A 69,466-nucleotide genomic window follows, 5' to 3' on the forward strand; every position below is an offset into this window, starting at 1 on the left:
CCGACGGATTCCCTTTGAGAGGGGATATTCTGTAAGGTGTCAAACTGCAAGGGGACAAACCAGCCCAGCCTTCAGGGGGATGCAACCCTGACCTGGCCTGAAGCTTTGCACCGGCTTTCCCTTAAGCACTCGGTTAGTTGTTACCTATTAAGCATCAGGCTCTGTGCTTAGTCCTGATTAAACTAAACCCTGAATCCCTGCCCCTGCCCTTAGGAAGGCAATATTTGTATCGAGGATAGTTAAATAAACATGACCACTCACACAGGAAGCACTGGAACTAAGCATGGAGAAGCAAGACTAACTGGATTTGTATTCTGGCTCTGGCACACAATGGGACGGGTATTTAAAAATTGTAGTCTAGGGGCTGAGATGGCTCAGAGTTCTGAGCACTGGCTGCTCTGAAGAGGACCTGGGATCAATTCCCAGCATCTACATAGAAACTCACAACCAGGGTGTCACACCCTAGTTCCAGGGGATCTGACATCCTCTTCTGACTTCCGTGGCCACCAGGAATGCATGTGACAGACAGACAGACAGACAGACAGACAGACAGACAGAGCATACGCATATGTTTGTTTTAAGTATTAAAACCACAGTCCATGGGGGTAGAGAGATGGCTCAGGAATTAAGAACACAAACTGCTCTTGCAGAGGACCTGTGTTTAGTTCTTACCACAGCCTCTCGGTCTTCCAGCTCCAGAGAGGTTCCGTGTCTCTTCCTTCTACAGCCACCTGCACACAGTGCACATACCCACACACAGGCACATACTCACGCAATCAAAATAAAATCTTTTTTAAAAAAAAATAAAATAATACACATATAAAAATTGTAATTGAGAGGCCAGGTGAGAAGGCTCCGTGGAAAAGGTGCTTGCCAGCAAGACTGGTAATGTGAGTTCAATGCCCAGGACTGACATGGCAGAAGAAGAAAACCAACTCTACACATGGTCTATGACTTGTGAGAGCCCACATACATGCATGCACACACAAAACAAATGAACAAATGTAATAAGAACTATAATCTGCAGAGATGTCATTGTTCTGAAATTAGCCACATTGGTCTGATAATATTTAACTTACGGTTTTTTTTCCATTCCTACAGAGTTAACACAATGTATTAAATATGTAACAACTACTCTGGTTTGAGTACAGAAATCAATAAGGGATTCTCCTAATAACGAAGGAAAGTACCTGTAACCTAGCTAGATACGGTGACACATATCTGTAATCCCAGCACTCACGAGGCCGAGGCAGGAAGATAGCAAATTCAAGGTCAGCCTAGGCTACTTAATGACTTTTGAAGCTAGCCTGGACTATGTGGCAAGGCTTTATCTCAAAAATAAAATAAAATAAAATAAAATAAAATAAAATAAAATAAAATAAAATAAAGTTGGGTATACAGTGCCTACTCTCCTTCAGGGGTTCTTCAAAGAGGACAGAAAATGGTATAAGAGAATCCTGTAAGACCAATATAGTAGAAAGAATCCTCTCACAGAGGTGCGCCATCTATGCTTCTCAGCCAAATCCTGCTTAGTATCAGATATCCTCTGACAAAGGGAGAGATCTCACAAAGACACCACTGGCCTTCAGGGTGCCTGAGGTCTCCACCAGTCTCCTCCTGGGCCCTCAGCAGCCACCTTTGTCTTCTGTAAAGGATTGAATGAGAATGGCCACCCAGGCTCATCATGGTGTGAATAGGTTTGGTCCCCACAGGCTCTTGTGTTTGAATGCTTGGCCCACAGGGGGTGTCACAATTAGAAGGGGTAGCATTGTTGGAGAAAGTGTGTCATTAGGGGGTGGGCTCTGAGGTTGGTGTTAAAGTCTCCTATGCTCAAGCTCTGCCCAAGGTGGAATTTGAGTCTCCTTGGCTGCCTTAGGATCAAGATGTACAACTCTTGACTCCTCCGGCACCACGTCTGCCTGCATGCTGCCATGCTTCCTGCTATGATGATAATAAACTGGAAGCCAGGCCAATTAAATGTTTGCCTTTATAAGAGTTGCCTTGGTCATGGTGTCTCTTCACTGTAATTAAACCCTAACTAAAACAGCTCTTATGGTTGAACACTTGATCCCTAGTTGGTGGACTATTTGGGAAGGATTAGAAGGTATGGCCCTGTTGAAAGAGGTATATTACTGGGGGTAGGCTTTGAGGTTTCAGAAGATTCCAGTCATCTCCAGGGAGCTCTTTGTTTCCTGCTTGCTGTTTGAGATGTGAGTCTTCACTCCACCATCATAGACTGAAACACCCTGAAACTGTAAGCCCAACTGAACATCTTCTTTTATAGGTAGTGCTGTGTTGGGCTGGTCTTGTGTCAACTTGACACACAAACTAGAGTTATCTAAAAGGAGAGGCGCTCAATTGAGAAGATGCCTCCGTAAGACCTGGCTATAAAGCCTCTTCTTCATTAGTGATTGATAGGAGGGAGCCCAACCCATTGTCGGCAGCTCCATCCCTGGGCTGGTGGTTCTGGGCTATTAAGAAAGCAGGTTGAGCAATCCAGTAAGCAGCATCCCTCCATAGCCTCTGTATCAGCTCCTGCTTCCAGGATCCTGCCCTGTGTGAGTTCCTGTCCTGACTTCCCTCAGTGATAAACAGTGCTGTTGAAGTATAAGCCAAATGAACCTCTTCCTTCCCAACTTGCTTCTTTCGTTTTCTTTCTTTCTTTTCTATTTATATGAGTACTCTGTAGCGCTCTTCAGACACACACTAGAAGAGTTCATCGGATCCCATTACAGATGGTTGTGAGCCACCATGTGGTTGCTGGGAATTGTACTCAAAACCTCTGGAAGAGCAGTCAGTGCTCTTAACCGCTGAGCCATCTCTCCAGCCCCCCAATTTGCTTTTTGGTCATAGTGTTTGGTTGCAGCAATAGATACCCTAAGACACACCTTGATCGATCGTCACAGCAGTAGAGAAGTAACTAAGAGCCCATCTCCTGTACCTTTCCCCAGAAGCCCCTCCCCTACACAGCAGCCTCAGAAGCCTCGTCTGTCCTTATAACAGTGTCTTCAGGACAACAAGGTGTTCCCTGGGGATGTTTAGGAAACACAGCCTGAAAGGCTGGCAACGCCGGGCAACGAAGTGGCCAGTCACGTGTAACTGGTATTTTACATGCCAATTAAATGAGAAAACACAAGTAAACGCTCGCAGGCTGAGCCGAGGGGGAACAAATAAAGCAGCTATGGGAAGATGGGGTGTGATCCAACAAACAACCCGCAGATCTGAAGCGGGGAGGAGGGATCACCTCTGCTTCAAAGAGAACAGCTTTCCCAGGTCTCCCCCAGGTACACCCTTCGCCAAGGACACTGGACAATTAGCCCCTGCGGGCATGAGCAGGAGAAACGCAACCTGTAATTCCCACCTAAGCCACCTGTGCCGGTCACTCCTCCTACATATCTGTCTCTATCAAACAGCACATATTAAACTCGGGCCTAAACAAACAAGTGTAAAAGGCTAATTTCCTGGCAGGAAATGCCTGTGTAATCAGTCAGCAGCTTGTCGCTAACCAGCACTGTGACCTTTAAGGGTCCACCCCTCTCCAGACCTACTAAGTCTTCAGGACCAGGCAGCAGCCTCCAGCCTGGACCACAGCAGCTTCTACTTGGTCTCTGCAGCTCGGATTTTCCTTCTCCACTGGAGACCTTTAGTATGGAGATTCTTCTAAAATTCCACATCTGTAGCTCTTCAAGGCAGGGTATGCACAATGACCTAGATTCAGTCTCCAGTGTTGCCAGGACTGGTAGGAGAAATGTGGTCAGTACTACCCTGCTTAAATCTATACTCTCTGGGTTTATAACCCAGTGATAGAACACTCACTTAGCATGCACAAAGCCCTGGGCTCAATCCCCAGTGCCACCAAAAACACTTAAATTTAAAATCTGCAACCTCTAGAAAAACAGCAATAAAGTCTGTATCCTTTATTCCTGGCTGGAATTTGTAATGATTAATATTGTCAACTTGGCAAACTCTTGAATCACCTAGAATCACAAACCTCTGAGCTCATCTGAAAGGGATTATCTAGATTAGGTTAATTCAGGTAGAACATTCCATTCCACAGACAGGGGTCATCCTGGACTAAATAAAAAGGAGAAAGCAAACTGAAAATGAGCGTCCATCTCTCTCTCTCTCTCTCTCTCTCTCTCTCTCTCTCTCTCTCTCTCTCTCTCTCTCTCTCTCTCTCTCCTTCCTGTGGATGCCATGTGACCAGCTGCTTCGACTTCCCTGGCATGGTGGATTGATTGGATTCTTGAACTGTGAGCCAATATAAGCCCTTTCTCCCTTAAATTAAGCCCTTTCTCCCTTAAATTGCTTTGTTTGTTTTTTAAACTCTTTTCAAGCTGGGCATAGTGGTGCATGCCTTTAATCTTGCAGCACTTGGGAGGCAGAGGCAGGTTGATCTCTGTGAACTTGAGGCCAGCTTGGTCTACAAAGGGTGTTCCAGGACAACCAGACAAAGAGACCCTGTGTCTTAGTCATGTTGTATTGCTGTGAAGAGACTATGAGCAAGGCAACTCATATAAGAGAAAGCATTTATTTGGGGTTCACATCATGCTTCAGAGGTTTAGAGGGAGAGAATGGGAGGGAGGGATTGGGGATGGGGGACGTGTTCTATAAAAAGAAAAGAGAAGGGAGGAATATGTTTGATGGAGGCACAGTATGGTGTGGGGGAAGGGGGTGCTTCTGTATCCCTTCCTCCTGAGGTACCAGCCACATGATGGTACAGTATAGAATAGAGTTTATTTAGAGAAAAGCAGAGAGAGAGAGAGTAGAGGCCAGCCATGAGTAGTAGAGAGAGGGAGGGGAATGGGGAGAGAGGGGGAAGGTGGTAAGAGAGCAAAAAGAGAAGAGTGAGGAGGGGGCATAACTAGTGAATCAGGCATAACTGGTAACTGTGGAGTGGGGCCTAGAAGGAATGGGGGGGCTCTGGCAGGTTGTGGGCTTTTGAAAACTTCAAGGCCCACCCACTGTGACCCATACTTCTTAATCTTTCTAATCCTATGGAAATGACCCACTCCTTGGAGACTACACTTTAAAACACATGGGCCTCTGGGGGCCATTCTCATTCAAACCACCACACCCAGTCTCAGGGGGAAAAAAGGTTTTTTTGTTTTGTTTTGTTTTGTTTTTTTTTGGTTTTTTGAGACAGGGTTTCTCTGTGTAGCCCTGGCTGTCCTGGCACTCACTTTGTAGACCAGGCTGGCCTCGAACTCAGAAATCCGCCTGCCTCTGCCTCCCGAGTGCTGGGACTAAAGGCGTGCGCCACCACGCCCAGCTGGAAAAAAGGTTTTTAATTGAAATAGAATTACATCACTTTCCTCCCCAGCCCCTCTAGGGCCTGCTTCCCACGCACTCCCAACACTCCCAAGTTGTAGTCTCTTTTTCTTTGATTATGTGTGGTATGCATGTATGTTTATATATATGCACAAATACACAAATACAACCTGCTGTCTGATTTTGTTATTTGTGTATGCATATGGTTTCGGGGCTGATCACTCTACCTACCTTGGACCCCAATAAGGGGTCTCATCCCTGGGAGAAGCTAACACTTCTAGCAATTGTCAGTTGCTTCTCGTTCTTTGTCTAGGGGTAGAACCCTGTGAGACTCCCCACTCCACTCTACAGTGATGTGTCCACCGGTGTTGCCATTGTTCTGGCCTTGTTTATGCAGCCATTTCCAGAGAGGCTGTTTCACCACAGACTTCCTGATGTCCTGTCACTTATAATCTTTCTGTCCCCTCTTCTATGATGTTCCCTGAACCATGGATGTGGAAGCTGTGGTATACATATATATCCATGGGGGGTGGGCTCTTGATGATCCATTGATCTCTGCATTGTGTCTGGTTGTGTTTCACTCCGATGGTCTCCATTTGCTGTACAGGGAGCCTTCTTTGATGAGGGCTGGAAGCTACACTTACCCAGGAAAGCTGACTCACAAACCGTTGTTTGCTAATTGCTTAGCCTATTTGTTGGTTTGCTTTTTGAGACAGGGTCTCACTGTGTAAGCCTGACTGGGCTGGAATTCATGTTGTAGAAAAAAGAGAAAGGCAGGCAGGCATGGTAGTCTGAGCTTGTAATCCTAGCACTGGAGAGATGGAGGCAAGTGGGCCCTATTTGGAGAGTTCTAGACCTGTTCTATCATTTCAAGATACAGGATGGACAGCATCAGAGGAATGACAGCCCGGGACAGCCTCTGCCTCCATGGGCATGTGCGCACACATGTGCGACACACATGTGCATGTGTGTACCCATGTATACCACGCACAGACACACACAGAGAAGAGAAGAAAAAAGAAAGGAATGGAGTCCTACTGTCCCCTCCAAGGGTACATTTCAGTGACCTGAAGACCTCCCTCTAGGGCCACCTCCTGAAGGTTCTGAAACTTCCCAAGAGCGAGTGCTACCGGCAAAGGATACAAGAGCATTTAGGGGACACTTAAGTTATGAACTATGGTAAGTGTGGAGGCCTGTGCCTGCGGCTGAGAACTTGGGAGGTATTGCTAGGAAGACTGTCAGCCTCATCTATAAAGACCCTTCCTTAAAATAAAAAAAAAAAATGAATAAAAATAAATAAAAAGCAGGAGCTCAGAAGTTCAAGATCAGTCTTAGTCAAAGTGCAAAGCCAGCCTGAGCTACATTTCTCAAAACAAACAAACAAACAAACAAACAAACACTTAAACTACAATGACTGTCTTAGTTAGGTTTCCATAACTGTGAAGAGACACCATGACCAAAGCAACCTTTGTAAAGGCCAACTGGGGCTAGCTTACAGTTTCAGAGGTATAGTCCATTGTTATCATGGCAGTGTCCAGGCAGACATGGTGCAGACAAGGCGCACTGCCTTCCACAGGCAGCCAGGAGAGGAGCTTTGCCTCGCTGGGCAGAGTTTGAGCACTGGGAGACCTCAAAGCCCACCCACACAGTGACACACTTCCTCCAACAAGGCCACACCTCCTCACAGTGCCACTTCCCATGGGCCAAACATCTTCAGACCACCACAAGGACTATGACTGCCTTAATGTCATATACGAGGAAATTGTGACCACTGTCCAAAATGATACAGCAAGTAAGTGGTACACCTACCTGAATATGTTGTTTATTGTCCCCTCAAGATTCTCTCAGAGCCCTTGCTTTGTTTCCTCTGAGGCATAATCTCGTGTAGCCCAGGATGGCCTCAAACTCACTATCTGAGATGACCCTGAACTGACCCTGCTTCCTCTACCTCCATCAGGCCGAGATTGCAGGCCGGCACCATCATGACCTGACCTAAGGCTCTGTACAGTTGTCCCTGTCCCTCTACCACCTGTGCTGTCTAGTTTTATGTCACTGAGCACCCTTATGCATGTGTCATACAATCACAACTTACTATCACGTTACATAGTAGGGTTCTGTATAAAACAAATAAACACAGTAAAGACAAACAGAGTCAATTACAGAGGAAAAATCAGGTCTGACAGTAACCTAGGCATGTGAAGCACATGTCAAATGAAGTCAACAAGAGGCACGGCCTTTAAGCAGTGACCTTCCAGAGGTGTTGCAACCCTTATGCCTGTGTGTTAATCATCTCTCACTTGAAAGTCCTTATCTTTGGAGAGAATGAAGGGGAGCTTGTCTGTCTGTCAGTCTGTCTGTCTGTCTGTCTGTCTGTCTGTGAGGCAGGAGCTATATACCCTAACTGTTCTGGAACTATGTAGACCAGGCTGGCCTCAAACACAGAGCATCCACCTGCCTCTGCCTCCTGAGTGCTAGGATTAAAGGCATGAGCCACCATGCCCTGTAGTTAGAACCACATGGGTGAACCCCTTACCCAGTTGGGATTGTTTCTTGTTTGAGTCGGCATCTCACGTAGCCCAGGCTGACCTTTAACTTACTACATGCTAAGAAGGCCTCTGGACTTCTGCTCTTCCTCTCTCCCTGAGTGCTGGAACTACAGTTGCGAACCACTGTGTCCAGTTTTATGTGTGCTGGGAATTAAACCTGGGGCTTCCCACATGCTAGGCTGGCTCGCTACCAACTGAGCTGTCGCCAGCCCCCAGCATTCTTTCTTATACTGAACAGGCTGGCTTCCTTGGATCCTTGTATGATCATAGCACCTGTAAAATGGCAACTGCTGCACGAATGAATGAATGAGTGAATGAATGGATGAGTGAATGAATGAGTGAGTGAATGAATGAATGGCTCACAGTAACCAAGAGAATCCAACATGCCAGCAGTGGGCAGAGGATTGACTGCTCCTGTCACTATGGCATAAGGCATGGCATACTTTGTGGTTGAAGTCTTTCTCTGGTGTTCAGCAGTACCCTGAGTCCATGCAGCACACAGTGGGTCCACGCAGCACACAGTGAGTCAGTTGTTCGAACTTGATGAACATCCACTGTACCATGGACACAGGGGTGACACTTTCCGAAGTGTGGCTTTATCTACAGCCGGAGAGAAGACCTGCTCCGCCGCACAGAGGTTATCTTCCCATTGCTTCGTAAGTAGATGAATAACCTTTGAAAGTGTGCATAGGCTGCCGGAGGAATAGAGGCGGCTGAGTGTCACTGGAGAAGACCAGGGGCCACACAGTGCATTCATGAAGAAATTTAAATGAGAGGTTTTGGGGGAGAAAGCTGGGGTGGGAGGCACTGTTTTGTTTTTAATTCTGCTGCTTTTATTTTAAGAGGGGAGACATAATCAGTGTGTAGCCCAGGCTGGCCTTGAGCTTGCTATGCAGCTGGGAGTTTCCCGAATCTCTGCTCCTTCTGTTTCTGTGCCCCAAGTCATAGGATTACAGGTCCAAGTCACCGTGTGAAACTTTTCAAATTACGTGTGTGTGTGTGTGGGGGGGGTCTCATCATGCAACCTTGGCTAACCTGGAACACCCTATGTAAACCTGGCTGGCTTTGAACTCACAGAGATCCACCTGCCTCTGCCTCCTCAGTGCTGGGAATAAAGCGTAATGGTTGCACATAGTGTTTTCACTGTGACAGAGTGTCACAGTGCTTTGTTCTTTCCATGCCCAGCGCCCTCCCTCATGCCCCGTCCCCACTCTGGTTCATGCCCCTGTCCCCACTCAAGTTGGTTCCTTTCCTGCTCCTACTTCTGCTTCCATGTCACACGTATCTCTCCCTCCCTCCTGACGATCTCCTTTCTAGTTTCATGAACTACACATATACCCACACAGAGACACACATACATACACACACACACTCAGCATCTGCATTTCATATATGGAAAAAAAGGTGCAATATTTACAATTTTCTGGCTCATCCATTTTCTTATAAATGTCATACCATTTTTATATTTTTAAAGATTATTTAGATGTATTTTTTATTTGTATGGGCGTTTTGCCTGCATATATGTATATGAACTACATATATTCCCTGGAGGCTAGAAGAGGAAAGGCATCAGATGCCCTAAAACTGGAGCTATGGATAGCTATGAGCCACCAGGTGGGTGCTGGGAACTCTGCAAGATCAACAAGCACTCTAAGCCTCTGATCGCTTTCACTAGCCCCTTGATTTCATTTTTTCTTTTCAGGGTCTCAATACATATCCCAGCCTGACTTGAAACTCTCATTCCTCCTGCCTCAGCCTCCTGGGTTCACCACACCTGGAAAATGTGTATTTTTCGTTCTACTACAAAATCCCAAACAAAGGCATTTATCAGAAAGACGTTTGTTGATACGATGGGTTCTGTCTCTGCACAACGTGGCAGGCTTGGCTATAACAGCTTTCTGTGTTTAAGTTTGTCTCGGCCGATGGTCAAGTCTAAAGACACATCCCAGAATGCTCGAGCCTCCGTGATGATTTCATTCCATGTGTATGGTTTTTTCTTCACTGTTTTAGCTTCTTCCTTCTTCAAGTTAGACATAATCTCAACCTAAACTCACCCCGACTTCTGCTGGAGCTATTACTTAACCTAAGTATCGGGCTGTCTGTGTGCAGCGATGTGCCTTACAAAAATGGCAGACCCCAAAGGCAGTAAGCCAGGCATGATGGTGCACATGCGTAATCCGAGGTTGAAGCGGGATGGCTGTCTCAAGTTTTGAGGCCAGCCTCAGCTACATTGCAAGATACTATCAATCAAACAATCAATCACCAATCAATAAACCATCTGCTCTTTGTAGAGTTCTACCTGCTTGAGTCAGTTTTGTGGGTTGTTGTCTTTTTGAGAGACAGGGTCTTACCATATAGACCAGGCTAGTCTCAAACTTGCCGTCTTCCTGCCCTCAGCCTCCCTAGTGCTGGGGTTACAGGTATGGACCGCTATGGCCAGCTTACGTTCAAGTTTAGCATGTGAATTTCTATTATAAACTTAGTAGAGTCTGGGTTTCCACATTTAATATCCTAAATAGCAGTTCACCGGTTCCATGATCATGATTTAAAGGTGGGGGCTGGGGTCTCAGTGATTAAGAGGACTTTATTCTCTTGAAGAGGACCTGGGCTCAATGCCCAGCAGCCAAATGGTAGTTCACAACTGGCTGTAACGCCAGCTTCGATAAAACTGACCTCTCTGGCTTCCTAGGACCTCTGTATACCACACACGTGGTATACACAAACTCACGCAGGCACTCATACATGCACGTAAAATTAATAAATAAGTCTTAAATAAAGAAACAAGCAAACAATCAAAAACCCAGAGACTTGGGAGGCTGAGGCAAGAAGATGTCAAGTTTGCGTTCTAGGCTCTGGAATACTCCCCAAGGCCCTGTCTCAGAGGCTCTTTGAACCAAGTGTGAGCAGAGCTGTTTCTCTAGAGGACTGAGCTCTGGTGTTGGTTGGCTTATAGAAAGCTATACCATACCAACCTCTGCCTCTGTGGTCACATGGTTTGTACTCTATCTATTCATTTATTTATCACTGGGATTTTTTCAATATATTTTATTTTATGTATATGGGTTTTGCCTGTATTTGTGTCTGTGTACCGTGTGCATGTAGTGTCCAGAGAGGTCAAAAAAGGGCGTTGGGCCTCCTGCAACTGGAGTTACTGATGTTTGGGGAGCCACCATGTGGATATAGGGAACTGGACTCATGTCCTTTTAAAGAACAACAGCAGGTACCGGTAACTGCTGAGCCATTTCTCCCGCCTCTCATCATCGTTCTTTTGAGGCAGGGTTTCGTGTAGCCCAGGCTGGCCTGGAACTCACTAAGTAGCCAAGGATGATCTTGAACTACTGATCTTTCTGCCTCCACCATCCAAGCGCTGGGATCCTGGGCGTGTGCAGCCATCCCCAACCACACGAACTTTAGAGGCACCTCAGATCAGAAGTGGAGATAACACTGCCATGGCCCCTGTAGTCAGCACTCACTCGGCATGCTCCATATTACTACAGAAAGGATCATTCCTTCGTTCATTTGTTTGTTTAGAAGTGTCGGGAATTGGACCCAGGATTCTCCAAGCAAACGCCCCAAACTGAACCACATCCCTAGCCAAGGACTAGCCATTGAGGCCTCACAAGACCTTGGAGAGAGTGGCCTAATTCTAAACCCAGGCTACGCCGACAACAGGCACAGCAGTACCAACAACCCACACCATCCCATTGGATGTGAGCTGCCTGCCCCTTAGTTTTAATCATTTTCATTCAAGGTGTCTCCAACCTGAGGCCTGCACCACACATAACACAGGCTCCTGCCCTGAACAAACGTAAGTGTGTTCTCACCTGGCTACAGGAGTGAACTGGGTCCATCAGCTGCATCAGACACCAGAGGAGAAAGAAGAGACCAAAATCAGAAAACTATATTTCAGCCAAGTGTGATGACTCAGACCTGTAATCCCAGCACTTGAAAGGCTGAGGCAGGAGGAGCACTGTAGGTTCAAGGACAACACAGACTACAGAGATCCTGTCTCAAAACTCAACAACCAAAGCGAGATTGGGGGTGTGTCTCTGTTGGTAGACTGCTTGCTTATCATGTCAAAAAGCCTAGATTGTTGGATCTAGCACCACATAAACTGGGCAGGGCAGGCACAGGCCTGAAATCCCAGCACTTGGAAAGTGGAGATGAGATAATTATTCAAGTTCTTCTCAGGTAAACAGTAAATTCAAGGCCAGTCTGGACTACATGAGACCTCATTCGAAAAGAAAGATGTGGGGGGGGGGGCGTGGAGAGGGAGAAGGAGAGGGAGAGGGAGAAGGCATTGAATTTGATCCATCTGCAATAAAAGAAAGAAAAGTGGGGAGAGGAATGGGGAGGGAGGGTGGGAGACCCATTTTCATAATGTGAACTATGGATGTGGTTGCTGACCACATTAGCCCCCTAAGAGCCACAGCAATGAAGTCAGACAGGTTCTAGGCGGCACCTTCCCCAGGGTTTTTGGGCTCTGAACTCCACTGCACCCAGAAGCTAGTGACTCTGTCTTACCTCTGTGCTTTGTTCAATATTTTGTGCATTTTGGCACGGGATAAAAGTTAAATTGGGAACACTCCATGTGGCCCCATGGCATTTATTTTGGCTTCCACCTTACAGGATGCATCCTCATCTCAGAGCTGACTCAAACCCAAGGATAAAAGGGAGATGGAGCCAAGCCACTGGACTTCGAGCTGGCAAAGTTTGACGAAACAGGCATTGTAACTTTATTGTAGAGAGCAATTCCAAGGGAAAGCCAGAGGGTCACGTGGTACAGGCAGACAGCAAATCCAGGCCCAACTTCAATCCCCTCAAGACCTGTCTCCTGTTTACAGTGAGTGGAGAGGGAGAGGCTGCCGATTTCACTGAAACTATCAAGTGAGTTTGATTTCGTCTTTTAAAAAGTGTGCTGGGCATGGTGGCTTATGCTGTTAACCCCTGTACCCAGGAGATAGAGGCGAGCAGATCTCTACAAGTAGCAGGCCAGTCTGTCTACATAGAGAGGATCTCTAAGCCAACGAGAACTACACAGAAAATGGAAAGGAAGAAATTTTAAGAAATGATAGTAACGGTTGCGTGGTAAAACTGAAGTGGGGTTGGGGGTCAGCATAACTCAGGGAGTAAAAACAGTTGCTGACCAAGCCTTACAACTGGAGTTGGATCCCCAGAATCCAAGTTAGGAAACAACAGATCCCTAAAACTTGTTCTTAGATTTGTGCCACAACACGCACATGTACACGGCCTCATATACATGAATGCACATACGTGTGCACATGCACACACATACACTTGTACACACTTACACACAAGTACACATGCACACGCTTACACACACTCCCATGCATTCTGGTTGGATGTCATCCACTCTGTCCTGCATCAGGCTTGGACTTCAAGGAGCGAGATGTAAAGGAAGCTGTGAAGTGTGCGGAGATTAACCCACTGACTCCAGAGGAAACAGCTTATCACTTCTAATTACAGTCTCCTTATCAGGGAAGTTCTCTAGGGTGGGTGGTTTAGGGTGGCAGCAAAGGTAGAATTATGGAATGGGCCAAGGAGATCATCTTGCAAAATATATGGCATGCAGGACATCCCTTAAGCTTTGTTGTCATGGTAGGAGGTAGCAAGAAAAGGAGACCAAAGCAGGCTCTTTCTTCTTTTCAGTTTTTGTTTGTTTGTTTGTTTGTTTGTGACAGAGTTTCGCTATGTCTTGGAGCTCATTAGATAGACCAGGCTAGTCCCAAATTCATAGAGATTTGCTTGCCTCAGCCCGCTAGGATTAAAGGTGTGTGCTACACATTTTTGGTTGATTTACTTGTTTATTATTTTTGAAATGGTGCCTGATTAAGCCTTTGCACTTGCAAGCCTACTGCCTCCACGTCTTGAGTAACCAAGATTACAGTCCTGTATCACTAGACCTGACTAGGAATAAACGCTTAGTGTTCACAGCATGGGTGAAACTCAGAATAATTACCTTAGTTAATTATTTAAACATATATGCCATATAATCCCACCACTTAATAACACTCTAAGAATGCAAACCCACATGCTAAGTTGACAAGCCTGTCAAGCCAGGTGTCGTGATGGGCATCTGTTGTGGCAAAAATATGGGAGGAGGGTCAGGGGTCAAGGGCATCCTCACCTAAATATCAAGTTAAAGGTAAACAGAAAAGGCAACCAGTCAGTCTCTGCATGAGCAGACCGCGGTTTCCCAGGAAGAAGTGGGATCGAGAAAGGAAGGAGGAAAGTGTTAAAAGGAACAGAAAGAATCATTTGGGGGATGGCTCAGCTTCTCAACATGTAAAGAGGGTCTTAGGTGCATAAGCACATCACGTATGCATCAAACTGTACATATTAAATATGTGTAGTTCATGTATGTACTTGAACCCTCAGTAAATATTTAAGAAGTTATATAACAAAAAAAAAGAGAAGAGGAGAGATGAAAAGGCAGATTAATTTCCCATGAGAAAAAAAAAATCTACAATGAAAATGGCTAAAATCAAAAACCCTGACAGGAGGCAGCGAAGTGGCTCAGCAGGTAACGGTGCCCGCCAAGCCTGATTTTTTGAGTTTGAGCCCCAGTGTCTCCTACAAGCAGGGATTGGTTCTCTCCCTCCACAGAAGGAGCCCAAGGATTGAACTCAAATTGTCAGGGGTCCGCAGCAAGCACTTTTACCCCGTGAGCTATCTCACCAGCCCTCGAGGCTGTACTTTATAAACTATAAAGCCTCATCCGAATGTTGCCTAGAAACTAAACTTAACCTCAGAACGAAACATAACACGAATCGTTTAAAAGATTTAAACGATTCAGCTGGATGTGGTGGCACACTCCCTGGCCCCCAGCCTCCCAGAAGCAAAGAGGCAGAAGAATTGTGAACCCAAGGCCATCCATGTCTTCATAAAGAGTTTCAAGGTGAGCCTGGGCTATGAGAGATGAGACCCCCGTCTCAATAAATACGCAAACAAGCAAATAAGTAAATGGCTGTGTTCAGATTTTCTCTCTGGCTGGCTGTGGCCTCCATCCCTATTCAGTGTAGCTATTTCTTGTTTAATGTATACGGGTATTTTCCTGCGTGTACATATGTGTACCACAAGCATGCCCGGTGGCCATAGAGGCCAGAAGAGAGCATCGGATCCCCTGGGACTGGAGTTACAGACAGTTGTGACCCACCGTGCAGATGTTGGGAAGTGAACCCAGGTCCTCTGGAAGGGCAGTCATTGTTCCTACCTGCTGAGGCATCTCTCCAGCCCTCAGTGTAACTTTGATTTTCAGCACTAGGGATTGGACACAGGGCTTCACCATGCTAGCAAGTGCTTTACCACTGAGTTACATCTCTCAACATTTTTCACATACTCCCTATTTCTACATATTTATTGTAATTACTGTAGTAACACTTTATGCCTGTTATAAAGAAAAATAGAAATGAATAAAATATAATATAAATAAAAGTTCTAGAGGCTTCTTTCAACACCTGAACAGATTATCATACAACCTGTTTCCTGCCCAGTTGCATATGTCAATGCGCCTAGCCCTGCAGAGACTTGATGTGCCAGAGTGGGGGATAGCCAGGGGGTCTCCACCCTCTCAGAGGAGGGGGAGAGATAGGCAAAGGGACTGTGGCAGCAGGGAAGGGGGACAGGGAAGCAGTTATCAGGATATAAAGTGAATTTGTAAAAAACAGAAAAAAATAACTCCTCTAGCCACAGGGAAAAGGACTGAGCCTTGGTTATGGGCCACTGACCAGGGAGTGTCCCAAGGAGTGTTGAGAGAGCAGGAGGAGGGTCAGGAAATGACTGATGCTGGTTAATCATAAACCCTGGGTTTATGTGGCTATAAACCTCGGTACTTCCTCTTTCCCCTCCGCCAGCCAGGTGCACTGGTTTTCCTTATTTCCACCCAACCCTCTAGCCAGACCGGTCCTGAGAGGTCTTCTGTCCCTTCCAAGGCTACCCCTCGTGGTCACATGTTAATCTGAATTTCCCAGAGGAGGGCTCTGCAGACGGGTGGTACCAAATGTGACTAACCCATAACCCTCACAAGCTAAGGAAAATGTGTGTTTATTAAGAAAATTAATATGCGATCAAGGCCAGCCTGGAATATATAGTGAATTACAGGTCAGCTAGGGTTCCATAGTGAGACCCTGTCTCAAAACACACAAACAAACAAAAAACAATAACAAAAAGAAAAAGAAAGAGGACCTCCACACAAGTGTGCACACTTGTACACGTGTGCGCGTGCACACACACACACACACACACACACAAAGACAAAATTAAAAGTTCATTTTTTTCCCTCTAACATTCCTCAGAAATCTTTTCACAAAGGACTTCGGGCTGCAAGATGTCAGTCGTGCAAAGAGTTCTGTAATTCCCTTTGCAGGAACTATAAACAAAGCTCTGCTAGGATGCTTTTAGAGCAGGGATGAGCTGTTTTACTGTCCTCTGTAATAGCTCTGAGCTTGTGGGCACATCACAAAACATACCCGGATGTATGAACACATGCACACTTCCTTTAAGGGTCCCCTAAGGAAGCCTGAGCAGACTCTGTTCATGCTACGTCATGTGAAGCCTAAAATTCAGATTGTATGTGAGACTTCTTGAGAATATTGTGGTAGAGGCCAAATTTCAAGTCTATTTCTTTTCCCTCTCTTCTTCTAAATATTTTTATCCTATCATCTATCTGTCTGTCTGTCTAGCTATCTATGCACATGCCCACTTATCACCAAGGCGTGCATGTGGCAATCAGAGGACAGTTTGCATCGTCTGTTCTCTCTTCCTGCTATGTTGGTCTCAGTAACTAAAGTCGCTCTGTAAAGCTTAGCCTTTAGCTCCTGATCCACCTCACCAGCCTACTCCCATGTAGGCCAGCCTAGGCTACACACAATCCTCTTGCCTTGGATTTCTGAGTACTGGGATTAAAGGACTGAGCTCTCTACCCACTCCCTGAACCCTCATCCTCTGAAATCCACAAAAACCAACAAACGCCAACAGAAGCCTTGGTTCCACTCTCAGCTCCCTATATGATTCTTGAATCTCCTTGGGAAAATTCAAAGAGGTAAACACAGAATAAGGGGTGACCAGGATGCAGCTGTTGAGTATCACAAACAAGCTTTTCAGAAGTTTCCTCAAAAACTGAGTCATGGCCTCCAGCAAGGGAAATGATGGGTGTTAGCACCCAAGACTGCCAAGACCCAGCAGGCTGGCCACAACCTCATTGTTCGCCATCGTGTGTCTAAAACAACCCTGACTGAGTTAAGAAAAACGTGGCAATCAAGAAAACTTGTCATGGTCTCTGCTCTCTTGACTCACTGAAAATCACAAGGAGAGCATTGGCTTGAAGGTGGCACTGGGTTTAATAGCCTGGGCTGGCGAGTTTCTGAGATGTCAGGCAGCAAGGTAGAGTCACCAGAGGACTCATCTTCAAAAAATGGAGGGGAAAGAGCCAGTGTTCAAGGCTGGGAGGTAAAGTAATCTCTCTCTCTCTCTCTCTCTCCATATATATACATATATATATACTTTTTATAAATTTATAAAGATATATATAAAACACTTTGTCTCTGTTCTGTAACCCCATCTCTGTTCTGTAACTCTCTCTCTCTCTCTCTCTCTGGGGTGGTATGGTGTGTGTGGGTGTAAGGGTGTGTGTTTTGAACATGGGAAGGCTCACTCGTGTGTGTGTGTGTGTGTGTGTGTGTGTGTGTGTGTGTGTGTGTATAGGCCAGAGGTCAACATCCAGTGTCTTCCTTAATTGCTCTTCCTATCATATGGGTCTCAAGGACCAAGCTCAGATAGTTAGGCTTGGCAGAAAGCTCCTTTACCCACTAAGCCACCCCACAAGCCCACAACGATATTTTTTTGTTTTTGAGACAGAGTTTCTCATTGAACCTAGAGTTCACCAATTGACTACACTGACTGGCTAGAGAGTCCCAGATGTCCAGCCTCCCTTCCCAAGTGCTGTGATCACAGGCACATGCCACCACACCAACTGTTCATGAGTTCGGGGATCTGAACTCAGGCCCTCCTATTTGTGCAGCAAGCACTTCAGCAGCTGAGACGTCTGTCCAGCCTCTCATTTTCTTTTTAATGCCAGGAATCAAACCCAGAGCCACGTGCATGTAAACACAGCCTTTGCCATTGAGCTATACCCTCAGTCCCACAGCCCAATATTGCTGACCATCATGCCTGACTGCTGCTATCATTCTTTTGGATGGAGGACAAGTCCCCATCACTTTGGGCAGAAGACAAAAAGAATAAGTGACTCACTAGCTCCCTGGCACCAAGCCATGAGATAACATGGACAAGTGAAAGCTATGGACTGGCCTACTAGATGAGGGTACAGCAAAGCAGAGGGATATATCATGAAAGAGGATTCAAGACCCTGAACAACTTACTCTCATACACACTGTGCATTGGGAAGAAAATGCCTGTATTCCCAGGCTCCAGACTGGAGGGGGAGAACCAGGGGTTGGTGACCTATCAATACCTAGATAGGCAGGGGAGACTTTAGAACAAACGGAAAGCTAGCACAGATTGGGACCAGGGAACAGAGCAAGGCTGCATTTTATACAGCATTTAGTTCTCCCAGTCCTAGCGTCTGGGTAACCCAGAGATCCCTGCACACAGAAGGCAAGCTCTCTACCTGTGAGGAAACACCCCAGGCCTGGCCTGGCAGTCCTGTTAAAGACTGTCACCCTTCAGATACCTATAGGTACTTCTCATACTTGCCCTGATTGCTACCCCTTAGTCATTGCAGGCCACACAAGAGTACGCTGTGTGCCCTTTGATTCTGCACTGCACCCCAGTCACTGCTCACTAGTAACTATTTTTTCCCACAGAGGAAGTGAGGGTGAGCATTTTCCCCTTCTGCCATCTACTGGCGAAAACGAAGATGTTCTGTTATCCTCTCTTAATGGTTGCACATTGGAAACTACGTTGGCATCTGAAAGCTTATTGGCATAACACTCATTGTTATGTGGAGCACATTTAAGGAAATGCAATACTGCCACCACTGGCTGTTTCGTTCAGTAAGTGCTTGTTGAGTGTATAATGTGAAATGCATACAAAAGACACACATACACATCATATAAGGACTGAGATTTGGAATCAAATTTGGTTTTGCTTTTTTGGTTTGTGTATGTGCTTTTGTTTGGGTCTTTTGATCTAAAATTTTCTTGCATCCATTTATCAGAGGTAGGGTGGCAACTATCACAGCATGTTAGGTTAAGAGATTAAGAGGGAGTTCCGTGAGTCAGTTCTCTCATTATATGAGTCCTGGGGGATCAATCTCAGGCCCTCAGGTTTAGTAGCAAGTGCCTTTCCCTGCTGAGCCACCTCACTGGCTCTGTTTTCCAAAAGATGGGGTTTCACATAGCCCAGGCTGGCTCCAAACTACCTATGCAGCTGATGCTGGCCTTGAATTCCTGATCTTCCTGCTTATTCCTCCTAAAATCTGAGATTACTGGTATCAGATGAACAGATGGCTGTAAGCAGACGAAAGCTCTACCGTGGTTTGAGAATGGCCCCCAATGGATGGAGGTGTTTGGGAAGAATTAGAAGGCGTGTCCTTGTTGCAATAGGTGTGTCACTGGAAGTAAACTTGGAGGCTTCAAAAGCCCATTCCAGGCCTAATCTCCTTCGTTCTGCCTCCTGTTTGTGGATCAGACCTAAGCACTTAGCTACTGCTCTAACACCATGCCTGCCTCCCTACTGCCATGTTCCCTAGCGTGATGATCATGGCATAATCCCGAAACTATAAGCAAGCCCCCAGTAAATGCTTCCTTTTATAAGTTGCCTTGGTCATGATGTCTCCTCACAGCAACAAAGTCTTTAAGACAAGCTCCAGCGGTATCAACAGGTATGAGGGTCCTACAGCCCTGTGGCCTCCAGCTGAGCCTGTTCTTCTCTTGTCTTCAATCCTGGCACAGAGCTCTTGTCTACTTAGGTGTGACTGTTTGGCGATACTTCCCAGACCTCAAGTTTCTGCAGTTATTTTTAGCTGTAGTTTTAGTGCATTCTTGAGACAGGTGAGGCATGAAGAATGTAGGTGTGGGTCACCCTTGAATCTCCAGTGCTTGGGCTGAGTCTCTTGTCATTCCAGCCCAAGAGTGACTCACACCCTTTTATTATCTGCCCCAGGGCTAGGTTTCACCTCAAGAACTCTGGATTAGAATTGCCACAGCCTAGTCTCTAATTTCTTTTTTTGAGGACATGCCTTCTTCATGCTTTGTCACCTGCTTCTGATAAGGTGGATTCCTTCATTTGCTGTAACCAACACCACTGCCCTCTGGTTCTTTCTGGTCCCATTTCCCAGAGCTGAGGCACTTGGCATCTGGCACCAGATGCAGGAGATAGATAGCTCAGAGACAGGAAGCTATCTGGAAAGCTCTCTGGCTCTCATCCAGACATCTGTGAAGAGTCAGGCAAATTCTGGGGTGTTTGTTGCATTTTTATAAGACCAAGAAAGGATAATAAAATGATCTAGTTGAGTCTTGGACCCTCAGAGTAAAACTGAGCTACACCTCCAAGCCTGGCACAGCGGGTTGTGTATATGTATATGGACATACTAGTTCTCCTGTGTGCACCTGTGTGTTCATGTATGTGTAGAAGCCAGAGGTCAATGTCTGGTGTCTTCCTCAACCACTCTTTAAATCTCTCCAAAATTATGCATATATCTCAGCTCCATGAACCACTGCTTAGAAGGAAAGTTCAGGCTGGAACACTTCCAAGATTTTTATTGAGCCCTCAGACACTTCCCCAACCCAACTTTAATTTGCTTCTGAAATTCTTCACAGGGAGAAAATGTTACCCATCAGCCATCCACTGACGCAAAATAAAGTCACCACCAAAGTCACCTTGGAGAAGCCTATCAGGAAAACATGACTGGTTAGAAAATGAGCTCCAAGGGTGCCCAACTCATAACAACTGCTCACAAGTATGGAGGACTCCTCCCTGCTTCCTTTCCATTGTCCGAGTCCTCTAACTCATCCTTCACTCAAATGCACCGTGAACAGCAATTAAATGCAAAGCCCGGGCCACTCTGTTGGTAGAGTCCCAACCTAACGAGCCCTGGGTTTGGTCTCCAGGCATAGTGGCACACATCTGTAACCCCAGCACCTGCAAATTCCCTAGACAAGGAACCAGGAAAATGAATGTACCCGGGGCTCTGAAGCCCTCTGCCGCCGCACCAATAGCAGGAAAACGCACCTTCCTCTAAACAGGACTTCTCTTTCAAAGCCATCCATCATCTTGCTCTTCATTTTTCAACATGCTAATTAATGTCTTACTTCAATTAAAGACAACCAATTAAACTGCCATATAATGACACGAACAGGTCCCCATCAGCAGGAGCTACAAAGCCTTCAATAGCAAGGTCTCCAAAGAGCTTGAATACTGCTCTTCTAGAGGACCTGAACTTGATTCTCAGCATCCACAGTGGTGACTCAAAACTGCCTGCAGCTCCAGCTCCAGGGGAGGCCAACTCCTCTGGCCTCTGGGTAGCTGCATAAAAGTGCACACACAGACACACACAGATAATAAAAATACATCTTTAATCATAATAATTTTTGACCCACATCAGGCTGAATGTCGGCTGAGATAAGGTGGCGTACACACCATTCTGTAGAAGCTTTACAGTTAGCTACAGACAGCGCTCTCCATCCGCCAGGCCGTGGCTTGCAGGTGGGAAGGCAGAGGTGCAGCATGAAGAGCACACGGCACTTGTGTCACAGGTGAGGAATGCAAGCTGAAGAGTGGCCAGTCCTGTGTCAACACTGTAAAAGTTGTCCCATTGCAATGACACTGCAATCCCGAGGAACGTGCTCCTAGCTGGCTGAGTTGTCTCTGGACAGAATCTTACAGCTGGTGAGCAGGCGAGCAGAAGTCTTTTTAAAGCATTAGCGGCCTTTCCGCTTCTTCATTTTGCCCCCAGCCACCTTGTTCCTCACACCAATGGCGCCCTCCTTATCATCATCATCTCCTGCATCCTCTCTCTTCCGTTTCTTCTTTTCTCCGTGCTCCCTTAACTCCTGCAAGGCAGCAAACAGGATGTGACTGACCGGACTCAACAGCATCCCCCGTGCCCCGTCCTCAGGTCAGAGAATGCCCGAAAAGGCTAAGAATCAACTCCAAATGAACAGAAAGGCTGACCTCATACAGAGACCAAAACATCAAAGTGAAGATGACCCAGGTGTTGTCACATGACCTGCTCTGGGGGACAATCAGGCATTCTGTATGACTTCTACTGTTTGTATACTCTCTGGTCAATCTCACTTCTAGAAGTTTCCTTTAAGGAAATAAGAAGCTACTAGGATATTTATTCAGCACAGCCCTAGTTAAAGTGGAGAAAACAAATCACCATTGTAAATCATGCTACAGCATGCGACGTAGCTAACAAAATGATTACATGTGCTGGTCATGGTGGTGCACAGCTGTGATCCCAGCACTTGGGAGGCTGAAGCAAGAAGCTGGACATGAATTCAAGGGCAACCTGGGCTACACAGTAAGTGCAAGGACAGCCCGAGCTATACAGCAAAACCTTGCCTCAAAAATCCGAATTACAAAAATGTCATATGGTGGACAGGATGGTAAAACTGGGGGAAAAAAATCCCATGGATTTATATTTGCTGAAACATAAAAATGATGCCAGTCACATATAATTAGGTCAATTCTAACTATGCCTTAAAAACCAAAAATTAGCTTGATGCTCTCAATGGTTCTCCACAGGGCCTGGTTCCCCTCTTCAGCTACCATTTTAATCCGTTCTATACTTTGTGAAAATTTTCCCCAGGTACAGATCTGGCCCCAAACTCTCACTGATCCTGACTCCGCTTCAGAAGTGCTAGGATCATGGTATATGTCATTATAGGACCATGGTATATGCCACTATACTTAACTACAGGTAGCACTTGTGTGCTTGTGCATGCCTGGCTAACTTTCTTCCCCACCACAGAGAGCATGTTTATAAACAAAAGCTCACACATAAATTCCACGTGGGCAAAAACCCACAGCAAGTCTGTATCTCAGTTATTCAAAAAAAGCCAACAAAGGCAAAGTATCCGCCACACCTCAGAGTTCTCTCCAGGAAGGACACAGCACTTTCAAGGTTTCCTCTAGAATCTTCTCTCATGCTACTACCCCTAGTAGTACCCTAGACTCGTGGTTCACATGAGCTTGCCTGGTATTCAGAATACACGGAAAGTATTCAAGGTATTCAAGTGAGGGACTGGTTCTGAGAGGTGAGGCAGATAACCAAGCTCACTGTAACCACAGCTCGTCTTCTGACCTTGAGATTGACCTTTGGGGGAAGGCATAGTGGAGAATATGGCCAGCCTGTTCAGACTACACAAACCCAGACTCAGTGGTGAATTTCCCACAAACCCTCAACGTTTGTTTGCTCATCTCAACTCTGGACAAAACCTCAAGTGTCTTATGGGATAAGGCCATCAGAGACTGCTAAAAGCAGATGCAGCATACCATCCGGGCAAACCTCTGGGCTTCGTTCACACGTTCTGTGAGCATCATGACCTCCTCATCCTGCGTTGGAAAGACAGGCAGCTTCTTCCCAATCAAGTGCTCGATGCGCTGAAAGAGTTCTACATCATACCTGAGGAAGGAAAGTTGGCCTGGCTTTGCTGAGCTGCTAATGCGGGCACCTTCCACTGGCTAGTGATCCTTTGTGCCCAGACAATTGGGAAATTACCCATGGTATGGTTTACTCACAGAAAACACTAGGTATCCCACACTCAATCATACGCAGCAACACTAATTAGATTTAGTGGGTTGTAGAAAAATGAAGGGGACACAAAGGGGAGAGGGGATATTTGGGGAAATATGATCAAGATATATTTTATACATGTGTGAAACTGGCAAAGAGTAAGCTTTTAAAATGGGCCTGGGCAGATGGCTTGCTGCTTAAGAGCTTTGACTGCTCTTCTAAAGACCATGGTTCAATTCCCGTCACCCATATGGCAGTTCATAACTGTCTCTAACTCCAGGCCCTGGGGAATCTGACTTCTTCTAGCCTCTGCAGGCACAAGACATTCATGTGGTACACACACAGGCATACATGCAGGCAAAACACCCACACACATAAAAAATTTTAAATAAGAAAGTCAGACACAGTTATTCACTGCTCCCAGTTCTTGCTCTCCAACAAGCAGCAGTGCCATTGTGCTTCTGTATGACACGACATGATGTTTGAAAACCAGGTACACACACGCAGACAGACACACACACACAGACACACAGACAGACAGACAGACAGACACACAGAGAGAGCCAGGAGAGAGTCTGTACGACAGCACTGCACCAGGCAGAAGTTGCAGTCTCTGTTGCTCAGTCCCCGTGCTGATGATTTACTCACTGTGTTACAAAAGTAATGGCCTTCCCAGAGCGCCCAGCTCTCGCGGTTCGTCCTACTCGATGGATATAATCCTGGAACATAAAAGGTAAATAAATTCACATCAGAGCCAAGAAGGGATGTATGCAAAGTCCTGCCACAAACCTCTCAAAGAAAACACATGCCTTTGAAACATGGAGGACTTGGCCTGGGAAATTTGCTGAGAAATCTACTTCTTTGTTTGTTTATAACAGAGTTTCTCTGTGTAATGGTCCTGGGTGTCCTGGAACTTGCTTTGTGGAGCATGCTGGCCTTGAACTCACAGAAATTCACTTGTCTCTGCCTCCCAAATGTTGGGGTGAAAAGGTGTTTAATATCACCCCACCCGGCCTCCTCCTCCTCCTGTTTTTCAAAACATTCTCATAGCACAAAATTCATCTAATGCCTGCTTTCTCTTATACAAAGACAAACCTACAATACCCATCCACAGGATTATGGCAACACTGAATAAAGAGAAACACTGGCTGGCAGCTGGAGAGAGAGTTCAGTGGTTAAGAGCACTGACTGCTCTTTCACAGGTCCTGAGTTTAATTCCCAGCGACCACACGGCAGCTCACAACTAACTGTACTAGAATCTGCTTCCCGCCTCAGGTATGCATGAAGACACAGCACTCACATACATAAAATACAGGAATAAATAAATCAAGACAGACAGACAGACACGGGATCTAGGAGTCCTACACAATTATCTGCATACCACCACGTCTCTACACTTCAGTTCCTATTTACAGACCAGGGCTAGAAAGGAATGCACAATCTTAAGAGTTGCTGTGAATATCAAGAGAGAGCAACTTATCTGTAAGAACTCAATAAAGAGCCAAGTGAAACAAAGGCCCACAGGGGTCCTGCCTCTCCCCGGGAACATCTGGTAATGCCTGGAACATTTTTGGTTGTCACAACTAGAAGAGTGCGAGATACTGTCTAGTAGACTCAAGGAATGTTAAGCATATTATACACAAACAACTCCCAAGACAAAGAATCCACCAGTCCAAATGCTAGCCGTGCCAAGACTGAGAAGCGCCCAGACACTGAGCAGCAGAAGCTGTGTTTGCAGAGCAGCGAGCCTGGCATGGTCAGCATCTGCTGCGTTTGCCCCCTGAGCCTGTGTCCAGTGATGCTCTCTGCATATCTTCACACTAACATCTGCTAATTCTGTAAACAGGCATGTGCAAACGGTGAGAATAAATCAGTCAAGAGCTTTCTCTTGAAAGTTGTTGCTAGGAGACCGGACCTCTGGCAGCCCAGGCTAGCCTCACACTTCCTATGTCTTTGAGGGTGACTTTAAAGTCCTGATCTTCCTACTTGTACCTCTTGAGTGCTGGGATTACAGACCTGTGCTACCACACCCAGTTCACTCGGTGCTACAGCTCAAGCCCTCAGCTTACGCTAAGTGGTCTATCAAATGAGCTCTACCTCGCCACTTCCTCAGTTTTTGATACTGAACTAATAGAGGATAAAACACTGCACTATGCACTATAACTAAGGAAAAACAAACAACAAAACACATTATTTAGCAAGCAAACTTCAGAACTAGGAAGTTTAAGCAACAGCAGAACTCACCTTAGAATGAGTCGGAATGTCAAAATTGACCACTACGTCCACATGGGGTATGTCCAGACCTCTGCTGGCGACATCAGTCGCTAGAAGAATGGACCTTGCCTTAGCCTTAAACTTATTAAGGGATCCGAGGCGCTTGCTCTGAGAAGAAGAAATGAGAAACTTGAATTTTGAAAAATGAAAGAATCTTTACATACAGCAGGGACATGGAAGACAGACAAAATAAACAACAAGAAATTTATTTTTATTTTTTTATACGTTTTCCCTTCTAAGTCCAGGCTGGGGCTTCATAGTCAAAACAAGTATAGAAACAACAAAAACTACTTAAGACCAGAGGATCAACACTGTTAATACATCAAAAGCTTACAAGCCAGACAAGTGCCTGTGAAATGTTCTTTTCTGTGGATGTATATTTACATGTATACTCGGTGCACACAGCATGCACATGAACACGCATGCAGAGGCCAGAGGGCGCTCTTGGTGTTGTGACAACCTTTTTCTCTTTGAGACCTGACGGAGAGATGTCTCAGTGATTGCAGGAGATTTTGTTCCCAGCTCCCACAGTTCCAGCTCACTGCCTGAAGCTCACTGGTTAGGCTAAGCTGGCTGTCACCACAGCACGTGTCACCACACCTAGCTTTGGATGTTTCTAGGGCTCAAACTCAGGTCCTCATGTTTGCACGGAAGGTAGTTTACCAATCGAGCCACCTCAGCAGGCCCATGCGACCTACTCCAGTCTTACCACGCGCTGTCTGAACACCAGAGTGTAAGGGTGTAAGGCAATACACAGAGCACACAAGACCAGGATGTGCAAGGAGCATGGCTGCCCGTGAACCAGGAGCATGCAACGGGCTCTGGCGCCGTCCCTGCTCACTCATCTACCGACTTGGGGTTTGCTTCCTGTAAAGAACTCTTACCTGACTCATCTGTCCATGGAGGGGGATGGCAGTGAACCCGAGATTTCGGAGCAGCAAAGCTGTTCTCTGAGTGTTGTTACAGGTGCTGCAGAATATCATAAAGGAGTTGCCAGCCAGTTCATTGAGAATATAAACCAGGTAGGTATCCTAAAATCACAAAACAAGGCACATAACTGACATGGAAGAAAGGGTGGAGACCTAGCAACACGTGGGAGAGACCACGTCTATAGGAGTGTCTCAACTATGCAAACCGCCAGCTCTGAGCTTTATACTGCTTCCCTGATGCTCCCAGGTTCTTGGACAAGGTCTCTGTGGGGGCTGAAGATATCCCCAAGTGAAATTGTACGGAGCAGATTACAGTACTGAGCTGCTGTGGACAGGTGTGCTATCGACATGAAATGGCCATGAAGGTCCCCAATACCTCAGGGATATGGGGACAGCACGCCCTCTGTGGTCAGGCGCAGACACCCGTCAGTGTGCTGGTGTTGACAGTGTGGAGAAAATACCAAGCAGAGGTTCCTCCTCCGGGATGTGTAGGTAGAGGGATGTGTAGAGCCCACACTGCTCCCTGACAGGCCCACTCTGGAGAACAGCTAAACCCACCCATGTATACAGTAAAACAAACATGCTGACTTTCCCGGTCCTTGTTGGCGCAACTATCAGAGGGCACAGCCCACCCCATCCCAGCTTCTCCATGCCTGTACTTCCTGATTGCCAAACTGCCCCACCTAGGTCAATCCCTCATCTGTACAGGTGTGGCAGGTCTCACAGTATAATCCAAACTGGCCTCAAACTTACGGTAAGGCCCAGGCTGGCACTGAACCTACGGTGTCACCTTCCTGCTTCAGGTTCCCAGTGCTGGGGACACAGCATGGACTACCACACCTGGCTAGCTACTATGCGCTCTGTGAACCAAGCACCCCATTACATCAGTGGTCACACATAAGATCTGCACTGGGCAACCACGCAAGGTCTTTCCAAAGTAACCATGAACTAAGCAGAGGAAGGAAATCAACCGCAGGGGTGGCCTGGGGAGAAACTCTATCAATTTTATCAGGACTTGTACTCTGCTTTAACGCCGTGAATTCCTGGCATGTTCACTTTATCTGTGATAAGCGTAAGCTGGCCACGCAGCCCTCAGCTGGTGCAGAGCTGACATACTCTCAGATGCTTCGGTGAGGGCAGGAATGGCAGCAATGACAAAGTCAACACTTTACCTTGAATTTCGAGGGAATAAAAAGGTAATACTGCTGCAGTTTCTCCACAGTCTGGTACTTAGAGGACACAGCACATTTCACAGGGTTCTTAAGAGCTGCACGCTGAAGTTTTTGTACCTAAAGAAAGAAAACAGAATAGCACATCAATTTCTAAAGGCTCAATGTTCTTACTTTCATTGTTTTCATTATCGCTCTAATACATAAAGGTGTGTGTGTAGGTGTGTGTGTGGGTGTATGTGTATGGTGCATGTACACACTACACATTAAACCCAGAACCTCCCCCAAGTTCAACCACAGATTTTCCCATTAGCTACAACTCGAACCCTAGTTTTACTTTCTTCTTTGAGGCAGGGTCTCCCTACGGTGCCCAGTCTGGTCGTGAACTTACTTTGTGGTCCACTCAGGCCTTAAACTTGTCATCCTCCTGCCTCGGCCTCCCAAATAGCTGGGATACTCATGTATCAATTCCTTTCTTTTTTTTTAATTTTTGGTTTTGGGGTAGGGCTTCACCATATGGAGCAGCCTGGCCTGGAGCTGGCGATCGCCTGCTCGTGTTTGTGTGTCAATTCTTATAGAGAAAGCAGGAGCCTAAGCAAACCTCACCTTCTTGGTCATGGTGGCAGAAAAGAGAAATGTTTTCCGATCTCGGGGAATCACTTTGAGGATCTTGTCAACCTGGAGCACACAGGAAAGAATGCCAGTGACAAGATGTCTACAGATTCTCTGCATGGTATAGGGGATGTTGGGCAACAAGACAGGGCGACTGAGAAACCAAACCCTGGAGGTTTAAGGACTTAAAACTCAATTTGGATTTTCAGGTAGAATTGACCGAACATTTACACTTTGATACTAGACCAGACAACACTGTCAAGCAGCTCAGGAAAGATGGTGAAACCCCCAGGTATACAGAGCTCACTCAGCAAATGAGACAGAAGTGCAGGGTTAAGGCCTCACCTCTCAGGTCAGCCAGGACCACATTCTAAAGGTGAGACACCCCAAGCCTGCAGGGAAACAGCGGGCATGATGCTGCTCTCACTGAGGTCGACACGGAGCTCTACTGAGATGGGGCCCAAGGAAGCAAAACCAGTGTCAAAGAGAGGACCAGAGAAGCTCTAGGGACACTGCTGTTATAAACCCACCTCTAGGCTGGGCTGAGTGGCACATGCCTTTAATCCCAGCACTTGGGAGGCAGAGACAGGTAGATCTCTGTGAGTTCAAGGCCAGTCTGGTCTACACAGAACAGCCAGGGCTGTTAGAGAGAAACCCTATCTCAAAAAAACAAACAACAAACAAACAAAAAGAACTCACCTCTGTCTCAAAATCCATGTTCAGTATCCGGTCTGCTTCATCCATGACCAAGTACTTAAGAGCTCTTAAGTTGAAGCCTTTGGTATTTTCCAAGTGGTCAATCAGTCGGCCAGGAGTAGCTACCAAGAAAGGTTAAGGACCCAAAGGTAAGAAAATTATCTACTTCCCAGAAAACAGTGAAGACACGGAAGAGTTAGCAGAGTCACAGGTCCACTCCCCAGGTGCCACCCAACATTTTAGATTGTCTCCAACCCATATGGTCATGGTGGTATTTACCTGTGTCAGTGACTCACCTATTACTATATGTGGTTTTTTGGCCAATGCTAGTGACTGAGACATCGAATCAATTCCACCAACAATGACAGCTACAGAAACAAAGCAAACACAGAACCTTCTCAGTGAGCACCTTCAAGCCAATATTAGATTTCTACTTACATCTGTCCACCCACTCCCAAGGCTAAACCACAACACCAGCTCCTTAAGGCAAGACTGTGCTAACCGTGCCTCCCGCTCTCCTTCCCCACTTGGGATGGCACGCGGGGCTCTGCCCTGCTTAGGCACTTACCACACTGCACTCCAATAGATGACCCCAGGGCCTCGAACTGCTCAGAGATCTGAAAGGCCAACTCTCGGGTAGGGGTGAGGACCAGGGCGAACAGTCGCTGGGGCGTCTCCAGCAGGGCATTCAGGATGGGCAAAGCAAAGGCGCCTGTTTTCCCAGATCCCGTTTCTGCCAACCCAATAATATCACGACCTGCAAGAAACAAAACAAAACTCTTTTACAAAGAAAGGCACTCTGAGCTCCTTCAATGTTTTCTATACATTGACACAATGCTGGGCACAGGGTCTCCCTAGTCAATTAGAATAAACTGAATAAACATATACAGAGAAACCCTGTCTCGAAAAAACCAAAAATAAATAAATAAATAAAAAATAAACTGAATAAACAAAAAGGGCACGGCCTCTACCCTATATTAGCTAAAATTCAGTAACAGGACAAATACAAAATATGTTTAAACTGGCCAGAGGTAGCCTGTGCCTTTAATTTCGGCACTCAGGAGGCAGAGGCAGGCAGATCTCTAAGTTCAAGAACAGCCTGGTCTACAGAGTGAGTTCAAGGACAGCCAAGGCTACACCGAGAAACCCTGTCTCAAAACAAAAAAGTTTAACTTAAGGCTAATTTCCAACTTCTAAAATTGTTTTATGTGGTCTGTGTGTGTGTGTGTGTGTGTGTGTGTGTGTGTGTGAGAGAGAGAGAGAGAGATTTTCCATGTGTAACTGTGGCAAGTCAGAAGACAATGTGTAGGACTCCGTTCTCTACTTCTACCATTCCCAGAAATCAAACTCAGCAGTAAGAGCCTTTAACCACTGAGTGATCTTACCAACACACATGTTTAATTTGGTAAGGCCCTTAATACAGGCCCCTAGAAAAGATAAAAAGTACATAAATGGGAATGCCAGGCTAACAGAGATCTACAAATTCTACATGGAAGTAAGCAAAAGGCAGGACAGCTATTCCTGCATGAGGACAAAGGGCCGGGGCTCTAAGAAACAGTGTATGACGGGGCGATGTGAAGTCCCACCTGGGCTGAATGGCAGGATATTATACAGGAAAGGACTGAGGCTAGGAAGGGGCTCATAAACCCCCAATGCATTCTGATAAACAAGGAATTTCACAGGTGGCGTTATTCTTCAGGAAGATAAACCTGGAGGAGGCAAGGAGCTGAACAGTCCATGTGATGGTGCACAACTGTAGTCCCACCTACATGGGAGGCTCAGAGAAAGAGGAGCACTCGGGCCTAGGCATTTGAAGTCAGCCTGGACAGCACAGCAAGGACCCATCTCAAAAATAAAAGCAAACAAAAACTGGTTGAAAGGAATGTGGTGGGTGACATCAATTTTAGTATGGGAAACTGAAAAGCCAAAACTGGAGACAGCAACTATAGAAAAATCAGTTCTGGGAGGAAGTTAATGATTCTGGATACAGAGAACATCAGGTTCAGAAAGAGAGAGAGCTACAAGCTAAACAGGATATACTTATGCCAGCAGGCCTTGAGCTCATCTTCCCAAAGAACGGCAGCATGAAATACCCCTGGTTGCCCTAACTACTCGTGACCCATGAGCATCTTCATAACCTCATTCCTCCCCTTCACACAAAAGCACGCACACTAGCAATGCAGGCATAGGAGCCATGAATTTCCACTCGGTTCGCACCTCTGAGGGGCATACACATCAGAGGTAGAATCTATGAAGGAGGGGTTATGTCCCACATCTGAAAATTCTTCTTCTGTGTGTTTGCTTTGTTTTTTTTGTTGTTGTTGTTTGTGTGTGTGTGTGTGTGTGTGTGTGTGTGTGTGTGTGTGTAGTCCTGGCTGCTCTGGAACTCACTGTGTAGACCAGGCTAGCCTCAAATTTAGAAATCTGCCAAGCCCTGCCTCCTGAGTGCTGGGATTAAAGGCATGCACCACCACCACCCGGTTTTACACCTGAAAATTCTAATTCAATAGGTCCAAGTTGTTTTAGAATAAGGAAATAGAGGATGATGATAGAATCGCTATTATAAAGCAAAAGGGAAGAAACAGTAGCTAAAGAGACAGGCTAGTAAAATACTGTGTTGAAATGAAAAGATAACTTCAAGAAAGGTATGATCAAGGGTGTTGGGAGATACAGAATAAGCAAGATGGATTTTCTTTCTGTTTTTTTTTTTTTTTTTTTGAGGGGGGTGTTTGTTTGTTCTTTGTCTTAAAGACAAAGTGTTTTCCTACTTGCTTAGTAGACCAGGCTAGCCCCAAACTCTCAGAAATCCGCCTGTCTCTGCCAATGGAGTGCTGGGATTAAAGGTGTGCACCACCACGCCTAGCTGTATGGTAGATTCTTAATTCTCATCTCTTAGAGCTAACAACTTAGTCAGGATCTGCCATGCAAATTCAGACAGCAGAGCGCTCTAGGGGTTTAAAACTGTCATCCCAGCATTCATTAACGTCAGTGTCTACCTCCCAAACGGTACAGGCTTGTGCCACCGTGATCACACCTGGCTTTATAAGTATTTGAGGCAAGGTCTCTGCCTCCTCAGTGTTAAGAACTCAAGTAGCCCTGCCATACCAAGGGAGAGATTTATCTTTATTTCACTTGAAATTTGACAGCAATAGCTCTTAAAAGCAACACAAAAACTGAATATAATGCCTCACTGGCTCTGTACTAACCTGCATATTTAATTCCAACCTACCTTGCAAGGCCAAAGGAATAGCTTCGATCTGGATCTTGGTGGGCTTTGCCCATCCCAACTGCTCACAAGCTTCACACAATACATCTGTCACACCCTTTGAATTAAAAAAAACCATACTTTAGCAAAGAATACATCCTCACCTTTAATTAGAGCCATCCTACCGGTGATACGTAGCCCTTTGCACTTTACATAATTGTACATCTCAGACCCTGCTTTATATGAACTATGGGCCAGCGCCTTGAGACAATTTCTCTTCACCAGGTGCTGCTGTCAACTCTTTACATGTATTATCTCATTTAACCCATCAAACCAGTTCCGACCAATGGCTAGCTATTATTCTACCAAGTGCCTCACGTGTATAAAGTGAGGCGCCGACCATAACAACTTGCCTCTTGTAAGGAGGTCACGCGTGACCCTAGATAACATAAGGCTCTACAGAAACTGGACAGAAAAGCCAACGGGGGCTCTCACGACCCAGCGGCATCCTACAAGGCAAATGCACCCGAGGGAGCGTGAAGAGACCCCGAGTTTCTAACAGCATGAGCTAGGCCCCAAGGTGTTTTTACACACCACCGGCTGGGATATGAAGTACCCAAACCCTGGGTGAGCCTAAACGCCAACATCACAAAATAAATACCAGCATCACCCATTCTCACCAGGTCTTTAAATGTTTTCGTTTCCTCCTCTTCCGCAGCTGTCTGAAGGGCTCCAGAGGGGGAATCGGGTTCCTCGTCCGCCGCCATCTTGCTCGTGGACTCCGGAAGTGGGGCCGAGGCGCAAGGCGTGCTGGGAAATGTAGGCGATTACTTTCCTAGAGTGTAGGTTCTGAACGCCTCCTGCTGGCGGGTCTGGCGTGGCAGCGCCCCACACAGGTGGGACTTGGAAGAATAGCAATGGCTCGAAGCCTGTGCCCCTAAAGAACTGAGACGATCCCTTCTTGCTGCCCTTTGGGTATCTGCCCTTTTTTTTTTTTTTAATTGGTTTCTTGAGGCGGGATTTCATTCTGCAACTTCGGCCTTCCAGGGCCTTGGCTGTCTTCCCTTTGGCTTATCACTTTTCTAACTATAGAAATGTAAACACATGGACATCACAATACTATTTATTCATTACTTCATATATTTGACAACTGACAGCCTGCCATATGCTTGGACTGTGCTAGGTGTCTAATGATAGAGCAGGACAGTATCAACTTCCACTGCAAAGAGAAGGCAAACAATACATAGGTAATAACGGACCACTTTGAATTATGAAAAGTGTTATGATGTAATACACCTACATAAAAATAGGGGAGCAAAGCTTTGGGAGAAAGAATTGTCAGGATCGCTGCAAGATCGAGAAGGTGTCTCTGAGGCAGTGATATTTGAGCTGGGACCTTACTGATACCAGAAAGGCCATTCTGAGTTCAGGGGACATCTATTCAAGACTGGCAGATCTGAGCCGGGCGTGGTGCCACACGCCTTTAATTCCAGCACTTGGGGGGCAGAGGCAGGCCGATTTCTGAAACCCTGTCTCGAAAAAACAAACAAACAAACAAACAAAAAACTGGCAGATCTGTGAATACAAAATTCCTGAGACCAATGAGATAGCTGAACTGCCACCACTCAAGCTAGTGAGGTACAATGTATGTTGCATGCCCTGTGCCTGCAAGTGTACTCTAGTGGGGAGGCATTGGCATTCTCAATGTGTGGGGCACACTTTCTGAAATTGAGGCAGTAGAGACAATCTGGTATGCCTTCCTTCGTGGTATCCCTTTCTCTGGCAGAGTGTGTTGTTAAAATGTGCGCAGCGCATGTCGAACATACACTTAAGAGTATTTAGGGCTCCAAGTCCTGAGGCTGTTGTGGGAAAGGCCATAGATTTAAAATATATAACTAAGATTGGGAGTGGTATCCCATGCCTTTAATCCCATCACTCAGGAGACAGAGGCAGGTGAATCTCTGTGAAGTGAAGACCTGCCCGGTATACATAGCAAGTTCCAGAACAGTCAGGGTTACTTGGTAAGACCCTGTTTCAAATATATATTATATGTGTGTTTTGGGTTGGTTTTTTTTTTTTTTTTCGTGGCAGGGTTTCTCTGTATAGCCCTGGCTGTCCTGGAACTCACTTTGTAGACCAGGCTGGCCTCGAACTCAGAAATCTGCCTGCCTCTGCCTCCCAAGTGCTGGGATTAAAGGCATGCGCCACCACGCCCGGCTTTATGTGTGTTATATTACAAGTGTGTATGGATGGATGTAACAACCTTCTACTAAAACACAGAGAAGCAGAAACTACACTTGAAGAGGTTTGTGATGATTGCCTGTGGAGGGAGGGGAATTAAGATAAAATGCACAAGTCGGAATTCAGAAACAAAATGACAGAAGGCAAAAGAGAATAAATAGAAAAAAACAAGGGAGGGGACTATGGTGGTACACTCCCTTAATCACAGAGCTTGGGAGGCAGGGGCAGGCAAATCTCTGAGTTCAAGGCTATCCTGGTCTACAGAGTGAGTTCCAGGACATCCATACATAGACATTCCAGGGCTATACAGAGAAACCCTGTCTGGAAAAACCAACAAAAACCATTGCTCTCATTCACCGTGATGCTGGTCTTCAGAAAAGAAACTGGGAAAGGAGACTGCCTCAGAGACAAGAGACTGTCTTTGTTTCCCTGACTCTAGAGACAAAATGGATGTTAAGTATGTGCCACCTGGGTGAAGTGAAACTCAGCAAAGCGTTGGGGTTGGAAACCATGGCGGAAGCAGAGGGATTTCTCTGGCTGTTTCTTTATCAGTTGTTCTCAGCCTTCCTGATGCTGCGACCCTTTAATACAGTTCCTCACGTCGTGGTGACCCCAACACATAAAACTATTTCATTGCTACTTCATAACTGTAATTTCACTACTGCTATGAATTGTAAATATCTGATATGCAGGACATCTGATATGTGACCCCTGTGAGAAGGTCGTTCAACCCAGAGACATAGGGGCTGAGAGCCAATGCTTTAGAAAGTGATGGGGTTTTTTTCTCCACACATTCCTGAAGAATAGTCTGTGTCCTTTGGTTTAGTTTGTTTGTTTTTCTTACATTTCACTCCAAGTTAAAAGAGGAAAGCGCCTTCTGTATAAAACAGACCATCCCAACATGGATTCTACCAGACAGTCATAGCACACAGTTGGCTGGCAGAAAGCCAAAGGCATTCTGGTTTTCTATTTTGCCCTTCCTGTAACTACCTTCTATGTATTTTATTTTATTTTATTTTCTCCAGCATCTCATGTAGCCCAGTATGTTCTGCCTCAAATTCCCTGTGTATCAGAGGCTGGCCTTAAGCTCTTGATCCTCCTGCCTCCACCTTCCAAAGGCAGAGAGAACAAGTGTGCACCACTATGCCTGGGAACTAGGCCATTTAAAGTGTCCCTGTATGTGAAACACACTCTTTGGAAGGAGGAGTTGACTTGTCCTGAAAAAGTCCGATCTCCACTATAGTGAGGTCCTTCCCACCTCTTGTCGCTGTTACACAGACCCGCTAAGGAAGTCATTCTTCTTACTTGGCCAGCGAAGAACTTGAGTCCCATAAGAAAAGAGCTGTGTCCGGGATCATGAAGCAACGTGACAAGAACCAAGTCCAGAATTCAACCTACTTGAGGTCCCGACACACGACCTTACCTTTTCCTTTATTCTCTCTCTGTCTCTCTGTGTGTGTGTGTCTCTGTGTGTGTGTGTGTGTCTGATAGAGTCTCACTCTAGATAGTTCTAGCTATCCTAACACTCTCTCTATAGACCAAACTGGCCTTAAACTTGCAGATAATTCACAGAGACCTCCCTAGTGCTAGGATTCAAAGGCCATCACACGCAACGCCAGTAAGCTTTCTGAAGTCACCTTTACATTATCAAGACCAGCTTCCATCTGCACAGCTACATTCAGAATTCTACCAAGCAAATTCTTCTCCACAAACCAAGAGGGAGCCACCATAGCAGTTACATTTTCCCTGGATGAACTTGGACTTCCTTCAAGAGAACGGAACAGGGAAGTGAGAACAGAGGGCAGCTGAGGGGCCGCAGAGCCCAGAGGCCCTGGTGGGAACAAGTGGACAGGCTGTCAACTTAGATGCATCATTGAAAGGTCCCCAAATTTCAAGTCACAGAAAAGGAAACGAGCACTCATGAGATGTCTGAGAACTGGCTGCTGCCTTAACACCTATGAATAGTATGAGATGCTGGGCTTGTGGCATCGCAGGTGCAGAAAACAAGCTTTCCTATCTTCACCCCATCTTACCCTTCCTCACCTGGCCCTTGACTCCTGGATAACACTGACTGCTGCTTTAAGAGAACCGATTTACTTGCTGTTGATAAAACTCCATTAAAACTCCATGCCCACACCTGTATTCCCAGTTCTTGAGAGGCAGAGGCAGAAAGATCATGCGTTCAAGGCCAGCCTATATAGAGAGATCCTGTCTCAAAAGAAATAAACTGGGCCTGGTACTGCCTCCCTTTAAAACCAGAGCCCAGGAGGCAGAAGTAGAGGCAGATAGATCTTTGAGTTCAACGCCAGCCTGGTCTATAGAGAGTTTCAGAACTGCCCTGGATGCATAGCATGACCCTGTCTCAGGGGCCTGGGGAACGTCTCCATTTTAGTCAAGCAAGGATTCTTTTTGTCTATTCTTGGATAATTCAGACACAGGCTATTTTTAAGACTTCCTCAAGGCACCCAAGGCCATATGGTACGCAGTGACGACAGCATCTCCGTGCTCTATTCCCTGGCCTGTGACCTGAAGGCAAGCCTTAGGCCTTCAAACGGCACTTACCCTGGGACAGTGTTTTTGTTGAACTACTGGGGTGACCACAGATGTGTTCCAAAGAGCAAAGCCCATGTCAGCCCACGGACAGTGTCGCGTGCCTTAGCATTCCCATAGGCCTGGAGCAGCTAGGATATTTATATTCTAGCCACGGAAACAACCCCATTCTAGAAACTGAGCCCTGTCATATCCTGTATTTTCAGAACAATAAGGACGGTTAGAAAGGAAATCTAAATAAAATTCTGACACTGATATAGGGCAAAAGCAAGCCTGAAATGATACATCAGAGGCAAAAGTGGTTGACTGTTATCTTGTTCCGAAATTTTTTCATGGCTTCAGACATGTGTTCATGTGCTCCCTCTGTCACATATATGAAATGTATAATTAATATACATGGTATTAAACATATAATGTATTTAATATATAATATATACCATTTAATAGATATCATTTAAATTTGGGTATGGCAACACATGCCTGTAATCCCAGCACTCAACAGGCTAAGACAGAGGGATTGCCATGAGTTCAAGCCAACCACAGACCTTGTTTTAAAGAGCCAAAATATTTTAAAATTTTTTCAAAATAAAATTTCTGTTTTACAATTGTAAAAAACAAATATAGCATCCTATTTTAGAATTATTTCCTTGATTACCTTAAAAGTTCATTTTTACTACTGTTCCCTAAAAGACATTTAAAGCTTTTTTTAGTAGGTCTGGAAAAATAGGCCCCCCTCATCTACAGAGGGTATGTTCCAAGAACCCCGATCCCAGTGAATGCTAGAAACCACGGGTGGTACCAAACCCTAGAGATGCTGTTTTCCCTCATGTTAAAATTTAATTTACAAACTAAGTCTAGTGAGATATAGGCAATACCTTTTACAATTACAACAATATAGTGTAATAAAAGATAGATGGGCTAGGCAATGGTGGTGCATGACTTTAATCCCAGCACTCAGGAGGCACCAGGAGGCAGATACCTGAGTTCAAGATCAGCCTGATCTACCAGAGTAAGTTCCAGGACAGCCAGGGCTACAGGGAAAAACTATCTCCAAAACCTATAGATGGATGCACTGTCCCCTCCCCACCCCACCCCTCTCTGAATCCTGTGGTGAAGAAAGATAACAGTTAAAGGAAAGACCTTGGCTTTTCTTAGACATACTACAGTATGGAACACCGAAAAAAGTGGGGGAAGGGATACTTCAGGTCTCAAGCAGCAATACTGAGCAGTGCGACTTCCTCATGCTGGTCACAGCGGCACATCTGCTGTAGATGGCTTATTTCTGGAACGCTCCACTTAATATGATGGGGCTACAGCTGGTCATAGGTAGCTAATGTCAGAAAAAGCAGGACTTCTCAGAAGGCTGAGGTAGGAAGGCCAAGCTTGAGACCAGCCTGGCCTTCCACAGTAAGACCCTGGCACAACAGAGAAAGCGTAGCTGGGATTGCTAGGGGTGCCGCATCTGCACTGCAGGTGCTGTGCTTAGCATTAATGTGCTGGAGGAGCAAGGTAGGGTGAGGTCTGCTCAGGGCAGACATGCTGGATTGCTGTGGCACTGTAGTGTATTGGTGACTCGTGGACCAAAAGCAAAGGACTCCCAAACTTAGGGACATTCGTTCTGGCCCAGAATGTGAACAATCTGCTGAAGTCTGAAGTACATTCTCTCCCTGCTTCTTCCTCCCTCCTCCCCTTCTCCCCTCCTCCCCTCCTTCCCTCCTTCCCTCCATCCCTCCTTCCCTCCTTCCCTCCTTCCCTCCCTCTCTCGTTCCCTACTCCCTTCTTCTCCCCTCCCCCATTACTCTCTCCCCCAGATGTACCTGTTTATCTTTCCATGAAGAAATAAATCTTAACTATTTAATAGCACAGGGCATGAAGAACTAAAGATTTTCAGGGTTGATCAACGCTTTGACTTTATAACTGTGAATGTCAAAAATGCTACTTTGCAGAAATAAGTAGTACAAACTGGCAGGAGTCTACACGGGGCCATTTCAGAAATTATAGGACATTCTTTTCCAACCCCAAGTCAAAATGCATGAAATAGTCTGTTATGAAATAAAAGTCAGTTAGTCTGTGATTTTAAACATCAAACTTTCTAATACTGGATAATGTTAAGATATAATGTGATACTGTACGCTGATGAACGACAATAGGAAAATAGAATAGTGTTTCCCCTATTTAAACCAACATTTCTGTTAGGGCAGAAGGTTTTGAATATGCATGGTTTGTTGGTTTTTATGTTTTGTTTTGTTTTGTTTTGTTTTGTTTTGTTTTGTTTTGTTTTGTTTTGTATTTCAAGACAGGGTTTCTCTGTGTAGCCCTGGCTGACCTGGAATTCACTCTGTAGATCAGGCTATCCTTGAACTCAAAGATCCCCCTGCCTCTGCCCACTGAGTGCTGGGATTATAAGTGACTGCCTGGAATGATTTTACTGATTTTAATTATGTGTTTGTCTCTGTATGTTCAGGTGCTTGAAGAGGCCGGATATGTCAAATGCCCCTGGAGATGGAGTACAAGCAGCTGTGAGCCCCATGATGTGGGTGCTAAGGAGTGAACCCAGTGACTTCAGAAGAGCAGTGTGGTGGTTTGAATATGCTTGGCCTAGGGAGTGGTATGATTAGGGGGTGTGACCTTGTTGGAGGAAGTGTGTCACTGTGGGGGTGAGCAACGAGATCCTCCTCCTAACCACCTGGGAGCCAGTCTTCTAGCAGCCTTCAGATCAAGATGTAGAACTCTCAGCTCCTCCTGCACCAAGCCTGCCTGGATGCTGCCATGCTCCAGCCTTGATGATAATGGACTGCACCTCTGAACCTGTAAACCAGTCCCAATTAGATGTTGTGCTTATGAGAGTTGCCTTGGTCATAGTGTCTGTTCACAGCCATGGAAACCCTCACTAAGGCAATCAGTATGTGCTCTTAACCCGCGAGCCATCTCCCTAGCCCATATTTTGTCTTTTTTTTTTTTTTAAATTCTCCGAGTTTCAGACAGCAGTTCACTGGCACTATGTGTCAGAACAGCGTGCACAGCACATGTAGTGTGAGCTAGCAGTAATGTGCTCTTTGCTTTCCTCACTGAGGGAACCCACACAATTTGTCATCAGATAGAAAATACCTTTAGGCTGAGGCCTGTTGTGGGTTTATGTGCCCTTATGAAGAAAGAACAGAGATGGTGTAACAGGGAGGGCAGAAAGAAGAGGAGAGTCCACAGAGATTTGGGGAAATGGTTCTCTAATTTGTGTCTAGGAAACAAAAAAAAAATTTTTTTAAAGTTTATTGTCCTTGATGATGTTGTTGCTGCTGCTGCTCATGAAATGTCTTGTGATATAGCTGAGACTAACCTCAACCTCATGACAATCTTCCTGCCTCGAACTCCCAAGTCCTGGGACCGCAAGCATGTACTGCCATACTGGTCTTTCTTCCTCCCCCTTTTCTTTCTTTCTTCTTTTATAAATATTCTCAAATGTTACCCTCAGGCCCTAGATCAGACGTTAGGTATCCAACACTAAACAGGAAACTTATGCTTTAAAAAACCATTTGTTTTAATCCTTGCAGCTAGAGAGATGGCTCAGGAGTTAAGAACATTTGTAGCTTTTTAGAGGACCCAAGTTCAATTCCCAGAATTTACATAGTGGCTCACAACTGTCTATAATTCCAATCCCAAGGGATCAAATGCCCTCTTCTGACCTCCTTGGGTACCTGGCATGACCATGAGCACAGACACCCATACACATAAAATAAAGTTTAAGAAAATTGTTTTTCATTTTTGTTGAGACAGACTCTCTCTACAGAACCTTGGCTATCTGGGAACTCAATAGGCTGGCCTGGAACTCAAAAAGATCTGACTGTCTTTGCCTCCTAAGTGCTGGAAGTGTGCCACCACCACCACCCCCATGTTAAAAAAAAAAAACAACTTCTTAATAAATTAATTAATAAGTCCTCATCATCTAGAACAGCAGAAAGCTGTAAAAATTCAGATATGGCAGCACATGATTGTGAGTTTGGGGTTAGCCTGAGCTGCATAGTGAGAGTGTGTCAAATATGCAAAAATAAATTAATAACAAAGACAATAGTAATAAACAATTGTTAGATTTCTGAGGCAGGATAAAGAGACAGAAGTTTGACCTTCAACAGACAGGACTCTCTTTATTAGTACACACAGCAAGGAGCAGTTTCCATGGGAAATTGTGAGGCCTGTGGGGGCACAGGGGCAGGAGGGGAACTGGCTGTGTCCTTTTATGGGGGTGGAATAAGGGTCTTGGAAGTGAGGAAATTATTGCAGCCCTAGCCCACATTTCTCTCCTGCAGTCCCTCCTTCCTGAGATTGTTTGCCCAAGCCAGACAGACTACGTCAAGAGACTGGCTGGCTGTCTCTACAGACATTCTTTCTGTTCTGAGCAAGTCACCTGTAATGTCACAGGAATGCCAGCGAAGCACTCTATCAGTTGTGACAAGTGAAATGAGCGATACTTATGAGAAACATTAGATGCTAAAACATGAGCTATCCTAGCCTTTCCCTGGACATGTTCTCTGTGTCTTGCAAGCAGAGATCTCTGGTCTTTTAAACAGCGACATCCAAATATGTAGGATGTGAGCAATTCTTCACAACAGAGAGAAAGCCTTCTACATTAGCTCCTGCACTGGCTCTCTTTCTCTCTCTCTCTCTCTCTCTCTCTCTCTCTCTCTCTCTCTCTCTCTCTCTCTCTCTCTCTTTCTCCATCCATCCCTCCCTCCTTCCCCGCTGTGTGTGTGTGTGTGTGTGAGAGAGAGAGAGAGAGAGAGAGAGAGAGAGAGAGAGAGCAACTTGAAGGAGAGAGGGTTTATTGCAGCTCACAGTACATTATTAGCCCACAGTGGCAGGGGAATAAAAGAATCAGGAGCTTGAAGCAGCTGGTCAGATCATGTTCACAATCAGGAAACAGAGAGATGGACACACTCAGCTTGCTCTCTCTCCTTTATGCAGTCAGGGTCCCTTGCCCAGGGAATGGTCTCTCTCAGGATTAGGATAGCTCTTCTCACAAATCAATTAATACAATCAAGATAATCCCCCCGGGGCATGCTCAGAGGCCCACATCCCAGATGGTTGGAGGTCCTGTTGAGTTTCCTAATAACACCAAGTATCCCAGGTAGGAATTGAATATCTACATCTCTGGTAGACCAGGTTAAGGATCTGGAGATTTGGAACTTCATTCTGAAGATAGTGGGAAGCTATTGAAGATGCATCTGAAGAAGTGGCTTGGTCTCAATAGAGAATGGACTGGGGAGAGGAGGAGGAAGCAGGAACACCTATTGGCAGCATTTCAAGCCAATGATGGTGGTATTATGGATTTAAAGGGCGATGTCAGAGAAGTTGTCATGATTGATTTAACAGGTGGGATGAGGCTAGAAATGTCTCATGATTCATGGGATTCTGGCTTGGGCTGGTTGAAAACAGTAGAATGATTAACATAGCTATAAAGTCCTGGGGGAGGGGCAGAATGGGAGGCAGTAAACAAGGGAGGTCAAGTCCAGAAGGTGTGAGGACGAATCTCCATTGTCCACATCACTGGATTCAGAATCAGCGTGGTTCCGGGTAGCCTGTGCTGGAGAAGCTGAACTGTGCTGGAGAAACTGTGCAGGAGAAGCTGAACTGTGCTGGAGAAGCTGAACTGTGCTGGAGAAACTGTGCAGGAGAAGCTGAACTGCTAGAGAAGCTGTGCAGGAGAAGCTGAACTGCTAGAGAAGCTGTGCAGGAGAAGCTGAACTGTGCTGGAGAAGCTGTGCAGGAGAAGCTGTGCAGGAGAAGCTGAGCTGTGCTGGAGAAGCTGAACTGTGCTGGAGAAGCTGAGGCCTCTTAGAAAGACAGGGAAAAGGGTGGGGGTGAGGAAGGACAGGAGCTCCACTCAGGAGTCTGGCTGAAGCTTCTTGCCCACAGAGGAGTGAAGATTCCAGTGCAGTGAGTAACCACTCCAGGCCTTTCTGTCTTCCTTGTTAGGAACCCTCAATGCACTAGGAATCTCACCAGAAAGCCCATTTGCAGGGAACGGACACTACTCCTTGGGCAACCCTAGTGGCTCAAGGTTTTACCTTATCAGATTGTAATCCTAGCCAGGGCACCTTGAGGCGTGACCTATAACCTCACTTAACAAGGAGAGAACAAAGCGGGTGGAGGGGGATCCTTAGCAATCTTTTAGGATATAACTTGAGAGCCACCAAAATGGGCTGTCTTATGAGTCCCTTGAGAAGCCCATACACACAGTTTGTCTTGCTTTCTGGTCACCTCTCTCCTTAAGCCTCTGCTAAAATATCTTCAACAAAAGCTCCAAATCTGCTTCAAACTGGCTAGACATGAAACTTTTTAGCTCTGAAGCTATGCATCCTTGTTTGGCCTGAGTCACGGTCCCTAAATTGCTAAGGGAATGCCTAAAGCTGCTGAGAGGGTGGAGCTGGTGGAGTTGTCTCTGTCTCTGTGCCACTTAACACCTCACTCTAAACCTTAGAGTGAGGTCCCTTGGGCTTGGATTCTGAACTGAGCGAGAAGGGAGAAAGGATGAAGGATGGGTCCGAGGAGACGGCTCACTGGGGGAGATTTTGCTGCATGAGCCTGAGAACCTGAGACTGAATCCCCAGCATCCTTGTAAAAGCTGCATGCGATGCCTGTGGCTGCAGCCCCTGTGCTGGAGTTCAGGGCATCCACAGTGAGATCTTGTGGGCTCATTGGCCAGCTAGCCTCACTGAGATAACAAGCTTCAGTTCGGTGAGATACCTGTCCTAAAATTGAAGAGAGGGCTGGAGAGATGGCTCAGCAGTGAAGCACTAACTCATGCTTCTCTTGCAGAGGTCCCAAGTTCAATCCCTAGCACCCCCATCACAGAGCTCACAACCACCTGAGACTCCAGCTCCAGGGGGATCCAAGGCCTCTGGCTTCCAAGGGCACCTGCACTCACACTTACACACAATTCAAAAACAAAAATAGGGAGCTTGAGAAATAGCTGAGCAGTAAAAAGCACTTGCTCTTGTAGAACACCTGGGTCCAGTTCCCAGCACACATGTGCTGGTTCACATCACCCAGACTCCCAGTGCCAGCGTATATGATCCCCTCTTCTGACCTCCACAGGCACTAGGCACTCATAGGGTACATATTCATACAGCTAGGCAAAATGCTCGCACACATAAAATAAATAAATATACAAAGTTAAAATGTAATAAAATTAACTAAATAAATAAAACAAAAATAAAGCTTAAAAAAAAAAATAAAATTGAGGTCAGGTGGTGGTGGCGCACGCCTTTAATTCCAGCACTTGGGAGGCAGAGGCAGGCAGATTTCTGAGTTCGAGGCCAACCTGGTCTACAGAGTGAGTTCCAGGACAGCCAGGGCTACACAGAGAAACCCTGTCTTGAAAAATCCGAAAGAAAGAAAGAAAGAAAGAAAGAAAGAAAGAAAGAAAGAAAGAAAGAAAGAAAGAAAGAAAGATTGAGAGCAATAAAGGAATATACAGAATCAGCAAGCTCCAGGTTCAGTGAGAGACGCTGTCTTTGGCTGGCCTCGAACTCAGAAATCCACCTGCCTCTGCCTCCCAAGTGCTGGGATTGAAGGTGTGTGCCACCACTGCCTGGTGGAGGGACACTGTCTTAAGAAAATAAAGCATTGGGGCTGGAGAGATGGCTCAGAGATTAAGAGCATTGGCTGCTCTTGCAGAGATCCTGAGTTCAATTCCTAGCAACCACATGGTGGCTCACAACCATCTATTATGAGATCTGGTGCCCTCTTCTGGCCTGCAGGCATAGATGCAGGCAGAATACTGTATACATAATAAAATCTTTTTTTTTTTTTAAGTGTTGAGTGAAAGAGGAAGTCAGTGCTGACCTCTGACCTCTATCATCACAGACATGGGTGAGTGTACTTGTGTGTGTATATATATATATATATATATATATATATATATATATATATATATATATCATACATATATGTCATACACACACACATATATATATATATATATATATATATATATATATATATATCACACACACACACCCCACACATGCACACTCAAAAGGAAGAAGGAGAAAGCAGAACCAGGAAGATGGCACAAATAGTTAAAAACACCTCTTGTGCAATCATGGATACCCTGAACGCATGTGAGATGTGGCAGGTGTGTGTAATTCCAACCTTCCAACAGCATGGGATGGGAGAACACCCCAGAAGCTCAGGGGCCAGCTAGACTGAAGTATTACAGCCACAAGCAACAAGCAAGACCCCGCTGCAAAAACACAGTGGAAGGCAAAGAACTTCACCCAAAGTTGTCTTCTTTTACCCTCCATGCATGTACCATTGTTGTTGGCAGTCTCGCACACGAACATGCATGAAGCCCCTTGAGGCACACGAGTGGGCGCACACACACACACACACACACACACACACACACGTCCCTGAGGACCTCCAACAGCCAGGCTCTACTCACTGAACACTTAAGAGTGGGACCCAGCCCTTCTTCCAGACACAGGCAGCCAAGCTCCCAAGCTCAGGACTTCAAACCCACCAATCACTGCGTTTGAAATTCCACCAACCCCTGGGCTCACCCTAAGCTCAGGACTTGAAATCCCACCAATGCCTACCCTGGAAAGCGTCCCCCTCCCCCAACACCTGCCCTGCCCAAAACCTAAATAAACCTGCCGTCTGCCCAGTTCTCTGCTGCTTCTTGCGGGAACAGAAGTAGCCACTCTCCTGGATTTTTCCCTTCCAATAAATCTCTTGAATGAGATTTGCTGTGTGGTGAGACTTTGTGGTATTCCCTGGCTCCCAGCTGTCAGGATACCTTTCCCTTTAGACCTGTTACATTTGCACTGGGGAAACCTTCCCCTCAATGCTGTAACGCTTCGGTTGGGGAAGCCTTTCCCCTCAGGGCTGTAACACTTACACTGTCCACACACACGTGTATACACATAGATACACACACATGTGCTCATCATACACACACAAAAATAAATTTTAAAAGAGAAAGACACATGAGAATCATCATGCAATTCTCCGTTTTGTTTTGTTTTGTTTTGTTTTTACTACAGATGCAATGTGACACCTTTGCACCACGATGGACTGTGTCCCTGTCCCCTGAGTTATGAATTGGAAATAAGCTGTTTCTTCTAAGTTGCTTATTGCCAGGCATTTGATCATAGGATCCTCTGGGAGAACCTATGCTGTCCTAGGATGGTGCTGCATCACCGCTGGGCCCTCACTGGTAGGTGAAAGAAAATGGAAATATCAGTAATGTGCCTTTAGTTTTTTCTTTTCTTTTCTTTCTTTCTTTCTTTCTTTTTTTTTGGGGGGGGGTTGGTTTGTTTTTTTTTAAGATTTATTTATTTTATGTATGTGAGTACACTGTAGCTGTACAGATGGTTGTGAGCCTTCATGTGGTTGTTGGGAATTGAATTTTAGGACCTCTGCTCGCTCCAGTTAGACCCGCTCAGTCCCTCCTAGCTCCAGCCCAAAGATTTATTTATTATTATTCATAAGTACACTGTAGCTGACTTCAGAAGAGGGTCAGATCTTATTACAGGGGTTGTGAGCCACCATGTGGTTGCTGGGATTTGAACTCAGGACCTTTGGAAAAGTAGTCAGTGCTCTTGACCGATGAGCCATCTCTCCAGCACCCCCGCCTCCGCCTTAATTTCTTTTTAATGAGCTTAAACGAATTTATTTTGTTACTTGTATAGTCCACACACTGTAAAGGGATCCCTTCAGCAAACAGTTAATTTTGAGCTGAGGCAAGAACTTATCCTCCAACACACATTAAAACTGCAGCCATCCACGCTTGCTTCTCAGGCCTGTTCTCGCCTTTCCTTCAGGTTCCACATCCGCAGGTCTTTTAGACTCTACAGCTAAGACCTCCGCTTCTCCTCCATCCCGGTCACTACTAGTCCTGGACCTTGGTACCATTTGATGTCCTGCCAGCACTACAGGAACAGACCCTAGACCCAAATGCTCATTGGGTGGTACTTGAGAACAGTGAGAGGGGAGTGTCCTGTGTGAGTGCTTAGTGCTAAGTACCCAGAGCTTTTTTATTTCGTGAGTGTATGGATCACAGGAATTTCTGAACCTGGAGGGACCAGTCCTGGTGAGCGCTGATGGAACAGCCAGTCCTGTAGGGAGAACCATCTTACAATGTGGCTCAGAGATACTGGGCATAACAGGGGTGTAGTGACTTGTGTTCTCATGCTAATTATGTTGCAAGAAACCCAAGGAAGCCTGTCCACTACACAGGTCGGGGCGTGACAGCAAAGCCAACTTCCCTATCAAGCCTGCTACTTGATCACCAGATTCCCTCCGCTCCATCTTCAGGTCAGTAGAATGAAAGATGTTTGTCTCTAAGATCTCAAAGTATCTGAGGTCCCAGACTACATACTGTAGTAACTAAACATGGGGAAGGGATGGGTCTAACCTAGTCAACACCAATCAAGAAATGTGGACGTTATAATCCTTACGTCAAAATCTACAGAAGCCAGGGTTTCAAGGTCAAGTTCCCACTGTGAGCTGGGCAATAAAAAGGAAAAGCAGCTCTGACTCACTTCCTGGTTCTGTCAGATTCCTTATATACCACACAAGCGTTTTCTCTTTAAAGGCACGCACAGTCAAAAACACAGGTTACTAAAGATGGAGAGGTTTATGAAAACCCCTTGGCAACCCGACACTGTTGCTATGCTGACGTGCTGACATACTCATACATGTTGTCATGATGACAGTCACAGCAGCGTTGCCACGTTTTAAAGCAGGGACCTTCCTGGGATAACGAGCTGACATCAAGATGACTACAACGAATGAACAGAAAGACCAGCATGAGCTGGAGCTGCTATGTGGAGTGTTCACACTCTGTGATAATTTAGCATCCCTTGAACTGTTTTCAAGTGAGGGGCTAATGCACCCCCATTAGCCCATGAGATAGCTCAGTGGGTAAAGGCACTTGCCACAGAGCCTGAAGACCTGAGTTCAATCCCTGAGGCCCACAGTGTAGGAAAGAGCTAACTCTGCATGAGGCCCTGGCTTTAATTTGTGGAGAGTATCCACCACTAAAGGTGGATATCACCTACCTAGTTTTCCTTGGCTTTGCTTCCTGCATCTCTCCCCCTCCTGATCACCTATTAACTTGCACCTCCACCCTGCGCCTGTTCCTTCTGACTCAGCCCTTTAACAGTCCTACATCACAGCATTATTTGAACTTACCTTAGCTCTTCCTTCAAACGCTCCCCCGCCCCCATGCACTGGAGGAAGTGGAACGAACCCCATGGAAACTCGGTGTGCTTCTTAATCTGCATTCAAACCCAGAACCAAGTTTTATTTATTTAGAGGGTTTCTTTTCCTCCTTGACAGACTCTTACTAAGTTTCCCAGGCTGGTCTGGAATTCACAAGTCTCCCGTCTCAACATGCATACATTCAGGCAAAACATATATTAAATAAAAATAAATATTTTTTCTTTTCTTAAAGAACAGAGAATTTAAAAAGGGAAGAAAAAAGAGAATGGGTCAAATTAAGTTAGGAAGATATGCTTTGGGAAAGTATAACTGAGAAATAAGCCTTTGGGAGCTATGCAGACAGTGAAGTGGATACCCCAGTTGTCTTTTCCATTCCCCTCGTGTAGTTCAGCTTGGCCTCATAGTCACTGCGTAGAGAACAACTCTGAACCCTTAGTCATCCTATATCTACCCCTCAAGAGCTGGGATTATAGGGGTACAGCACATGCTATCTTTAATAGAAGAAGCACAAGAGTAGTAAAAATTGGGGCCATTTTACAGAGAAGAAGGTGGAGGGGCACTGTACATGGTGGGAAGCGATGTCAGACCTTCTATGAAGATGTTTGGTGCTGTTCCTATGTTCATTTAACAGATGTGGCAGGAGCCAGAGGCACCACCCTAGAGACTTAACGATATCTGTGATTGGGTTTCTGCCCCTAGTGATCATCAGAAGAGCCACAGACACAAGACACATATGGGTCAGAGTGAGACCACATCAGGCTGGAATCACAGTGTGGCTCTGCAGGGACAGGTCCCAGGGACACAGTCAGACCTCTCTTTCTCCTCTGTTAGTTCCACTAGCAACCTTCTTAGTCAGTTTGCATAGTTCTTCATCTCACTTTATGCCCATCAAATTCAAGTTGGCCCAAGAGAAAAATGTTTTACAGCTAAGTCCCACACAGTTCAGGAGTGGGTAGTGAAACAGGGAGAGTGGACATGCATGGGAAGGCGCTGTGTGGAGTGGTGAAGGTAAGAGGGTAGAGCTTAAGAGTCTAAAATTAGGGGATACTTGAAGATCAAGAATAGAGGATAGAGAAAAGCTACCAAGGAAGTTAAGGACCAGAAACATCTATAGAAGCTGAGGAATTCAAGAGAGGAAAAATGTCTTTAAAATCGACATGTGCAGGACTCTGTGTCTGGTTACCAGCACAGAAAACAGAAAAGAAGGGAAATAGGGAAGGAGGGATGAGAAGTGAGGGAGAAACAGGACAGAAGGAAGGAAGGAAGGAAGGAAGGAAGGAAGGAAGGAAGGAAGGAAGGGAGGGAGGGAGGGAGGGAGGGAGGGAGGGAGGGAGGGAGGGGAGGGGAGGGGAGGGGAGGGGAGGGGAGGGGAGGGAGGGAGGGAGGGGAGGGGAGGAAGGGAGGAGAGAGGAGGGGAGGAAGGGAGAAGAGGGAGGGAGGGGAGAGGAGGGAGGGAGGAAGGAAGGAAGGAAGGAAGGAAGGAAGGAAGGAAGGAAGGAAGGAAGGAAGGAAGGAAGAAGGAAAAAGGAACTGGGAAGCCAGGCCAGGAAACAGGGAGACAGCTCAGCAGGTAAAGAGCTGGCCACACAAAGTAGCATGGGAACCTGGCTTCAGAATCCTAGGACGTATCTATCACTCCATTGCTGACGAGGTGATGACAGTGGATCCCAAGGGCTAGGTCCCAAGCTAGTCAAAAGGTGAACTCCAAGGTCAGTTTTGTCTGACCGACAGACAGCCGGGCGGTGGTGGCGCACGCCTTTGAACCCAGCACTTGGGAGGCAGAGGCAGGCGGATTTCTGAGTTCAAGGCCAGCCTGGTCTACAGAGTGAGTTCCAGGACAGCCAGAGCTACACAGAGAAACCCTGTCTCAGAAAAAAAAAAAAAAAAAAAAAGGAAGAGGGCAATTGAGGAAGACAGCTGCTACCAACCTTTGACCTTTGCACACATAGCCACACACAAGTGTGCACACATGTACACCACACATGATGCTAAATTATTTGTTTATTTTTAAATTAAAAAAATTTAAAGTAGGTCGTGTAAAACACTGTCTTAGTCAGGGTTTCTATTCCTGCACAAACACCATGACCAAGAGGCAAGTTGGGGAGGAAAGGGTTTATTCAGCTTATACTTCCACATTGCTGTTGATCGCCAAAGATGCAGGACTGGAACTCAAGCAGGTCAGGAGGCAGGAGCTGATGCAGAGGCCATGGAGGGTGTTGCTTACTGGCTTACTTCCCCTGGCTTGCTTAGCTTGCTTGCTTATAGAACCCAAGACTACCAGCCCACGGTTGGCACCTCCCACAATGGGCCCTCCCCACTTGATCACTAATTGAGAAAATGCCTTACAGCTGGATCTCATGGAGGCATTTCCTCACCTGAAGCTCCTTTCTCTGTGATAACTCCAGCTTGTGTCAAGTTGACACAAAACTAGCCAGTACAAATACCATGGCCAAAAGCACCTGTGGGAGGAAAGACTTTATTTCATCTTACAGCTCCCAGATCACAGATCCCAACTGAGGGAAAGCAGGGCAGGAGCTCCGGGCAGGCACTGGAGCAGGGACGGTGGAGAGTACCACTTCCTTGTGTTTGCATGGTGTGCTCAGCCTGCCTGGACCACCAGCACGTGAGTGGCACCACCTACAGTGGGCTGGCTAGCACATCATTAGTCAAGTAAATGTGCCATGGGCCAATCTGATGGAGGCAGTACCCCCGACTGGTTTCCTCTTCCCAAGTGACTCCGGTTTGTGTGAAGGTTGACCCGGCCGAGCACAGGTGGTTCACCATGTCAAATGCTATAGGGAAGTGGGGATGGAATGTAAACCATAGATAATGCTTTATTGCATCTCAGAGCGTAATGTCAGCAACATATCACCCATACAACGCATTATGACTTGGCATTGTTTAGTGGAACCTGGAGCCTTACTCATTCTCACACCCACTTACTCACTCAGACGCTTCCAGCAGAGAGAGCACACAGTGGACTGAAAATGAGTGCACACCCTGGCTGGAAGACAGAAAGACTGACACCCAGGCTCTGGCAGTTTTGGTGGGCTGACCTCAAGCGTTTCATTTTCAGAGGTTGGTTGGCCCAGGATTTTAGTGTCCGATGCTGTGATAGAACACTGTGACCAAAAGCAACCTCAGGAGGGAAGGGTTTATTCGGCTTCCACTTGACAGTCCAGAAAAGTCAGGGCAGGGACTCAGGAGGGAACCAGGAGCTAAGAATTGGGGCAGAAACGTGGAGGGATGCTACCTGCTGGGCTCCTCCTCAAGGCTTGCTCAGCCTGCTGTTTTCTTATCCCACCCAGGACGCCAGGGGTGACCCCACCACAGTAGGCTGGACGCTCCCGCATCTACCATCAAACAAGAAAATGTGCCACAGGCTTTTACCCACAGGTCATTTTGGTGGGTACATTTTCTCAGTTGAGAAATAGAGTCTTCCAAAATGGCTCTAGTTTGTGTCAAATTGACATAAAATTACCCAGTTACCCCTTTCTTCTTGGTTGTGTTGTTTCTAACACACTAAGGTCTCCTTTCCTCAGCAATTAGCATAAACCCTGCTCTTTCCATCCTGCCATCCCAGGTCCCCCCCCACCCCCCTTCACAGGAGCCTCATTCTTGGTTTTGGATTTTCTTTCTTCTTTCTTCCCCTACACAGCCCCCACTGCCTCCTTTTTGTAGAACAGGTCTTACTCTGTTTGTTTGTTTGTTTTTGTTGTTTTTCAAGACAGGGTTTCTCTGTATAGCCCTAGCCATCCTGGAACTCACTTTGTAGACCAGGCTGGCCTCGAACTCAGAAATCTGCCTGCCTCTGCCTCCCGAGTGCTGGGATTAAAGGCGTGCGCCACCATCACCCAGCTCCTTACTCTGTATCCAAGGCTGGCCATGAACTCACAATCTTCCTGACCTGGCTTTCAGAATGCCAGGATTAGACACACAAGCCACCATGCCAGGCAGAAATATATTCACTAGTAGAATAACCAAGAGTATTAACTCTAGAATCAAACCACTCCAGAACTCAAATCCTGGGTTACTCTCCTTATGTGCCCTCTCTAGTTCCTCACTGTATCTGACAATAGCAAGGTAACTAGAGTGTCCACTTGGAAAGATTATTGTAAATAAAACCAAATTGTACCTAGAACAGTGGTTGTCAGCTCTTAATAATTGTTAGCTATGATTATTAAATTATTTGCCAGAAAGACTTTAATTTTTCTAGAGTCTGATCTCGTAGGACGGTGAAAGGCAGCCTGGTTCCTGGTTGAGCAAAGGCTAGGAACCCCGGTGACCCTGAAGGGATGTAAGGCATTTTGCCCGCTCCTGGGCACCAGCTCCTGTCATGTAGCTACAGCCCTCCATAGCCATCAGTTACATAAGTGCAACACCTCAAGCCTCTCCATATGTAGAGGACGTGACCTGTGGTCTCCTAGCCTCAAGACATCTCCATTTTAATGAGGTACCTAAAGGCCTGGAGGCTTACCAATAAACTCCCCTTCCCAGACACCCCTCCCTGCTAAGATATTTAACCTCAGGACCGCCCTGAAAAGTGGGGTATGGTTTTACTCATCCACTTGACACCATGACAATATATGCCTTAAAACCATGGACTGTCTCTTTTCATCGGGATCCTCCATGGGGAGCCATAGAGAAGGCCTTCGCCTATAGAGCCACCATCTAATCTCCCGTATAAGATGAGGGCAGTGTTGTTTGTTGACCTGGAAGAGCAGCTTTTGCCTGCGAGAAAGATTTGAGGCATGACTCCTTCCCAGCTCCACCTTCAGAAACAGCCTATCTCGGTTTCAACTCTCTTCATACACTTGGCCATGGGAACCAGTCAGTGTCTCACTGTGGGTGAGGAGACACTGGCAGTGGCCCCTGGCTATACTTCTGGGATCAAGCAAACAGCAGGCCTTCTAGTAGAACACTTTGAGTGGGTGGTACGGTGAGGGCGGGTACAAAACCTCATTAAACAGTAAGACCACAACACCACCACTCTCCACAGCCCATTGTCATTGCCAGTGAGGCAGGGGCTGCTGAGGATCCCAGGTGTACATTCCTGGTCCCCAGATGGGACCCACTCTATCAGCACAGTTTCCCTTCTGACAACTCTGGTTGCTAACAGAACATTCCTGGAACTTAGGGCCTTCTTTGTCCAGCTCCAGTGTGCAGCAGGGTTTATATTCCTTCTTACGGTCTTCCAGTTTTGTCAGGAACAAAAGCAGCTTTTAAGTTCCTATCAACAAGAGACCCGTTGCTGTTAACGGGAAGGATGCTTGTTACCACAGGAATTCTATATGCTTCAACAAAGATAGGACTCCAGCTTCAGGTCCGCTGTGACAGACTGAAGCTGACACAGACCCCAGAAGCTTTCCAAAGCGCAGGTGCACAGACGAGTAGTTAGAGTGACTCCAGAATGTAAGCCCCAACTGCCTACGGCAGCCACCACATAAGCTTTGTTTTGTTTTCCAGATAGGTCTCTGAAGACCAGGCTCGCCTTGAGTTCTTCATCCTCCTATCTAGAGCTCCCTAGGGCTGGAATAACAGGAATAGAGATCAAAGTTGGCATCAGCTGATCATTTTGAATGCTTCTGTATTTTGAAAGATAGTCTCTTATAACTCAGGCTGGCTTCCATAGGCAAAGCTGACCTTGACTTCCTAATCTTCCTGCCTCTACCTCCTGAATGCTAGGGTTACAAGCAAGCACCACCTAACCAGGGTTGGGTGTGGTGTTTTGTTTTTGTTTTGAGGGTTTCTTTTTAGTTGGTATTGTTTTGTTTTTGTTGTCATCTCGTCGTCATTGTTGCTGCTGCTGCTCCTCTTCCTCCTCCTCTTCCTCCTTTCCCTCCTCCCCCTCCTCTTTCTCCTCCTCCTCTTCTCAAAGGTAGGGTCTCACTATGTAGCCTGGGCTCAGGTAGAACATAAAATTCTTCCTGCCTCAGCTTTTCAAGTTCTGGGATCACTAGGACCAACTCACTTTCAAATTTGTAAGAAGACTAAAAGCCTGCTTTCTAGATTACATGGGAATTCCGGTATAGCATTTGATTAAACAATTGACTCACACAGCTTAAATGCATTCAAAGACAAAATGGGACTAGTAATTATGAAAAGAAGAAAACTTTTAGGATTGAGCCACTCACTCTAGTAGAACGGGAGGGACGGATTTACTGTAATGGAAGAGTGAGTTAGGATGCTCCCATACTCAGCTACACTAATCTCCTCCTTTCTTCAGCTTATTTTTAATCTATGTCTGTATGTCTGAGGGTATGCAGGTGCCCACAGAGGCCAGACGAGGGCATTAAATCCCCTGAGGTGCCGGAACTCCACACAGTTGTGAGCCAACTGAAATCAATGTTGGAACTAAACTATGCTTCTCCGAAAGAACAGCAAAGACTCTTGGCGGCCGAGCCATCACTTCAGCCCCCATACAACCTCTTTATCTATTTTTCCTTATTATTCATACCAAGTTGCTGAAGGGGAGATACAGAAAGTTGACTGACATACCTAATCTAGAATGGTCTCTACAGAACTACTCTCTCCCCTGCCCCCGCCCAGCAAATACTTTTACCTTTGAAATTCATCATATTGGACATGACCTGTGTCTAGGGCAAATACACAAAAGGAGTTAGAGTCAAGGTGCTCGCTAAGGGTTCTTCTTTCTTTCTTGGGGAGGGTTGGTCTTTTTTATGATTTAAAAAAAATTTTTTTTGTATATATGAATGTTTTGCCCACATATATGTATGCGTACCGAGTGCATGGCTGGTGTCCATGGAGATCAGAAGAGGGTATCCCCTGGAACTGGATTCACAGATAATTGTGAGCTGTCATGTGCGTGCTGGGAATGGAATCCCGGAACTCTGTGAGAGCAACAGATGCTCTTTATTGCTGAGCCATCTCTCCAGCCCCCAAACTTTTTAAGATGCAAACCAAATGTAGTCCTTTTACTGTGAAACAAAACAATCCGGGTGACTGTAAAACCAAAAAAGGAACACAAGATCACCCCAGCATTTAGAACAAACATGTATTTTCCAAACCCTAACATTTATTTCTCTCTTTTCATTTGCGTCACAAACCCTTTCGACCTGCTTGCTTATAGAATGACGGTCGAAAGGGAAAACCCACTCCACTGTCCCATGAAAGAAATAAACAATTTGTCTCTAGGATCAATTGTACTGAACTTTGCTAACCCCTGGCAAATCCTCCAATTTTCACAACATGCCTACACATAAGAAAGAGAATGACCAAGTTAATCCCTCATAATACAGGCAAACAACAAATTATTCAAATGTGCTTTCAGTTTTTGTTGTTTCGTTGTATTTTTGAGGTGAGGTCTCATCGTGTAGCTCGGGTGCCCTGGAACTCAACCTCTAGACCCTTCTGCCACCACGCCTTGGTTGTAAGCTGAGTAATTACTACATCCAACTGTGGATGGAAAGTAGACACTCTCAGATGCGCACACAGCAGACCACTGATAAATCCTTCCGAAGCTTAGTACTTTGCTATATACTCAAAACATTCCCATTTTGGGTTATATGGAACAGGTCGGTAATGGAGGAGTATAACCCGAGACAAAGCACCAATGCATGATGGCGTCAGGGAATGGCTTCAGCGGGATGGTGGAAGGAGAGCCTGAGGTATACTCCAGTGCCCACACAGGCAGTCTAAAAGTGACACCAGGGGGCTGGTGAGATGGCTCAGTGGGTAAGAGCACCCGACTGCTCTTCCGAAGGTCCAGAGTTCAAATCCCAGCAACCACATGGTGGCTCACAACCATCCGTAACGAGATCTGGCACCCTCTCCTGGAGTGTCTGAAGACAGCTACAGTGTACTTACATATAATAAATAAATAAATCTTTAAAAAAAAAAAAAAAAGTGACACCAGTTAAAAAACAACAACAAGCTAGGCATGCTGTGTACTCCTTTAATCCCAGCACTCAGGAGGCAGAGGCAGGCAGATCTCTGTGAGTTTGAGGTCAGCCTGATCTACAGAGTGAGTTCCGGGACATCCAGGGCTACCTAGAGAAAGACACAGTGTCAAAAAAAAAAAAAAAAAAAAAAAAAAAAGCCACATCAATGTCAAATTAAATCAGGATATATCCCAATTACAGCTTATAGGAAACAAAAATAAATATAGAAACAGCACCTCTTCCCTTCATGCCAATACATTTCCTCAGACACGTGGCCGTCACTGGGAATCATAGGGACTGCGCAAATGTACAGCATTAAATAATTTAAATATACAGCCAAGGTTTCCTGGGTATGGTCCCAAAGACTTTGCAACTCTTTCTAAAGGGTAATTTAGGGAGACATTGAATAAGTTAGAAGAACTTTCTTAAGCATAGATAGCAGGTTTCTTACAGCCCCAAAGTCAAAATGTGACAGATCTCTACCAGAACACAATTTTATAAAAACAGAATTTCATAGGACATCAGGTTTCCAAGGTCTAAATGCTTCCTTCATGAGTCTCTATTCCTCCACCCCTGAATTAAATAGGTTTTCTTTTTCAAGTCAAGCGCTTTCTGGCAAAGTACCTTCAGGACACATAGGCTTAATCATTCATATATTCCACAATTCAAGACTCCATTTACCAGTTTAAAAACCAGCTTAGTCTCTCTCTCCTCAGGACTCCCCCATCTTACTTACAGGGATCGTGCCAAACACTAGAGAGTCCTCTCTGAGGGAAAAAGACTCTAGAAATCCAAACTTGACCTCCTGGAAAGAGCCTTAAGGGACTCCCTTCCTATTCAGACCCTTACTATTCTTATTATTTTCTAAATGCGATGGTTAAATAAAATCAAATGTAAATAATACACAGAAATTAAATAACTAATTTTAAATAAAGATATGGTGTCTGGAGTTTTCAGAGGATAAAGGGGTTTGTTTTTTTGTTTTGGTTTGGTTTTTTGTTTTTGTTTTTGATTTTGTTTGTTTTTGCTGGTAACTTCACATTACTTCTGTACCAGTCTCTAGAGCAACACTGCCCTCTAAAGGGTCTGTGCTGTTCTGTCTTCTAGTTTATAGGGGACAGAGTAACTGGCTTTACAAGCACACAGCATAGTCTTTCTTGGGCTTCTGGGCCAGTCTTTCCTGGACTTTCTGAGAGTGACTCTGAAGGTCCTTTCTTGTCTCAGGGCTTCATAACAGGGTGGGTTCCTACCACCATCTGTGTCACTGAACAAGCCAAGTCTCAGCAAGAGAAGGTGGCTAAGTCACACGACGGTGGGGGACAGAGCATGTGATCAGTCCAAGACTGTTTAACTCAAAGGCCATTGCTCTCTCCTCTGTGCTACCAGGTCAGTCATTTAAAATTGTCAGGGACTGCATCTCGCCCCTCCCCCAGCTTCTTTACGGAAGTGAAGGGGGGTGAGTATGTTGGGATTAAAGTGACTCTTCGGGTGGCTTTCCCTCTCAGGGTACCTAGAGGTGTGAAGTTGAAGCCATGCTGGGAAAGTCTATGCAATAGTCAGACCTGGTCTGTGAGTGGATAAACTGTCTGGGGTGGGAAGAGCAGAGCAAGTCAGCTCCGCGGCCCAGGCTGGGTCTACAATCCCTACAAAGACAAAAAGGATCACATACTCAGTTGGGATTACACAAGTGAAAAGTCCTTCATACACACAAGGAGCTAAGGACTGACGGATGCCCTGCAAGAAGAGTTCCTATCATCCTTTGCACTCCACCCCTGTAGCACTTCCCTGTGGATGCTGCGACTCTAGAACATTCCATATAGGTAGAGGATGCTCTTAGAAAAACAACGCTGCGTCCAGATCAGCGGAGATCCTGAGGTTGTGGCCACGGCCGGCCTTGGTGCAGAGCTGGACCCGGGACTCCAGCTGCTCACTGAGTTCATCCAGGGCGCCAGTGCACGACTCCAGGCTCTCAGACAGTTTCTGAATCTTGGCCTTCAGGACGGCCTGGCTGACTTTGGTGGCCCCCTCGGCACGTCTGGGGATGAGGAAGCCACGTGAGCCGAAGAAGACAATGAAGTAGACAGAGTTGTAAAGAGCCATGGAGGCGTCCCTCCCGCTCTGCAGCAGCTGGTGATCCCCGCGTCCCTGCCACTGACAGAAGAACTCCAGGCAGCTCAGGAGCTCGCGCATCTGGTCCTGGCAGGTGGCGGCGATCTCCTGTACCCTCCGCACCTCCCGGGAATTGCAGAAGATCAGAGAGAGGTCGGACGTGATGGTGACTGCCCCTCCGGCGGTGGCCACCCCTAAGCCCACGGCCGACGCCACGAGCGAGGCTCCCAGGGTGACCGGGCTGAGTGACAACCCCACGATGGCTGCCAGGGCGCCAGCGGCGCTCAGAGAGCTGCCCGCCACGTTGGCCGCCAGGGAGCGCCTGCGTAGCCGCTCCAGCCTCCGGGCCACTTCGCGCAAGCGCAGCACTTGGCTGTGCAGCCGGCCGCGGCGGTCCAGCAGCAATCCTTGGAAGCGCCGCAGCGCATCGGCGCCCTGCGGCTCCCAGGCCGCCCGCTTCTCCATGCCCTGTGAGGGACACAGACGCACAGTTAGCCCGAGTTTCCGCACCCGTTGCTGCCCTAGGCTAGAGCTGCCCGGTGCACAAGAGAGAGTCCTCAAATAATTAATAGACTTTATGCTGTTGCCTTAATGGTAGATCACTTACCTAGCGTTCAACCCCCAGACTCAATCCACATGGCTGCCGAAATGAATACACGAATAAGTAAACCACTCAGGACTGGGAACAGGGAGGTAGGTTACTACTGGGTTATGGGTCAAGTTTTCAAAGGCTCTGGAGCCTGGGACAAGTCTCACAAGTTCCCAGAACCCGTTAACTGTGCGTTCAAACAGAGATTATGCTGTCTTCTGCTTTCCTTCCAGGGAACAGAATCTATGGACATCATCCACAGATTTAAATAAAGATTTAAACGGGAAGGTGGAGACTATTAGAAAGCTGCTCCAAGTAAATGCTCTGAAAACAGAGACTTTGCTCTGTTTTCAAAATGACACTTGGGCTGAGGATGCAGCTCAGGGGTAGAGCCATTGTCTGGTGTGACACCCTATTCTATTCCCCAATCCTTGACAAACAAGGACCAATAAAAAGAAGAGAACACTTTAAAAGTAGCAAACCATGCATGTAACGTAACAAAAACTTTTCATTATGTGGAGACTTGTGTCCTAAGGACTCAAGGTACTTGCCCCCCTTCTCATTTATTCTCTCTCTCTCATTCTTTCTCACCCCTCTTCCTCTCTTTACCTCCATCCATCTCCCTCTGTCTCTCCCTCTCTCAATGTCCCTGTCCCTCTCTCTAATCCTAGCACTTGGGAGGCAGAGGCAGGATCATTGAGAGTTCAAGGCCAACCTGGTCTAAATACTGAGTTCTAGGCCATCCAAGGCTACATAAAAGAACTTGTCTTGAGGCAAAAAAGAAAAGGTGCTAGCTAGCAGCTCACTGGAGGCTTCCTTGGGTCCAGATGTACTGAAGCCAATAAAAGGTGACTAAGGGAGAAAGCTGATTGTGCTAGGTTCATCTGTAAAAGACCATCTGTCCTGGTAACCAGGGAGCCCCATTTTCATACACACTGTACTCTCCACCAGTCAGAACTTCTTAAAGGCACCAAATAAGTCACCGAAAGAGCACGTCAGACCTGAATGAGCAGGGCAGAAGTTATTTAATTTTTGATCTTTCTCCATTTGTTTTTGTTGTTTTTAAAGACAGGCTGTTACATAGTCCAAGTTGACCTCAAACCCCCGATTCTCCGGCCTCCACCTCCTGAGTTCTAGAATGCCAGGCTTGCATTGGCATGCACAGCCAGTACTCGTCGTCCTCGGTTAAGATGAAGGCCTTTAGAGAACGGCTACCAACAGCTGATGTTTCTCAGTGCCCCCAGAACAACACTGGTCTCCTGACTCATAGGTCCTACAGCTCCTGGTTGACCTCCATGATCTAGCTGACCAGTAAGAAGGTTTCAGGCAACAAGAACGGTTGGGAAAAAGTCACTCCAAGTACACGAAGCCTCGAGAGTTGACCCTGATATTACCAATCCCATTTGCAGACGCATCCCTTGGACTCCCCACTTACCCTTCACTCTGGCCTCCAGGAAGAAAAGTGGGAGACTGTTTCTGGACGAGCATACTTTATAGCTCCCAGGAGCCAATGACGGCTCTGGGAAAGCCTTGTCTCATTTTGAGAAGCTGCTGTTTCCTGCCCTGACCCCTGCTGCCTTCGGCCAGGATATGACATGTTGGAAAAAGAGACGCTGGCAAAGCACGTCCCGTATTTAGGAAATGAATATTGTGTGTTCGCTTTCCCCTCCAAACGCAGGAAGAGAACCACAGGCTCTTCCCCAACTTGAAACGAGTGCTGTCATCTCCCAGTGGGGATACCCTGCCTTTCCTCTCCTGAGAATAGCTACTGACGCCATCGGGGGAGGCTTTCCCACATGCCCCAGGCTGCCCAATTATAGTCTTTCTTTGAGAGGACTCCATCAGAAAATCATTTTTAAAAAGAAATAGGAGGGACCGGAAAACTTCATTATGATCGATACAGCCACTCATGGTCCTTTTTCAAAGAGCTTTGTGGGGATGTAAGTAGCTGAAACATGTGACCCATTAAGGGAGGGCAGCCAGCACCAAGGAGCTCCTAAGATGCAAGGCCACGCCCACAGGAAGTGCTGCGTGCAGTTTAGGGCATCTCCAGCTGTGGAGAAGACACAGGAGGTCTCAGAAAGAGCACACTGCGGGGCCAAATGCGTCAGAAAAATCACTGGGGTCAAGCTGCACACCGAGCTAATTATACACTTTCCATGGCAGCAGGGAGATGATGGCTTCCGGGGTTTTCATATGAAGCGTGGACTGTAGCTTACATCATGGTTAAATGAGTGGATTCTAGCTACAGGTTCCCCAGCAGGGCCTGAAGAACAGTTATCTATTTCAGAGAGTGCAGGCGGGGAAATGAATGCGGCTTCTTTCTGTGCCTTTACCCAGACCAGATCACGATGCACCCCATAGCTATACCTGAAGCAGTCGGGGTGGGGGTGGGGGGAGGGGAGAAGCTGGCGCTTAGTCGGGGAAACCCAGTCTCACCCAAGGACCCCTGACACCATCGACAAAGGCCAAACTGGTTTTCACTTAAATGATTCATGTCTCCAGCTGGAGGTGCAGTAGACCAGCATACGGAGGCCCTGGATTCTAACACCAGCACCCAGAAACCCACCACGGTGGCCCACACCTGTAATTCCAGCACCAGGAAGTAAAAGCTTGAGGATTAGACATTCAAGGTCAGCTTCGGATTCATAGCTAGTTGGAATCCAGCCTGGGCTACATGAGACCCTGTCCCCAAAACGAAACAAAAGCCCCCCTTATTCATTTGGAGTCTCTTGCATCTGTGCAGTGCGGTCTCGCTATGGAGTTCTGGCTAACCTAGAACTCATTAAGTAGACCAGACTGGCATTGAACTTGCCTCTTGCTTCTGCCTCATTTGGAAAGTTTCAACAGCTCTATCATTGTAGAACACAATTAAGCCCCTCACTTTCGTCTGGATAACCTGTCTTTACCAGAGCAGTGCCACCTGCAACACACCCTGCTGCTCTTGACCTTGATCAGTCAGAATTTAGTCCACGTCCAAGTGTTCTGGTTATAGCTCCTACAGAATAAACATAACCGAGCAGAATGGCCCCAGCGTCTACTGGTACTCTTGAGATAAGAGGCAGAATGGCTGGGCATGGAGGCACAGGCCTGACATCCCAACAAACGTAGTTTGCTCAAAGTTCAAGGTCAGCCCAAGCTGTAGAGCAAAACCTGGAAGCACAGGGGCCTGAGTCTAATCCTCAGGACCTACATTTAAAACTGCCAAGTGTGGTGTTGCTGGTCGGGCAGCCTAGCTTACATCACAAGCTCAATCTACTCCAACAACAAAAGGGCAACCAGCACATGAGGAACAACACTCAAGGTCATTCTCTTACTCCCACGTGTATGTACACACACACACACACATAGACAGGCCCAGCACACTGTTGGTAGGTGCCATTCCTGTGCAGGTCCCTGGTCCATGTGTGTGTGTGTGTGTGTGTGTGTGTATAAAGGGTGTCAAGGGTGAAGAAAAGGGTTTATTTTCCTCATAGCATTGAGGTTCTGGCTCATGACCTGTTGTTAGCCCCATTACTTTGGGCACATCAGGCCAGAGGTGTGTGGCAAACTGCTCCTACCTTAGGAAAACAAAACAAAACACAGAGGAAGAAGAGAGATTGGGTTTTATATGATAAGCACCTGCCGACTCCTTGCCAGCAGGTCCAGGTGAGAAGAGAGGGGTCTCACTCCTGCCGGGGTCTCTCTCTGGGGCTGAGCTGGATGGAGAGTGTCCCACAGTCCAAAAGAAACACACCGAGCCAGGAGTCTTATCAAAGCAGGAACTCAACTTTATGGCATCAGTATCTTGCTTATATAAGTTGAGAGCATAGGGAGGGGGATTTTTGGTGGGGTAATGTAGTGGCTATTCCTGGTTGTCAACTTGACTATATTTGGAATGAACTACAATCCAGAATTGGAAGGCTTACCAGTGACCCTTATCTGGAGGCTGGGAGATAGAAGTTTCTGACCTGGATCTTGGTATGGAGATCTTGAGGCACAGTGGCTATGGATTCCAGAAGATTAAAACGGGGAGATCTCTGAGTTCAAGGTCATCTGGAGCACACCTTTAATCTGGGTTATACCTTCTGCTGGACACCATATAAGGACATTGGAAAAAGGGAGTCTCGCTCTCTCCCCTTCACCTGCTTGCCGTGTGGGACTGAGCAAGCCAGTGGAAGCAAACCAGTAAAGAACATCCCTCCATGGCCTCTGCATCAGCTCCTGCTTCCTGACCTGCTTGAGTTCCAGTCCTGACTTCCTTGGTGATGGAAGTGTAAGCCGAATAAACCCTTTCCTCCCCAACTTGTGTCTTGGTCATGATGTTTGTGCAGGAATAGAAACCCTGACTAAGGCAGGTAAGATGACATAGGAGGCAGGGAAGGGTGACAGAGGGTATGGAGTGACTGACAGGGCCAATGGCAAAGCTCTACCTCAGCAACAGCAGGGCCAAGCAGGTCTTGCTGAGTCATCCCGATATGGAAGTGACTGAGACCAGTCTCAAAACTCGAGCCAGGCTCAGGTTTGTCTTCAAGGTCCAAACCAGGGTCAAAATGGGGCCTAACAATCACCTTCAAGGGCATGCCAGTAAACACATAAGACAAAGTATAGCCCTCATTAGGGCCAACCCCTAACACTTCCACCCTGCTGGACGGGGATTAAGCTCTTAATTCATGGGCTTTTGGGGGCCACATCCAAACAGCAGAAGGTCAATATGAGCTATACAGTGAGGCCCAAGCCAGGCTGGGCTACACAGAGTTGCAGACCAGCCTTAGGCTACAGTGTGAGACCCTACCTCAAAGAATCAAGAAGAGGGATAGGGAAGAGAGGAAGAATAAGAGATTCTAAAATCATTAGGCACATCCGTAATCCTAGCACTCAGGAGGCAGAAGCAAGTGGATGTCTGTGAGTTTGAGGCCAGCCTGTGCCATATACCAAGTTCCAGGCCAACCAGGACTACACAAAGAGACACTACCACCACCTCTCTCCCTCTCTCTCTCTCTCTCTCACACACACACACACACACAAACACAAACACACACTTTGCCTATACACATAAATTCATCCCACTGCTTAGTTTTCTGTCAACTTGACACAAGATAGGTTCATCTGAGAAGAGGGACCTTCAACTGGAAAAATGCCTCCATTAGATCAGCCCATAGGCTAACCTGTGGGGACATTTTCTCGTTTAGGGATTAGTGTAGACGGGCCCAGCAGACTGTTGGTAGGTGCCATTCCTGTGCAGGTCCCAGGGCCTGGAGTGTGTAAGAAAGAGAACTGGCAAGTAGGGAAAGCCAGACAGGTAATCCTTGGTCCTCTGTGGCCACTACATCAGTTCCTGCCCTGACATCTCTGGATAGCAGAGTACAAGATGATATAAACTCTTTCTTCCTCAAGTTGCTTTCGGTCATGGTGCTTCATGACAGCAACAGAAACCATAAGTAAGACCCTCATACACACAAGTGCACACACAAAATACAGTGCTGGAACACATCTGTAGCTGTGCACTCAGGAGGCAGAGGCTAGAGAATATCACATTTGAGACCATTCTGGTTTCATAGTAAGATGCGCTGGGGTGGGGGGAGGAGAAAAGAGGAGAGATGTTGCTATATTCTTAACAATGTTACAGAGAGGTTGACACTAAGTATCTCTTTGGAACATTCTGCTTGGTGGTAACACAGAGTACTTAATCTGAAGACTTAAAAATGTTTGTGTGTGCATGTGGGCATGCGTGAGCTTGTGTGTGTATGTGGGGGCGGAGGGGGGGGCTTGTGCATGTGAGTACAGTATCCTTAGAATCCAGAAGAGGGTGTCAGATCCCTCCGAACTGAACATAGAGGCTGTTGTGAGCTGTCTAGGTGGATGCTGCAGACCTCATCCAGGTCCCCTGCAAGAGTGGTACATGCTCTCAACCACTGAGCCGTCCCTGCCCAGCCTCTGAAAACTGTGATATTTTTGTTTTGTTGTTTTCTGACATGAGGACTCACTGTGTATCTCTGACCTCAGAGATCTGCCTACCTCTGCCTCCACTGGGACTAAAAATGTGAGCCACCGTGGTCAACCTTTGGTTGTTTTTTTGAGACCAGGTCTTAAGCAACTCGGGCCAGCTTCAAATTCATTGTGCAGCAGAGGATAACCTTGAAGTCCTGATCCTCCTGCCTCTGCCTCTTAAGTGATTGGATTACACGTGTGTGCCACCACATCAACTTCAGTGGAATAAGGCAGCTGGGAGATGAGATCTCAGCTATTATTGTCATAAACGAATGGAATCCTACAGGTTCCAAAACACACAGAGAACTCTGAGCTGCAGTCATTTCCATTTTTTTTTCCAGATTGGCTTATGATCTTTATTACTGTGCACACACATCCTTAAACGCCAATCTGTGTTCTTTTTTCCACTTAGCATTCTTGCCAGTACATAGCTCTCCATGTTGACACTTACCTCTGTCATTTTTAATAGCTATATAATAATCCCAGTGTTTGCTCAGTCACTTCCCCATTAGACACTTGGACTGCTTCCAGCTTTTCACTGTTATAATGACAGTTGCCAGGAACTCCGTTACATTTTCCTGTTTGGATCTCACCCCTCTGGGGGAGTATTCACACACGGGAAAGCGGTAAGTGAGGGAGAGTGGGTGCCTGTCACGTTACTCTATTTCTGTTCAAAAGAGCCAATCACTGTGTGATCTGCCCTGTAAGACTAACAGCCAGAGGCTTTGACACAGCTCAGGAGTTTTCTTTTGTGGATGTTTGATTCGGTTTATTTCAGCTCCACTACCGTGTATAGAGCACCTTCTGTAGGCCAGACATCACTCTAGGTTCCAGGTTTGAAATGATGTGAGATATGACCCCCTGCCCTCGGCAGATGGTAATCTGTTGAAAGAGAAAGACACAGAGCGGATCGTTCCAATTTGGCATGCATTGTTCCAGAGATGTGTGCAGGAGCCAAAGAAAAATGGAGAGCGTATGCACCTAGGACACGCTGGAAAGACGGTCTAGAAGCTCTGGTACAGAGATAAATAAATCTAAACAAAAAGTAGTCGGGCAGAGGAGAGCCAGCCAGCTGCTGCAGGGAAAAAACAGAGGCACAGGGGAGAGTCCAGGATGCTCCAGGCAGTTAAATCCTGCTGAGCACAGAGGGAGACCTAGGAGGGTAAATGGAAAGAGACTGATGGTCTCTATCAAGCTGTGGTGACTGACAAGGGCCTCGTGGGGTTAAGAGCCATTAAAGGTGAGTCAGCTGTGGCCTTGAGTTGGCTTTGCCATCTCTGTCAGCTGTGTGGAGGGTGACTTTCTTAATTAAGTACATAGCTAAAAGCCAAGAGATAAGTTAGAAGCGTATTGGAGCAGCTGGGAGAGATTATCAGGGATTGGATAGTGTTGATAGGATGGGCAGAAGAGATAAAGTGCCACCTGTGCCAGGTCAGGTATGGTGGCACACGCTTGTCATCCAGGACCCGAGAGGTGGAGGCAGATGGATCAGGAGCTCAAAGTCTTCCTCAAGACACACAACACACACCCACAAAACACACACAACACACATAGACAGACATACAACACACACAACATATGCATATATGTGGGGCAGTGGACCATGCTAGGAAACTTGATAAGGCTGAGTAGATTCGGAAATCCCAGCACACTCCTGAGGATGGTAGGAGTGTCCCTACTCCTGGCCAGATCCCTGGCCTGAAAGAACATGACCACAGCTCCCCACATAAAGAATGTGACCAGTGGTCTGGTAGCACAGAAACAGGGTCCTCCATGCTAATGAGGTATCTAGATTGGTCCTGAGGGTTTAGCCAAACAGCTTCCCTTCCCAGACATTTCCTTCCTTCAGAAGGTATTCAATCTCTGCTTGACCCTGAAGAAGTTGTAGACACCCTTCGTCCACAATGAACAGTGAGTAACAGTATGGATAAGCCAGGATTGTCTCTCTCATCAAGAACTGCTGCCCTGGAACATGGAGGAAACCTTCTTCTACAGAGGCTCCCTGAGCTAAGCCGGAGTTGCCCCTCCCCCAGCCAGGTCATTCTCACAGACCCTTGGGCCCTCTCCTTCCCGACTCCTCCTTCTCCTTCTCCGACTCCTCTTCTTCCTCACTCCATTTCCAGCTTCAGGATGTCCGGAAGTCAGGGAATCCCAGCTTCAGCCTCAGCCTGTGTCATTTCTCATGCAGGCTGAGGCCTAGGCTACATTCTCCCACCACAGAGTGATGCATCAGCTTCCCGAAAGCCCAGAACCCGATGGTGGTGGTGGTGTGGGGTAAAATGCAGTCTGGCATTCTGCATTTCACCTGCCCAATGGAGTTCTCACACCCCTGTGGTGAGGCAGAATGTGGAACCACACACATGTAGATAACCCACACACACATAGACACACACATGAACACCTACATACAACAGGCCTACAGGCCACACACATACATTCACACACACAGACCACACACACATGTACACATACATACAACATATACACCAACACATTACACACATACACAAATTTAACACATACACCTACACACCATATACATACACACATACAGCATACAACACACACATACATATATACACAACATACACACAGATATACATAGTCACACACTTGCACACAACACAGTACTCCCATACAACACCTATACAACACACACACATGGACAAACACATTCACACACATATGCACACATGCAACACACACATACAACATACTAAGTCACCAATACATATACATTCATATATACACACACCACTCATACATATATACACACACTGGGCACACACATTCACAAACACATAGAACACACACACTAACACACCAATCACATACACACACATTTACACACATGCACACACACCTACACACCACACACAAACATATTCACATAGACATACAACACACATGTACACTTACAACAAACACATGTATACAAATATACTTCAGAAGCAAAATTGACTAATCAGGACTGGGGGTTTAACTTAGACACAGAGAGAGAGAGAAAGAGAGAGAGAGAGAGAGAGAGAGAGAGAACACCAGAGCCATGGACAATCCAAAAGCTGTAAGACACAGGGTCTGTTCAGGGTCTGCTGGCCAGCTGTTGGTCCATCTTGCCCAAGAATCCAGGCTCTTAGAGGGACCACTGAGTCTGGTGCCCATCTGCTGGCTGTGCTGGACAGGGTGAGATAGAAAATTATGGTGAAGGTCGTGTATTAGAGAAAGGCAAACTGACAATTACAGAAAATATCTGTACTAGATTGGTTCTAATGCTATTTGTGTTAATTCAGCCCCTGCAAGTCTGCACCGAGGGTCCTTGCCCCCAGTTGGCTCTGATTGGGAAATAAAGTTGCCAGTGGGCAATGGCTGGGCAGAGACAGAGGAGGGACTTTTAGGATTACTGGGCAGGAAATGCAGAAAAAGGAGGAAGAGGGGATTCGGCCATGACAAAGGTGTAGGAGATGAACCACACTGGAAAGGTGCAAGAGGGTGAGACAGCCAACCTGTAGGTGCAGGGGGAAAGCAGCCCCAGGAGGGCTGCCCTGCAGGACCTGAGCAGCAAAGATAATACACAGATTTAGAAGTATTAACTCAGGAATATTGGAGGGGAGTGTGTGTTAGCCACGTGCAGTTAGAGAGTGGACAAGCCATTGAGCTAGTTAAGGCATATTTAAAAAAATAAAGGGGGTGTGGGTGTGTGTCTTTCATCTGGGAACCAGAACATTGGAGTGGGTGTTGAGGAGCTGTGAGTGCACCCGCCGGGAGTTTAGAGCAGTTTAACTATTTACCACTACAATTATCCACAGTGTTATTTAACCTGAGTTCACTCACCTTGATCTTACCCAATTCTCCTCCAAACTGATACCATTTTCATCACTTTTTATATAAAAATGCTTTGAATACATGTTATTGCCTGATATTGGTTTGTTGCAATTATTTGATTAATAAGTTTGTGTTTATATTGTTTTAAGGATTTGCTTTGATATGTTTTTTTCTTTTCTTTTTAAAGACTGATTTTGTTTATTTGTTTGTTTGCTTGTTTGTTTTTGTTTTCAAGACAGGGTTTCTCTGTATAGCCCTGGCTGTCCTGGAACTCACTCTGTAGACCAAGTTGGCCTCAAAATCAGAAATCCTCCTGCCTCTGCCTCTGGAATGCTGAGATTAAAGGCATGCACCACCACTTCCCAACGATATTTTTTTTTATTATGTGCATGTGTGTGTGCACAGGTACGTGCATGTGTGTGTGCACTTGTACGTGCATGTGAGTGCAAGTTCCTGTGGGTCCAGAAGAGGCTTTAACTGTGAAGCCATCTCTCCACTCCCTAGATATGGTTTTTGTTGGTTTTGTTTTGTTTTGGCTCGGGTTGGTCTTGAACTCAGAATATTGCTAAGAAATACCACCAAAACTTCCTTTTATCCAGTGCTGATGATCAAATCCAAGCACTCTACCACCCAAGCTACAG

The 69,466-nt window shown here is 46.3% G+C and overlaps 2 protein-coding genes across 3 annotated transcripts; both read right to left on the reverse strand.

Moving 5' to 3' along the window:
* Nucleotides 1-21,351: 21,351 nt before the first annotated feature.
* Nucleotides 21,352-33,197, reverse strand: Ddx47 (DEAD-box helicase 47). Of its 2 annotated transcripts, XM_021164495.2 has the most exons (12): nucleotides 33,101-33,197; nucleotides 32,445-32,538; nucleotides 29,784-29,972; nucleotides 29,512-29,583; nucleotides 29,219-29,337; nucleotides 28,514-28,585; nucleotides 27,911-28,027; nucleotides 26,694-26,840; nucleotides 25,780-25,917; nucleotides 24,184-24,254; nucleotides 23,295-23,424; nucleotides 21,352-21,847 (listed from the first exon to the last, which is right to left on the reverse strand). In XM_021164495.2, exons 1-12 carry the CDS (start codon nucleotides 33,185-33,187, stop codon nucleotides 21,716-21,718), a joined length of 1,368 nt encoding a protein of 455 aa, XP_021020154.1. In that variant the 5' UTR covers nucleotides 33,188-33,197; the 3' UTR covers nucleotides 21,352-21,715. The 2 variants fall into 2 exon arrangements, with proteins under 2 accessions (XP_021020154.1, XP_029334736.1); XM_029478876.2 differs by lacking the exon at nucleotides 28,514-28,585.
* A 22,143-nt stretch (nucleotides 33,198-55,340) lies between these two features.
* Nucleotides 55,341-60,699, reverse strand: Apold1 (apolipoprotein L domain containing 1). The gene is made up of 2 exons (XM_021164035.3): nucleotides 60,469-60,699; nucleotides 55,341-58,912 (listed from the first exon to the last, which is right to left on the reverse strand). The coding sequence occupies exon 2, from the start codon at nucleotides 58,907-58,909 to the stop codon at nucleotides 58,169-58,171; it is 741 nt and encodes a 246-aa protein (XP_021019694.1). The 5' UTR covers nucleotides 58,910-58,912; nucleotides 60,469-60,699; the 3' UTR covers nucleotides 55,341-58,168.
* Nucleotides 60,700-69,466: the final 8,767 nt, after the last annotated feature.

This window comes from Mus caroli, unplaced genomic scaffold (genome assembly GCF_978045245.1).
Source record: "Mus caroli unplaced genomic scaffold, Mus_caroli_1 scaffold_7, whole genome shotgun sequence".
Taxonomy (NCBI): domain Eukaryota; kingdom Metazoa; phylum Chordata; class Mammalia; order Rodentia; family Muridae; genus Mus; species Mus caroli.

What these genes read in the sequence shown, in the direction of transcription:
- Ddx47 (XM_021164495.2), bottom strand. Translation starts at nt 33,187, where the DNA reads ATGGCGGCGGACGAGGAACCCGATTCCCCCTCTGGAGCCCTTCAGACA. An exon ending in TATTCCTTTGGCCTTGCAAG is followed by an intron (nt 29,973 to 32,444) that starts GTAGGTTGGAAT and finishes TGTTTCTTGCAG; the next exon opens with GTCGTGATATTATTGGGTTG. An exon ending in ACATGGATTTTGAGACAGAG is followed by an intron (nt 28,586 to 29,218) that starts GTGAGTTCTTTT and finishes TGTGTGCTCCAG; the next exon opens with GTTGACAAGATCCTCAAAGT.
- Apold1 (XM_021164035.3), bottom strand. Translation starts at nt 58,909, where the DNA reads ATGGAGAAGCGGGCGGCCTGGGAGCCGCAGGGCGCCGATGCGCTGCGG.